Consider the following 72,089-nt stretch of genomic DNA (forward strand, 5'->3'; position numbering starts at 1 on the left):
CTGTCTGCCTGCTTGTTTTTCTCTGTCGGCCTGTCTGTCTCTCCGTGTCTGTCTCTGTCTTCCTGCCTGCCTGCCTATCTATCTGTCTGTTTCTATCTCTCTATCTCTGTTTGCTCCTCTCTCTGTGTGTCTCTCACCCTCTCTGTATTGTCTGTCTACCTCTATGTGTGTCTGTCTCTGTGTCTCTTTCTGTCTCTGTCTCTCTCTCTCTCACACACACACACATACACACATACACACACATAAACCCCAAAAGAACAAGGAAGTCTTATCAACAGTCCTGATTATCCAATACTGGGCCAGCCAAGGTAACTGACCCATTAATGATGGATTGACTTTTCATAATAATGAAAGCTTTAGATTGTTTTAATGAGAAAATAGATAACTTACTATTTACATTCTTATTAGTCATCCATTTTTCATCTTGATGATATTTTACTATGTAAACAAAGAAAATTGTATTTGGCTCTGTATTTGGATAACATGATAAAGATGTTTATATCTTCCAAAGGTTAATGCTAAGATTAATACTTTTAAGACCAACCAGATTCCAAATATATCGGGAGAGTACATGATTAAAACTTTATGCTTCTCCTAAGAATGTTGAAGCACTTAGCCTTTTTGGCTGGATTCACCAATTGTAAGTCTTACAAACTCCTCTTGCAGGGGACAAACATAGAATCATTAAAAAAAAAAGCAGTCTTACTCAGAGCCATAAAGTCATAATCAAAATTAGAATTTAGGGCTGGAGAGACTAGGGCTCAGTGAGTAAAGTGCTTGTCAAGCAAGCAGAAGGACTGCAGTTCAACTCCCTAGAGCCCTTGTGAAGGCAAATATAGTAGCAGGTGTCTATGATGCCAGCGCTCCTATAGCAAGATGAGAGGCAGACACAGGAGAGTATACATATAACTATTCCACTTATTTAGGGGGAGGGGACAAGCATACCATGGCAAGCCTATGGTGGTTTGAGGCCGTCTAAGAGGTTGACTTAGGGTTTCTATTGCTGTGATGAAACACCATGGCCATAAAGCAAGTTGGGAAGGAAAGGGCATACTTTGCTTACACTTCGGCATTGCTGTTCATCACTGAAGGAAGTCAGGACAGGAAGTCAAAAAGGGCAGGATCTTGGAGGCAGGAGCTCACACAGAGGCCATGGTGGGGAGCTGCTTACTGACTTGCTTCCCACGGCTTGCTCAGTCTGCTTTTTTAGAGAACCCAGGACCAGCAGTCCAGGGATGGCACCACCCACCATGGGCTGGGCCCTCCCCCGTTGATTACTAGTTGAGAAAATGCCTTACAGCTGGATCTCATGGAGGCATTTCCTCAACTGAGGCTTGTTCCTCTCTGGTGACTCTTGCTTGTGTCAAGTTGACATACCAAACCAGCCAGCCCAGAGGATCTCTTCTTCCATCATGTGTGTATTAGGGATAGAACTCGGGTTGTCAAGCTTGGCGGCAAAGGCCTTTACCCACTGAACCATCTTGCCAATCCATAAATATATTTGTTTTATTTTTCTAGGAGGGAAAAGGAAGCCAACCATATGTGGTGTTGAGAAGGAGGACACAGACCAATAAGGGAGGAAGGGGCTACAGGCCAGAGAGCCAGAAACAGGTAGGCAGTGCCCAGCCATCCTACCTAACCTCTACCACATCCCACCCACCCCCCTACCAGTAGAATTTACAGGTAGATGGTAAGATTAAGCCAATGGATTCAGGAACTCGGGAGACTGGTGGTGTTCCATAAGGAACTATGGTCAAGACTCTATGTCTCACCTCTGAACAACTCAGAATGCAACAATGTATCTGTCTCACCTCTGAATAACTCAGAATGCAACAATGTATCTATGTCTCACCTCTGAACAACTCAGAATGCAACAATGTATCTGTCTTACCTCTGAACAACTCAGAATGCAACAATGTATCTATGGCTCATCTCTGAACAGCTCAGAACGTAACAATGTATCTGTCTCACCTCTGAACAACTCAGAATGCAACAATGTATCTATGTCTCACCTCTGAACAACTCAGAATGTAACAATGTATCTATGTCTCACCTCTGAACAACTCAGAACGTAACAATGTGTCTACTTCTTACCTCTGGACAACTCACGAAGTGACAATCTGTCCCAGTCACAAAGGCTCTACCTGCTCAGGACATCTTGGGACTTAATCAATCCCAGCCAGGCTGGGGTCTCCTTGATCCGCCACTGTCCCTGTCTATGGGACCTTCAGCTGAAACTCCAGAGTGTGACCAAGGAAGACTCTCCAGCCTTTTCTAAAGCTCTAAGACCAGATGGGCAGGGTTGACCCCACCGGAAGTGAAGAGACAGCACAGCAAAGGACCTCAGAAGCTTCTGAAGCTCCGAATGGAGTCGGGGACTGGCCAAGATCTTAAAATACTCAAGACACCCGAAGCCTTAGACTCCCATCCCTTTCCCTCTGAGAGTCTCACGGGGGTCTCTTAAAGAGCTGCAGCCAGCCTGCTGAGATCCAGCTCTCTGCTCCACCCCCACCCCTGGAGGCTGAGGCTCAGTGGCTCCTGTCTCCAGTCAGCTCCACAGCCTTACTCATGAACGAACTTAAGTATCCTCCCTACCACTCTTCCCCTCCCGCCAGGCTTAACTATTGAACAATTCTCTGCCGGCTTTTCTGTTCTTCACTCAGATGGCACTGAGAATATAGCTTCAGATGCCTTTCAGGTCAGCCTTACTCCGGCACTCTCAAAGCTATGCTTGTTCTTTGCTAACTGCATTGTGGCAAATGAAAGCTCTTCCCAGTAGCCTGGCAGAGCTGGGGCAGACAGCCAGAGAGAGACGCTTCAAACGTGACTCTCCAGATGATAAAACCAGGATTTTGAGTCATGGCTGCCACAGCTCAGGTACCTCACACTTCCCGAATTCCTGTCCCCAATTTACAGTTTAGTGCTTTCCTAATGGGCCGCGTCCATTCATAAAGCCTTTCTGTCCAAACCACAGCATAAACACCGCACGTTCCATCTTCGAATGTTGCAGGGATGCTGGCCTGCAACACAGATCTTTTCAGGAAATTTAAATAACCATTGGGTATTTGAATATTGAAAGCTTGCTTTTAGAATAAAGGATTTTGAAACCTCAGGTAAGATCATGCCCTACATAGACAGGACATAGGCATGCTTATTGTATTTTAATAGTGAAATTACAGAATTTCTTATACTGTAATACCATAAGAATTTTATTCACCTTATTTTGCAAATTAAATAGTAATATATGCATTACATCCAGCTTTTCCTATTCTCTGAAGCCATTTCAATTTTACCTTTTGTGTTTTTTCTTCCAGATTTCCACTTAAATTAGACCTTATCCTCAGTAGACATGTCCACTGTCCGTGTTTCCTTTCACTACTCTCTAGGAGCCCCTTTGACAGGTCAGGTGATTGCTGCTGACATAATCAGGGGCATGGTAAGATGAGAAGGGATGTGGCCATGGGATTTAGCTGGAGGTAGATGAAAATGGAAGTGGTGGCCCGGGTGATGGTGGTGCATGCCCCTAACCCCAGAATGTGGAAGGCAGAGGAGGCAAATCTCTGTTGAATTCAAAGGAGCCTGGTCTACAGAGTGAGTTCCACAACAGCCAGGGGTACACAGCAAAACCCTGTCTCAAAAAAAACAAAATGAAACAAACAAGCAAAAAAGAAAGGAAGTAAGAAGGGAAGAAGGGGGGACAAGGAGGGAACAAGAGAAGGAAAAGGGAAGGAAAGAATGAACAAGAAAATAAAAGTGAAGGGACTAGCAGCCATGAGCACGGAGTTCCAAGCACTATGCCCTAAACGCGAAGGGACACGGCCACTCACGCATGTACAGTCCTTCCACGAAGAGCCTTGCTATGTGGCAGATTATCAGTTACTTGCACAGGGGAAAATGACAAATTTGCCACATCATACTTATTGTGGGCATGCTTAGGGACCATCCAGAGGAATATGGGGGGGGGCAGTAAGCAGACTTTGGTAAAGACTGGCCACTAGAAGAATAAGTGAATTACATGCATTGGAGACAGCTGAAGGAGTGGGAGACCCGTTTCTATTTGCTTTCAAGTGGTTTTAATTTGTGCAGTCCCACCTGGGGCCGCTCACCGCCGACAGCTGGGACTGCTATTTTCATGTTGCAACTCAGCTGCTCCTATGGCAGTCTTGATGCAACGTTTCAGGCACGTGGAGAAGCATGACTCACGACACTCTCCAAAGACGAAACCGCTCCCACAGTCTGTTCAATTAGCGCTCAGCTTCCAGATCTACTGAGGCTCCAGACCCAGATGCACAATTCAGACTGCTCGCAATCTGAGAAGCAGGGAATTTCAGCAAGACACTTGGGAAAAAGTACAGTTCAGGAGCGGGATGCAGGGGGCAGGGTGGACAAAGACAGGAGATCTAAAATCTAACTGCCAAGCGTCCCTTCATCTACAAGGGCCTATTGATTGGCTAGCCCCAACCCTCCCGCCAATAAGCACAGACTAAAATGTTTGCAGCTTCGGGTTTTCTCTAAGGCTGGAATTTCCTCCAGGAGAGGAGGGAATTTGAGGTATAAAAACCACTTTCAAGATGCAGTTGCTAGGAGTGATCCTGGGAGTGGAAGACGGCAAGCTCATCAATCCGCTCGCTCGTACTATTTAAGCACATACCAACCAGACAGACTTTTGCGCTAAATAATTGTGGCTTTATTTCTCTTTCACAAAATACAAAGGTTTGCACCACATTATAGTAGTGTTTTAACACGAGAAAATCCCAAGGTGTTCGCTGGGAGAGGGGAGGGGTCTACCATGTTGACTGGTGTCGTTCGGAATAGTAAAGGAAACTGTCGTGAGGACGGATGCCGACCAGGTAGAACATGCAGGTTATTGCTTAGAACTTGCATAAACTGTAAAGTGGCACACATACAAAGAATACAAACATTTCAAAATTTTAATGAAAGTTCTGAAAAGATACTTTCTATCCCTTCAAACAAAGCACAACCAGAATCAAAGAACGCCAACTGTATTTCACTTACTGATGTGTCTTAGTAATACTGATTTATAAATTAACTTGGTCTTATGTTTTATAAATAAAACTCTTCAATCTTATGGAAATAAGTTATTAAGCATATTTGGAGAGGCTTCCAAAACGTTATGACAAGATTATATATTATAGTATCGGAGAAAAATTGTACATGTCGCTATAGTTAATGCAGGCACCCCAGTGGCCTTTGCAAATAAGATCTATGTTGAAATGTTATTACAAATTCAGTAATTGAAAATTTTCATAACTTATCCTACTTTTAGGAATATCATCTACACAAAAATTCCTTAAGTAAAAAGCAGACAATCCTAGAGAAACCAATCAAACAGGAAACAAAAATACAGAACATGCCTTATTTACAGCTATGTCTCAGCTATGTCTTTAGGTTCAGTTAGCCAAAAGAGCAAATGATTGTAACACACATTAATTACAGAATTACATAAAAATGCAAAGAGAAAAATTTGAGATGGTGTCCAGCCAGAGGTATAGAGCTAAGACATATGAGATTTAGAAATCATTTTCATTGCGCTCGGTCTTGTGTGTAGCGTCTGACACCAAGGCTGCTGTGCAAAGTGGGTAAATGTAAACGTTTCCAACGCACACAGTTCATTTCGCGAAGCTGCCCACTACGACAGAAGACACACCAAGTACGACATGGACTTGAGTCCCTGGGGTTGAACTCCAAGACACACTAACTCAGCAGCTGGTAGTTTGCTTTTAAGTAAACAGGACCACAGAAGTCTTTTCTATTGAAGAGCAAGACTAAAACAATTTGCCACAAGCCAGACCCTGCCCTCATCAAAACAGTTCCATTTTACACCCTCAATACTGCCATGGAGTCTATAAAGAACATTTAATAGGTCATTAACACGCCTACTAAATCCCCAGCTGAAACGCTTTATAAAACTCTATTGCTAAACCAGTTTAAGAGAGAGCTTACAGATGTTTCCTAGCAAAACCATAATTACCTTTGTTCTATGTTGTAAACAAGTATTATTACATGCTTACTGGCTTCCTGCAGCCTATTAATAAATTGTGGTTTGTCAGATCTTTATTTAAACGTCCTACAATGCTTGTTTTCGTGAGAGAACCTATTTGTAAACTTTGAAACTTGCCACGGAGATTGAGAAGCACATAGATGACCGGGCATGTCTCAGAAGTTGACATAGAGAGGTCCCAGCACATGGAGGGGGGATAATAAAGTCTGTGGGGCACTAGAGAGGAGATGGTCAACCAGGTGAGCCTGGACAGAAAACTCTCAGTAGAGGAAGGAAATACCGTCTTTGAGAGGAAGAGCAGTCTCGCTGTCTCCTCCCACACCAGGTCCTACAGGCTTCCCTCATTTCTGCATACATTGAGGGGTTTTTTTGTTTTTGGTTTTTTTTTTTTTTTTTTTTTTTTGGCTTTTGCATCATGGCTGGCTTTCAGTGGCTTTAGTGTCGGTGAGCTGTAGTTAAGGCCAGGAGGTGTGTGTGTGCGCATTCGGGAAGATTCTCACCGGTGTGGTGGCTCACACCTGCTGGAAAGCACGGTGCCATTTTTTTCTGACAAAAGTAAAATGTTTGCTTTTGAGGAAATCTCAAACGCAAAAATGCATAAGCTTCTATGAATCATTACTGATGCCCATAACTATGTGGGCTTTTTAGCTGCCCAAGCCACTGAAGTACTTAAAGTCAGGCAATGCAAACAAACCAATCCTTGAGATTGCCTATTTACATACTTGCAGCAATGCAGGAACAAACTCATCCAGGTATGTTAATAGAGGCTTGTGGGACATGTAGATTTTTCTTAAAACTGAAAGGAAAGAAACACACATTTTGATGGTACTTTTCCCTGTGCCTCCATGAAAAATGACATTTCCAGATGCCAAAGAAATGTCACCAGCAGTCAGCGAATCCTCAAGAAGAACTCGTCTCCAAATGCCCAAGGTCTCAAGAGGAAGCAATTAAAAAAATCTGACACTTGAACAAAAGCGGAGTTAAACAAATTATTAAAATTACTGAGAGAACTTCATTCAAAATACCTATAGACTAAGTAATTTCCAACCAGATCCCCTATGGACCCAGTTTATCCATAATACAGCAAACCGGCTCCCAGAGATGGTAACGGTCTACCATTATTCCTCCTGATTCCTAACTGGCCCATGAGATAACAAAAAAGCAGTTAAAATTTAAAAAGTCAACCTACCACAGAGTAATTTGAGTTAATTTCCTTGCATGCATACGTAACTCATTTTTAATTTTAAGTAAATGCAAACAGTCCTCTAAGTGATTTTAGACACAAGAGTGCAAATTCTATAAACCCAAGCTTAAAAATTTTAGTCTCTCACACAAAATATTGAATGCAGGATCCACGATCTTGCATGCTATTTTTGCTTTTTTTTTAAGTTTCATGAGAACTTTTTATTTTCTAGAGTACTACACATTCAGATTGTCACTAATCTTTTCTAGAAAAATAGAATTGCTTAAAAATGTATACCAATTTGCTTTTATTTTCTATAAAGATTTTTTTAAGAGTTGTTAAATATCAGAATGCCTAATGGACTTGTTTAAATCAATCCACGTAGCCAAAATACTTAATATCTAAAATATCTAGCAAAAATTTGTCATTCAATAAATGAAAATTTCATTGTTTTAGTAAATATTATGTTATATCTTTATTTGGATTTTCGGTTGATAAATATAACCACAGCAAAAATACAGCCCCATCCGGAGGCTGGCTTGCATTGTAGTGGCAGTTCACGGGGCATTCCCATTGCACTGATTCCCCAAGAGAACGTGGAGAACTGACTTCTGGGTGCTGCAGCTAGTAAGGGCTGCTGACAAAGGGAATGGCAAACCTTAGTTTAACATTTGATATCCCGAATATACTTATTTGATGACTGGCTACATCAATCAATTAAAAGTAACAGCAATGACCTTTTAAGCAGGAAACAGTTATTGCTTACATGGAGATTCTTAACTGTATGCTGTCATTGTTTTGATGGTGAGTTTGAAATCTGTGTTCAGAACTGCAGCAATATTCAAAGTGTCAAAAAAAAACACTTTTTGGTGAATTTATAAAACAGTTTTATAATATAAATGTCTTCTTTCCTTTAAAAAAAAATAGCCCACTTTTCTTGTAAGAGCCGAGAACAATGTAAAATCATTTGCGTTCCTATACCTTCATCCTTTAGACAACCAATACTCTTGAGTGCCTCTGATGTAGAATAAACAAGCCGTTACCAATGAAACATTAGCTGCTTTACAGAAGTCCTATCTGTTACATTACTTTATCTTTCAAAAGTAAACGGAGCTGATTTTAACATTTGATTGGCTGAATTTTTAATTCCCATCTTTAAACATACTAGACCTTGCCAGACTCTCTCTGTACCAGACAATCAGATGAAACTGCATTACAGTAACCATCCTGACTACATTACACCACTCTCCTTTCACCATCATAAGATGAATAACGAAACATTCCCCTTCAATCTGAGACTCTAGATGGATTAGATGTTTTGGTTTAGGTTCAGTTAAATTCAAGTATTCACCACTAATTGAATTATGTCTCTTTTTTTTTCTTAAGAACAATCATTAAAGTCAAGTACTTCAGAAAAAAATAAATAAAGGCAATAATAGCTAAATATATAATTCTCTATTTGGATTGCAAGAACCAAAGTGAAAGTAAACACATACACACACTTTCTTCACATAGAATGACAGTTTTGATCATCAGAATACTTGGGTTAAATCACCTTCTTCCTTCCTGCTCAAGAAAAATGCAAAGCAAAGATGGACTAAGCAAGCCTGAGAAAGTCTACGGATAAACCCAAACACTGACCTGTCTGTGGTGCCGTCAGTCTAACCAATCAACACAAGGCCCATTTCTGGGGTATGACAAATGCATTCTGGGAAAGATTGGTATTCTGGCATCAGGCTTTAAACTCAGGGAAGATTTTGCAAGAAGAGTATCTTTTTTTTTTTTTTTTTCATGGAAAAAGTACAAGGAAACAGAGGGAAGGCAGTAGTACAGAAGCCATGTTCCCAGCATGCACTTTTAGAAGACATTCGTCCCCAAGGTCCACACAATGGGTCTTAAGCCTTGCCTGACATACAGTTTTTAAAACTGTTTGATGAAACACTAAAGACATAAAGCAGCATCTGAAATCTTAAAATGCAGGGAGTATGTTCAAACATGATATTGTCAAAGAGTGAAATACTCCTTCATAATAGATGACCACATACCCAAATGAAACTGTGTCAATTCTGATGGCCTGGAAAAGGACATGTTAGCAACTTAGAAATCAGACCCTCCGCAGGCATTGGCATTAGAAAAGAACACAGCACAACAAACCGAGCCGCTTACGGACTTAAAAGCAGTTCTCGCTCCTTCAGTGAAGCGGGGCACCCCCACAGTCATTTCTCTGCAGAGAATGATGCCCATGCACACTGCGAGTTCAGAAAAGGCGCTCCACTCCACTTACAACTTCTACTGAAACCTGTCGATGTCTAGCCATGCTTAAAAGGCAGAAGGAAAGAAGATAACTTGGGAGTGAAAACTAAATTTTATTTTCCTTTTCTAAAGATGAAAGAGAGAGAAGAAGACACGGAAACCCTGAATAACAAACAGTCATAAGGAACAGAGCAGCAGAGGAGCATGCCGAGAACTCATCTATCAGTAGACGTGACGCGGGGAGGAATGAAGATGGCTTTGGAAACACCGGTGTTTGATGAAGCACGCCTTTAATCAAGTTTTCCGTTCTGAAGGCTACTCTTGGCTTCCTCTTGTCTGATGAGAGAGATGACCTTGATGCATCCTTTTGTAATTTTGATCATCCACATGACATTCATCACATCCAAAATAAGACAGGTAGTGATCCAGGTACACTGGATCACAAATCCGAGCCTCACGTAGGCTTCTGTTCCGTACACAGAGTATATGAAGAAATACAAAGGAGGTATCGCGAGGATCCGCACTACGAAAAAGACCACTGTCATGAGAACTCCATTGATGACGTTGACTTTGGAAAACTTGGGGTACTTTAGGGTTTCAAAGAACCACCTGGAAAGAAAAAAAAAAGAGTGAAAGAAACATCACACTCAGTCTGTGGCTTGGGAAATCTACCACCTCACTCTCACGTTTCTGGCTATAAAAGAATTCACGGAGCATCTAACAGCTTCAGAGAGGGGCTGGGGAGATGGCTCTGTGGATAAAGCGTTTTTGGTGCAATAGTGGGGACTTGAGTTCTGTATCTTGGAAAAAAGGTTCCCACAGATTAAAATGAAACCACACAGCCTCAAAGTGATAATTTGTAACCTACCTCTGGTTCACAAAGGGGCTGGAAAGCTCGGCAAGCAAGCGGAAGTTGGCAATGTACGCTAGCATTCCATCTTTCTGGATAAGAGACAGAAACAGTGTCAGGGACTCATCAAAAAATACAAATATTCTAGAAAGAGCTAGTCACTCTGGTGTACAATCCATCGCTACAAAAACAGACAAGGTGTCCACCTTTTATCATTAAATTAATTTTCTTCTTTTTTAAAAAACTAGTTTATATGTTTTTAGGTGTGTGAATGTGGGCACCACATGCATGCCTGGGAGTCTGGGAGACCAGAAGAAGGTCCCCTAGATCACAGTAACAGTTGTGAGCCATCGTATGGGTGCTGGGAACCAAACCCAGGTCCTCTGGAAGTGCAGCAAGTGCTCTTAACCATCTCTCCAGCCTCCTGATTTTCTTCTTCAGACTTTAGAAACATGCTTGGAACTCTACAGGTGATAAAAGATGGTCCATCACACACTTAAGCCCACTCAGCACTTTCTGTTCACCCAGGAAAGCAGAAATCAAGCAATGACTCACAGTGAACTGCCGCTCTCTACCACCCACCGCGACAGCATCCTCAGACCACTTCAGGAAAATGATCACATGGAAGGGGGAATTTTGAAAGTTAAAGAGTTTTATAGTCAACACTATGGGCATTCCTTTAATATCCATTGTGAAGTAGAAGTGCTTAAACATCTCAAAAGTGTAATTATCCCATACTGTGATAGTTCATCTGTAAGCAAGTATATGTTTGGTAAACACAACAACGCTAGATCTAGAAATATATACCTGTCAACTAGAAGATCCTATAGCTAAAACACACACACACACACACACACACAAGCCTGGGATCTTTCAAAATTGAAACAATACTTAGCACATTCTGCCAATGTAATAAAATGAAAAATATATCAGAATACAACAAACATTAGAAATAAAATTCTTGGAATTGTATTTAATGTACACTTTTAATACTGCTATGAGGTGAACTGGTGAGATGGCTCAGTTTGATGATTAGATCACACATGGAAGGAAAATTGTCCTGTGACTTCCATGCATGAGTCCCCCCCCCCCCCACACACACACAGATTTTACAACTGCCACAAGGCAGATGGGGTCACTCCAGCATGTCTAATCCTATCAGAGCTGTGATAAATTGGAGAAATGTCTGCCCATTCCCAACCCTCAGATGCACACAAAACTTGGTAAACTACTTTCTGATCAGGTATTCCATGATCAATTAAAATAACACGAAACATTATTTTGGGGGTTTGGCCATAGAATTAGCTTTCCTGGATCTATTTTCAGGTTCATTGTCTTTCGTGACACTGGAGTAATAAGGGAGGAGGGATGCCTAATGATCAAACCAGTGACCCACTGCCACCTAAACAGAGTGTGTCAGATGTCAGGACGTGTGTGAGTTCACCAATTTCACACAGACATGGTGACGTTAACAGTGCCCATTAGTACTAACAACACTAACTCAACAAAGATTTTTAATGACAGTACTTCTACAACCATTCTTACTGTCCCTTTACCTCTGCTGAACAGTTAAACGGGCTATATAGTATGTTTCTAGAATACATAACAAATTTTAATGATACAAACAAAATAAAACGAATTAGAACCAGAATGAGTTTAAAAATAACATTTTTTCCCTGTCTATGAACAGGATATTTCTTTTCTGTTTCCCTTTTCAGTAACATTTCTTCCTTTCCAGTGACTACCTGCAGCCCGAGGGGAAGGAAGTTTTTTAATGCACTGTGTAAAACTACTACAATGGGGGCTGGAGAGATGGCTCAGTGGTTAAGAGCACTGTCTGCTCTTCCAGAGGTCCTGAGGTCAATTCCCAGCAACCACATGGTGGCTCACAACCATCTGTAATGAGATCTGGCGCCCTCCTCTGGAGTGTGGGCATACATAAAGGCAGAATGTTGTATACATAATAAGTAAATAAATCTTAAAAAAAAAAACTACAATGAAGCATGAGGTTCGCTTTGACTTGCATTTCAGCTCCTCAGCCAACCATGTGTCTGTTTTCTATCGTCAATCCATTCTGATAATAAGCCCAAGTTACATGATCTCCCAACAAAGATGCTAGGATCTAGAATGCGTGTTGGTGGTATTTATTTATTTATTTTGGTTTTTTGGGGGTCAGGGTGTCTCTGTGTAACAGCCCTAGCTGTCCTGGAACTAGCTAGCTCTGTAGACCAGGCTGGCCTAGAACTCACTGGGATCCGCCTGCTTCTGCATCCTAAGTGCTAGGATTAAAGGTATATGCCACCTCCGCCTGGCTTAGAATGTGTTTTTATTGCAATGGCAGGCTTTTAGAACTATAAAAATTAAGTTTCCTGTTCCCCAGGAACATCTAGTCACTCTGTTTCCAGTAAGTCCAGTTCCTTTATAGGTAGGAGGTCATCATCTACGCTCCATATCTCTGAATAGCCATGTGTTTTCATACTTAAAGTACCCTGGACTCCCTGATAAGCTATGACAGATTCCTGCTTGTTATGGCAGCACTATTTGGTAAATTTTGTTGCTGTTTCAGAACAGTACCATGTACGGCTCATGCTGACTTTGAACTCACTAGGGAACCAAAGAGGACTCTGCACTCCTAATCCTCCTGCCTCCACCATGCCTGACAGAAAGTGCTGCTGTGGGCAAAACCCCAGAGCTCTCTGCACGTCAGGTGAGCACTTAACTTCTGAGCTACAAGTCCATTCCCTAACTTATATTTAAGTTTTGATTACCTTGCCTCCAAAAGCTGAGTGACCGTATGATTCTTTTTTCCCCAACCAACATTCAAACAACTCAAATGAAGATGGTTTCCTCCTGTGACTTCCTCAACAATCAAAGCGCTCTGAGACTGCCCATAAACATTTGCTTTACTGTTCTTATTTTTCTACATTTTCATCCTTATTTAAAAATCAAAGCAAGCCTTTTTTTTTTTTTGGTCCCAGCTCAGAAACTATGAGTTTGTAGCAGCTGGCTTTTCAGCATCTTTGTGGCCAGCAAAATCATGGCTGCCTTGTAAGCATGCGTTCTCTTCAGAGGTTGGTTACAAGTTGTTATGGATGACAGTCAGGAAAAAAACTAAACAAAGGAGATTAGATTCATAGTTCTTATTTTGTAAAGATAAAAAGGGGAAGTGCTGTGTACCCAGTAAAGATTCGTCACTTGTATTGGCTTAATAAAACACTGATTGGCCAGTATCCAAGCAGGAAGTATAGATAGGGCAACCAGACTAGGAGAATTATTGTAAAAGGCTCAGTCTGCAGTTACCAGCCAGATACAGAGGAAGCAAGATGTCTCACTGATAAAAAGGTACCAAGCCATGTGGTTAACATAGACAAGAATTATGGGTTAATTTAAGTTTGTAAGAGTTAGTCAAAAATAAGACTGAGCTAATAGGCCAACCAGTTTATAATTAATATATATAAGCTTCTGTCTGTTTTGTTGGGGCTGAATAGCTGTGGGGCCAGGCAGGACAGAAACTTCTGTTTATAGACAAACACAAGCTGAGCAACACTGTTAACAATGTACCACAAACTCTTATTTAGTTTTCCAGGTCTAACTCTGTTCTTCAAAAAGTACCCAAAAGCAGGGGTTGGAGGTTGGGCATGTTTTGTTGCCTTGACTCAATTCATCATGGGACTATTGAAGAGCCTGAAGACTGTTCCCATCTGACAGAATCAGCTCTACGTTGCAAAAGGTCAAAACATCTTTTCAGCTCCACAATCCTCCTCTCTGCACCCATTTTGTCAAGAGGAAATCTGAGTTACAGTCTTGGAATTAGGAAATGCAAGTTTACTCAATCTCATGTAGCAATCAAGAGGAAAATCCAATGTGTGTGTTCATATGGTATTGTGCAAGCTAACTCAAAGCCTGTCACTTTCAACTGAGCATCAACACCTTCCTGGAAGATGAAGAAGGCCTTTATATCTCTTCAACTGAAAGTGTATTAATTTGGGAGGGTTGCAACAAAGAAACAGGTGGTAGGTGGAGGGTACAGTGTTTCAGCAAGAGACTGTGTCACAATTTTAGAAGCCAGAAGTCTGAGGTGAAGGTGCCAACAGGTGCATGCCTCTGAAGGTCAAGGGAGTTCTCTGTTCCATCCTTGCTGACAGCTTTTGACGGTCCCTCAAGTTTGGTGGCCTAACTCCTGTCTTCACACAGAATTCCTGGGCCCAAACCGCCCTTCTAATATGGACATCAATAACTGTTTATTAAAGGTCCACCCTACAGCAATAGGAACTCCTCTTAACATATGCAAATGGACCTATTTTCAAAGACACAATAAGAGGTACTGGAAGCTAGAGACTCAACATAGAAAGCTTAGAGTGAACTTAATTCAATTCATACCAATGTGGAATCCCCAATTATTTTCTGCATATTACACAGTCTATTTTGTTTTGACTATATTTCTCTTTAATTCAGTATTATGGGACTTTTCATCTGACTATTAATAGTATATATATTTCCATATACAAGAATGATGACCTTCTCCTATCAGTGATGTCTGGGCATTCTGGTAGTATCACAAGTCATCTCATTTCCATTACATAAACTCTTATAAAAATACTCGCTTTAGAAAATTCAACCTCAGAGATTAAACCATGCAAATCACAGCTGTCAACCCAACACCCAAAGTCTGAGGGACTATGGCTGCTCACAATTACAATGTACTTCAGTCACATCAGAATGTCCCATTCTCAGAAACTGTACATCAGAGTTGCCACGGATAGTCTTCCATCATGGGAAGGGTTTCCTGGGGTGGAGGATTTTAGGTGTGTCTTCCTTGGGTAGTTCACACTCATTTTTGTTTTATTACACAAATTCATTTTAATACATAATAGAAGTCACATTTGAGGACAGGAAACAAAGGGATGAAAAGCAGGACAGCCCGATCTCTCTAATTTGCACAGTGTGAAGAAGCACTTTAAAAATAACAGGAAGCAAATTGCTGCTCACATTGCAAGTTCATGCATACTTTATGTGCATTCTTAATAAAAAAATTGTGGTGGCTTCTTTTTTTTTTAAATTTATTTATTACGTATATAGTGTTCTGGGCACCAGATCTCATTATAGATGGCTATGAGCCATCATGTGGTTGCTGGGAATTGAACTCAGGACCTCTGGAACAGCAGTCAGTTCTCCTAACCTCTGAGCCATCTCTCCAGCCCTGTGGTGGCTTCTTAAAGCACAGCTGAATTTGTCCAGGAGAATTGCCGAGGGGTTGGAAAGATGACTCGGCAGTTAAGAGCACTCGCTACTCCTGCAGATGAGGCTTTGCCTCCCAGCACCCACATGGCAGCTCATAACCACCTGCAACACTAGTTCCGGGAACCTGGCATCCTCTCTGGTCTCTGCAAGCACTAAGCACTTACAAGATGCGCCATGCATATACTAAGGCATACATACACATACATATAAAATGATAAATATTTTTTAAAAAAATGAATAGCTGGAGTATTTGACTTAAATTTCAGCATGCTGGCATACAACTCTTATCCCAGCATTAAGGAAGATCCTACGTTCTAGCCAACCTCATCTCAAAAGAAAACAGTATGTTTTTAAAGGAAAAAAAAAAAAAGATTATGCCGGGCGGTGGTGGCGCACGCCTTTAATCCCAGCACTCAGGAGGCAGAGGCAGGCAGATCTCTGGGAGTTCGAGGCCAGCCTGGTCTACAAGAGCTAGTTCCGGGACGGACACCAAAGCTACAGAGAAACCCTGTCTCGAAAAACCAAAAAAAAAAAAAAAAAAAAGATTAGAAGAACATTTAAGTGTATATCATCCAAATAAAATATGAAACTGGATTTCTCTAAGTCCTGTGCTGAATTAAAGCAAGAGAGATGAACTATGAAAATATATCCATAAGTGTTGGGGAAAATTATGCAAAGGAGAAAGTTGTTTTTAGTGGGATTCTTACTTGAAGCAGGTACAAAAGTGTTAAAAATATTTGTTACAATAATCCCTCTATTTTGGTTTTTTTCCCTGTCTCTCCTCACCCCACTTCTTGTTTTGTTTTGAGATGAGAGTCTCACTACATACCTGAGGCTAGCCTTCACCACGTGATCCTCGTGGTTCCCCCTGCAAGTGCTGGGACTGCGGGTGTGGCCGCCATGTCTGACTGAGTCGCTCCTCACTACCATGGATTCACGTGTGCAATAAGCGTGAGTGCTTGGTTTTTTAAAGTCAGTGTTCTCACTCCCGGGCTAAAGAAGGCCTTCTTCCAGTCTACGTTCACTAAAATGTTTCTTTTTCCTTGGGTCAGGTATTTTAAGGCTGTGGCGTGTGTCATAATGTAGCCCAATGTTTACAGAACGTGACTAACCAGATAGCTACAAAATAATATGAGTTAATATGTTCCTAAAGTATACCGACTTCCTTGACAAATGACTAAACTTGGCTAAAGTTCCACTGCCAAAATTTGTGGGTTTTTAAAAGTTTGTATTTATTGACTGGTTTACGTATTTTATGTACATGAATGTTTTGCCTACACGCATGTGTGTGCTTCACATGTGTGCCTGCTGCCAACTGGGGAAGAAGAGGGCGTCAGATCTCTTGGGACTGGAATTAGAGTTATGAGCTGCCATGGGGGTGCTTGGAACTGAAGCAGGTCCTAGATCAGCCGGTGCTCTTAACTACTGAGCCATTTCTCCAGCTGCCCCCAAATCTTTTTTCTTAATAATGAAACTTAATTATTCTTGATTTTAAATTTTTAATTTTAATTTACTGGCTAATGAAAACACACTGCATTGAAAGCAGTTGCTGATCACTTCTCCCAACTCCCTTCACGGCGCCATACGATAAAGTGTAGCCGCTAACCAAGGCATCAAATTAGTGCCAGAGGCAATATAACTTTATGATAGCCTTTACAATCAAGTTACTGGTAAAAATAGTACCTTGGAAAAGGCCTTTCTCTAACCATAATCTCCCAAAGTGCAAATTCTCTAAAAAAAAAAAAAAAAAAAAAAAAAAAAAAAAAAGCTGAGGCCTTCTAAACCCTGTCTTCCCAAGGAAATCTTCACTCTTATTTGGAGCCCAGCATTTCCTAAGTATGGTGCCTAGAACAAGGCCTGGGAACTTGTTAGGTAAGCACAGGGTTTTTAAAAATGGTTTATTTTTTTATTTTTATTTTTTTCCTTTTGGGTTTGTTTTGTTGGCTTTTAGAGACAGGGTTTCTCTGTGTAACAACCCTAGCTGTCCTTGAATTAGCTCTGTAGACCAGATTGGCCTCAAACTCAGAGATCCACCTGCCTCTGCCTCCCAAGTACTGGGATTAAAAGCTTACACCACCATCTCTTACGCTACTATCTCTTACACCACTGGCATTTTGTCTGCATTTACGTCTGTCTGAGGAGCCATCTCTTACTTTCTTCCGTGTGTGTGTGTGTGTGTGTGTGTGTGTGTTCTATGCATGTGTCTCAAGCGTGTGAGGATGCACTCACTCACCTTTGCATGTATGCGTGGAGGTCAGAGGGCTATCACCTGTCTTCCATTGTCGCTTTCCACCTTATTTTTTTGAGACAGGTTCTCTCACTGAACCTAGAATTTCCCTTCTCGGATCTGATTATCTCCCTCCCTCCAACACTGGCCTATAACAGATTCACATCACCAATTAGGCTTTTCCATGGGCGCTAGGGATCCAAACTCGGGTCCTCATGCTAGCGCAGCACATGCTTTGCCCGCTGAGCCATCGCCCCAGGCCTAGAGAACAAGGGATCAGACATCTCTCTTCACAGTCTCACAGGTGATTCCAGCACAGAGTAAGCTGAGTGGTACCTTGGGAACTAGCTCCCTTTGCTGTGGTTAAGCATGGTTTACACACACCTCCACCATACCATACAGGGTTTTCCAGAAGAATCTGCTCCGTTTCCTCTAGAAAACTTTCCCCTGGCCCCTCAGCTCCCAGTTAGGTCGATTTCTTCACAGGTCTCTCGGCTTGTCTATCACAGTGCCCAGTGCCTGCCAAGCACCTATAATCCTGTGCCTTGTTGTCCACAATGCCTGGCACCGCAAGCAGTTGGTAGTTTTTTCCTGAGCTGAATCTTGCTACACAGGAGTGTCACCTGAGGCCAAGAGCTCACTCCTCTCTGAAGAAAGGCCAATTAGAAACAAAGTTAAAAGCTTTCCCTTGCACTTTATCTAACGCTGGCAAACCAAGACAGAGCAGTCTCTGAAAATGGACATCAACATTCCCTCTCTCCGCTTTCTGCGGACGTGCAGGCTCCTCCCAGCAGGGGCTGAAAGGCTGCTTCCTTCTCTTTGAACTGGGACGCCATTGGCCACTCACTTGATTGACGGGTGTGCTCCCTAGCTGGGTCAGGAGAAGCCCTGCTTCCTCCCCAGGTCTCCTGAGAATGCCCCTTTTAGAAAATACCTACCATGTGCAGGAAGCCAGAACCTCTCAGAGGAACCAGCCACACGCTGATGCTCTGTTTACGGTTCTCACTCTGGTCCCATCAGAGAGCCTACAGCACCTGCCAGCTGCGTGAAACTTATCAATATCCACCTCCCCCACCCCTTTTCTCTCAAGTTCTCTGACTACAGATCCTAGTCTACAACCATTTCATGAACTGTAAAAACACAAGGCATGTTAGTTAGAATTTCCACTCTATGCCTCAGGTAGCCACATCTTACCCAAATGTTCACCCCCGACTATGCCCCACAAACCCCATTTCCTGCCAACCAACTCCTGCCTATCTCTCAGGAAGAGAGGATATCTTCTCAACTCTGGGTCCTTCATTCATCTGCCAATGAAGTGGGCACCTAATCTTGCCTCTACAGTCAACTGGCTGCTCTCCTGACTATTTCTCCCATGAACAGATGTAAGATCAGGGGCTCCAGATAGGGGTCCACTGGGTGTGGCAAATTAGAACATTTTCTAACTAGAAACTGCCTTTCCTGGTGATGCCTAAATTTGAAAACTGCTTTCATTGTCAGCGGTGGTACATGCTATTGAAAGGGCATTTCTCATTTTTCTCGAGTTATTAAATCGAAATGCAAATGTAAGCTCTATTTCTTTACGCTTCTTGTTTTAGTGTGTAGCTTTATCTAAAAACTACAATACATTATCCAACACAATAATCTTTCACCCTAACTTTTCATAAATAAGCTTCTTTTCTTAACTTGTTGTGATAAAATATGCACGACATGATGGCTTTAGAAGTGTGGAGTCAGTGACAATAAGGACATTCATACTGTCACCACCACTCCCAGAACTTTTTCAAATTCTCCAGCTAAGACTCTGGTCCCATGAAACAATAAGCCCCCATTATCCCTTCTGCCCAGTTCTTGGCAACTTGGAATCTATTTCCTCTCTAGGGACTTAGTTATTCTAAGCATCCCGTATAAGTAGAATCATATGATAAGCTTGCTTTTAGAAAGATCTACTTAACAATTAAATACTAACCAGGATAGGCATTTTTATCTTCTTGGTTAGCAGCTTTTTTTTTTTTTTAATAAAAATCATCATATACACCAAGCTCTGAGACATCTCAGAAGGCCCTGGGTAAGGTTATGTAGTGGCTAAAAGTTAACCTTTTTTTTTCTTTTCTTTTGGTTTTTGAGACAGGGTTTCCCTGTAGCTTTGGAGCCTGTCCTGGAACTAGCTCTTGTAGACCAGGCTGGCCTCAGAACTCACAGAGATCCGCCTGCCTCTGCCTCCCAAGTGCCAGGATTAAAGGCATGCGCCACCACCGCCCAACTACACTTTTTTTAAGTTTGCTGATGTGCACAATCTTTCCTTTGAAATAAGTGGGGCTATCGTGGTAGGGAGTTCAGCAGCTTGACGGACAGCTGTCAGGTCCATCCCTCATGTCCAGTCACAGCAACAACAGCCTAGAGTGGAAACTCAACTTCTTCATCAGGACGGGAAGAGGGGAAGCCTGGATTGGTTCAGTTCCAGAGTTAGTCAAGACTGTGAAGGACACGGCTGAAGAGTATGAGAAGGTGACAGGGAAAACTTTCACCTGCCATTTCTGAAGAGTCAATGGGAGCTGCCAATCAAGTGAGCACCTTTTCAGGACAATCAATGGTTCAACAGCTCTCACAGATGCCTGCAGGAGACTCGCACCCAGCCACTAACGCCTTCATGAGACTCCAGACTAGTAGAAACTGGAGCTAGGCAGTCACCTGACCTGCCCTGTCTTTCTTTGCCAAAGTCAGCTTGAGATGATCCTTAAATGATCATGCCTGCAGCATGTGAGATGATCTTAAGCACAGATAGTCTAGTCTTACTGGATCCAATGTCAACCTGGTAGGGAGGGGTTCCTCCCATACCCATGGAACGAACCTACAGTACATCTACCCCGGCTACCCAGGTAGCATTCTCATCATTGGATGGCAGGCCAGTTCTTCCCCTTGTTCACAGCCCTATGAAGAAGCAACAGAGAGGCCCACGAGACATCATCCAAACGGTATAATTGTCTACTTGTGTGAGGTAGGGTAGGCTAAGCTGGTTGCAGAGAGAGTGGGTGACTGCCAGGGCTGACAGCTCTAGGCACAGCAAGCAGCTTCTATAGGACAGAAAAGTTTAAGAACAGCTTGAGACAGATCTAAGTGTAAGACCAGCCTTGTATACATAGTGAGGTCTAGGAAAACCAGCCAGGGATACATAGAGAACCAGACTTTTTTTTTTTTTTTAAAGGAAGAGCAGGAAGGCAACAGGCAAGCAGGCAGACAGGTGGGTCCGAGAGCAGAGATTGTGGAGATGTGACATCATCAAGAACCGTGGAACTGCTGAGAGCTGAGAGATGGGAGAGGGGAGAACATGGAGGGTGGGCAGAGGAAGACACTGCAGGTAGGGGCTGCTGGGAGAGCTACCATCTCCAGGTGCTGAGGAGAGGGCCAGAGCTGAACGCTAAGTGCTGGGGTCTTGGCACCTGAAGCACCACACTGCAGCAGTAGGTATCAGGTAACGGACACCTGGCTGTAACAGTAAGAGCTACACGGGTTCAAAACCCAAAGCTTGGCACTCCAGAAACAAAGGGAACGAGCCTTTATCTAGTTACAGTTTCCACATGAACTGGTATGTGACCGTGTGGCAGCACCACCCAGCAGCGGTTCTCTCTCCTTATTTATTTCTGCATTGACAGGAAAATGGATTTAAAAAGCCTAGCAGACATAAAGATATAAGGTGAAAGATTTGCTGAGACTATTTCCACTATACATTTGTGTAAACCATGCCTTGCTCTCAGAGGACTGTGAAACAGTAGGAAAGGCCCTGCATCCCTTGTCCTTTGCTTATTTATCCCTGTGCTTCAGAGTCCAGAACCAATGCTAAAACGGGGGAAATGCCAAGTAGAAACTCAGCTATGCCTGCAAGTTATGAGAACACTCACATCAAACAATCAAACATTCTATGCCAAACAGTAAATGCTGAAACAAAGTCCTAAAATTGGCAAAGGTAGATATCATGGAAGTTGCCTAAACTTTTTCTTTTCTTGCCATTTTCATGTGTGTGTGTCGTATGAGAGTATGCATGTGTGCAGGAACACGGCACAGATGGGATTGTGGGAAATCATCCACCATGGCTCTTCTGTCACCATTGTACTGAGAAACCCCTGCTGCTGGTATATCTAGTTTTTCTCTGGAGACCCCCTGTCTTACCCTAAAGCTGGAATTACCAGGAGGGCTGCTGTATGCCCCATGAGGGTTCTAGAGAACCAAACCCAGTCCTCCACTCACAAAGCAAGTTACTTAACCACTCAGCCATCTCTTCAGTCCCTAAATTTTTTTAATGGGAAACAATGGGGGAGGGGATACAGTATGTGTATGTGTTGAATATTGTTAAGAACACTATTAAAATATTTTTAACTGGGTGTGGTGGCGCACGCCTTTAATCCCAGCACTTAGGAGGCAGAGGCAGGCGGATCTCTGTGAGACCAGCCTGGTCTACACAGCACATTTCCAGGACAGTCAAGGTTACACAGTGAAACCCTGTCTCCAAATGTTTTAAAATAAACATTTTGCTTCCTAACTCCATTAGCCATAAAAGACTAGCGAGCGGTATTTATTTCATGGTTCTGCTATGGAGATGTTTATGGTGTGTATATGCTTGCATGTCCATGCATGTGTATGAGCAGGTGTCCATGTCCATGCATGCAGAAGCTAGGGTCCACATCTTGCCATTTAAAACTATTTTCACTAGAAGATATATTTAAAACCTGAAGGAAACCTGCTTCTACTCCTACGTTTTGATTTAGTTCCAGTAAGACCATTTAAGAAAAAAAGATCTTTAGACAGCTGCAGACATGTCAAGTCAAATTGTTTCTAAATAAAGATTCTTACAAATAATAAGGATTTTTTGACATTTTACTCCAGAAAAATAATTATTGTTTTGCTAGCCTTCTTAGAAGGTTGCAAAATGGGCTGCAAGTTTACTGCATGAGGGCGAACACTTTCATATATATTTAAAGGAGTATAAGATTATTAATAGCAGACGCTTAGAAACTGCTTTTTCTAAAAAGCACTGACTCCTCCCTCAGGCCCACGAGATAATGAAAGACACAACGGAGACCTGGCACCTCTGCCTTTGCTTTTCATCTGTCTCCTCGGGCATTTCACAAAGCATCAGGATCCCAAAGAAACCTACATCTCTCCATCTAAGTCTAAGTCAGACCCCCACCCACCCACCAAGGGCAGGTGTCATGGTGGTGAGACCATCCTGAGCAGGAGAAATCATCTTCAAAGAACCAGATTAGTCCCCTCAGCAGTGAGGGTGATAGCGCCTCAGTGAACCGTGAGGGCTATTTGTACACTGTGAAGATGTATTGCTATGGCTGGTGTAATGAAAAGCTGAATGGCCAATAGCTAGGCAGGAAGTATAGGCAGGACTTCCAGGGAAGGGAAAAGGAGATTAATTCAGGCATATGGGGGACACCACGGAGATGCGAGATGTCGAACATACAGAATAAAACACACGGGGAAGTCACATGGTAAAATGTAGATTAATAAAAGCAGATTAATTTAAGTTATAAGAGCTAGTGAAACAAGCCTAAGCTAAGGCTAAGCTTTCAGAATTGATAAGTCTCTCATTGTTTGTGAGCTGGAGGCCCAAAGAAAAATCCAACTGCAGGACCAGCCTGTAAGACCCGATCTTAAACAGTGATCTAAAGGGCCATACCTTGGCCAGGACTGTCTAGCCATACCCACTGTCCTGCGCTGTCTTCCTTTATTAAAAACTGACGCTTGTGTCAGCAGTTTGAAGATGAACTCGGGGCATCCATTCCTCTCTGGACTGATGGCATCTCCTTTCTGTTTTCCACCATCACTGATCTTCTACCCTGGAGTTATTAGATGACCTGATGGGGCTGTGGGAGCCGATATTCCTGCCCTAAAACTCTGGTTGCAGATTGTTCAATAACAGGGTCTTTAATCCAAGTTTGGGAAAGCAGAGGCAGGCAGATCTCTTAGAGTTCAAGACCAACCTATACTACATAGCAAGGTCCAGGGCGGCCAGGACATAGAGATGCCAAAAACTCAAAATAGAGAAACAAACAAAACAAAAAAAATCAAAACAAAATCTTTTCATTTCTTTTTCTCTTATTTTGCTTTGCTATGAACAGACCCACTTTAGATATATTCATTTCATATTAATCAACATAACAAAGGAAGATATTAAAACGAGATTGCAATGGGCCTTACTTATCAACTCGCTAAATAAGACAACCATTCATTTCTCCTTTAAAACAACAGCATGAAGTTGATTTTTTAAAAGCAGGCATTGAAGTCCAAAGGGAAACTAGTGTTCATCTCATGTAATTAAGCATTCAACTTGCCAATCTGTGCACAGCAGTGATTTACCAAGCTGATGATCAAGCAGAGGTCAAGGCAGAGCAGCAATTCATAAGATCTATGCTTACGGATGCATGTAAGGGACCTGAGCTTCATCAGTTTATATTCTTCCCACAGCGCACAGAAATCTATCCATACCCAAGGCTGTTAAACCGTAAATGTACCTAGAAAGGCAAGGAGCTCCATCTGCAAGGTCCTAAGGAAACTCAAGTAAGTAGTGTTGTTTGCCTGACTTGGTTTAGAACCGCAAACAGACACTAAGTCAGGAGCGGTGGCCCATCTTGTCATGCCTCCGGTTCAAAGGTGAAGGCAGGAAGGTTGAGGGGGCACGGGAGGCATCGTGGCACACACCTTTAACCCCTGCATTCAGGCTAATCTCTGAGTCTAAGATCTGCCTGGTCTACATAGAGAGTTCCAGGACACCCAGAGTTACACAGAGAGAACCTGTCTCAAAAACAAATGAACAGAAAGACTTAGAGGCTTAGCGTTCAGCCTGAAAGTCTCTCTCCATCCAGCCTTGCCTACTGGCTAGGCTATGGAGAATGCTGGTACTCACCAGTACAAAGTAGTATGCAGCCAGCGCTGTACAATGGTGAATTACAAAAAACTTGTCGCCGATCACTTTCCAATTCAAAAGGATAATCAATAAATCTGCATGAGAGAAAAATGAGATTTCACATTAGACAAAAGCTGCTTGGTTTTATGAGCGTATTAACCTCATTGTCTGGTAACTCTTAGCTGCCCATTCTGACAATACTAATATTTGTTTTTGTTTGTTTGTTCATTTGAGAGAGTTCATGTAGCTTAACTAGCTTCTAATTTGTTATGTAGCTGAGCTTCACCTGGAACTCCTGATCCTCCTGTTTCAGCGCTGGGATTGTGAACATACACTGCCTTACCATGCCCGTAGCAGAAAAAGAAAAAAAACCTAGTAAAACCACTAAGAACTGTTCAAAAAGCCTACAAATAAAAAGAAGGCACCACTTTCTCATTAAGAGACTCGGTCAACATATTCTGAAACTCAGTTCAGTTTAACAAAATAGAAACTGCTCAGAATATTAACACAATTATTTTCTTTAGCAAATGGTTGAACATCGAATGTAGCCTGGGAAACTGGCAGTCACCATGGGTTCACACTTGTGGCATTAGAGCTTCTGGAACGTAGAGATTTCATTTTCAAAAACAAAAGTTACTAGGAGGGCTCAAGCTACGGATTTTAAAGAGAAACTAAATTCTATAACTAAGAAAAATAATAAGAATAATAGTAATTATTTCTTTCAATATATCCATCTTCCCTGTATGTTTTGGCTGCTTGGTCACAAGCTATGATAATTTTGTAGCATATTCTGTAGAGACTGAGATGGCCTTACTTTGTGTGCTCAATGTTTTACAGATTGTTATCTTACTTAGGAGAGTCTTAATAATAATTTTATTCTGTACACGATCCAGAGCTGCTGAGGCGGTATCTCAGTACAGCGCCTGCCTGGCATGCATAAAGCCGGCAGGCCTGGTCCCCAGCACCACAGGAGCTGCACGGTGGTGCCAGTGGTGCCTGTTTGTAATACCGACAATTTTAAGTTGAGGAATCTAAAGTCAAGGTTACCCTTGGCTACATAGCAAGTTGGAGGCCAGCCTGGGCTACAGGGGACCCTATTTCAAAAATGAAAACAAGCTAACACAAAAAAGATTGTCTGAGAGTTACTATTCTGTAATGACAGCATCATTGACCCAGGATGTAACACACTATGAATTGTGTGATCGTGTCAAAGACATTTTCTGTCAAAGGAGAAAATCTTTTCTCAATTTGTTGACAAGTTCCTTTTTTAAATTCAATTACCAAATAATCCAACAGTCTATCATTACTCTAAAACTTACCTTTCCTCTTAAAGAGTTACTTATTTCAATATATTTTGTTACAATTCACATCTTCATGGCAAACAAATTTTCTATGAAATTCATCCCTTGTCTTTATCATTGTTGCATCATGTTCTATTTTGACTTTTATTTTCTTTCAGTTATTTACTAAGTTGTAGAATGATAAAATAGGGTTCTTATATAAATGTCCACATCGTGGCTGATATCTTTGTTTGATTGCCCACAAGACAACCAAAATGTTTGTAACTGCAGCTAAGATGGCATATCCTCTACTTCCCTTGTCCTCGCTGTAGAAAAGGCCAACCCAAACCCCACCCATCGTGAGAAAAAAAATGGAGAATAGGAGACATAGGAGAATGTGGAGTCAGAATCCACACCTTAACTGATCATGTCTAGACAGCTTACATGTGCAAACAAAAAATCATGTCTACTGGAACATTCTTCAAGAGCCCTGGCACAGGCATCACTAACTTTATAGTAATTATACTAATAGCTCTTCAGGAAAGAGAAAGGCCACTGTTTTGCTTCTGCTTTTTTAAGTGTGAAGACCTCTGTAACTCAGTCCTTTCTTGATCTAGAAAGCCAGAGGGTAAGTTTCAGGCCTGCTACCATTGAAGGGTTTATTTTTTTCCCTGTACAGATCCTCAAAGCTAATTTTCAAATAAGCCAAAAGCATAAACAATAGATTTTTGCATCACTCCATGAGTAGTTTAAAAAGTAATGAGCAATGAAAAAATGCTATCACATACCAGAAATGAGGTAGCCTGAAGCAGTTGCAATATTCAATTTCACAAGCATTGGATCACCCCTATACATATTCAAAACAAAACAAAAACCCACATTATCTTCTTAAACATATGAACTGATTCATATGAACATATTATCTGATTTATCGAGACAAGGCTTCACAAGGTCCAGGCTGGCCTTGAACTTGCTAGAGCCAGCCTTGAACTAGAATTCCTGTTTCCACTTCCCCTGCTAGGTTCACAGGACACAGCAGCACATCCAACACAGTAACAACTGTTTTAATCAGAAGACCTGTTGTCCATACTTCCCATAGAGTTTACTCGAAGGTTAAACTGCCTCTAGAATCTTCCTGATGACCAATCATTGATTCTCGGCATTTAAATTGGGCTGAAATCTTTAAGAAACCATCTAACATCAATCCACACTGAGGTTTGCAGTGCCTAAAACACATCCTAAGGATGGCCAAGGGCAGCCTATGTATTTTCTAGAGTGCTCAGAACTATTCCAGGAGCTCCAAATTCCAGGGCATAACAGTGTGTTTGTGCTTTAAAGGCAGAGGCAGCACCCAGTTTCACTGCACTTCTGGAGGAAGCCTGAGGGCCCACTGGCCTATGGGGAGTGGGTCGCTAACAATTCTGGACTCTGTTCTAAACCTATCTACAGTCTTAGAAATGCGTCTTCATATGACTTGTTCACATATGGACTGAAATTGAATTTTAGATGCCGATTTTTAAAAATCCCTTACTTAGAATCAGTGACTCAAATAAACAAAGAAGTCATCTATCCCACCTTTGATTTTTGAGGCAATACGGTCCTATCAATATTACTCTACTGAGGATGGAACAGATTTGCCTATTACCTGATAATATTGTCAGAACAGGACAATTTGACCATGGTATTGTGACCAGGTTCACCGATGCATATCAATATAATGAATTCATTTAAAATTGTTCTATTGAGTTTATAATTAGTAATATATGTGAGTATGATGTCTATGTGAGTATAGGTGTGCACGCTAGTGTGTGTGTGTGTGTGTGTGTGTGTGTGTGTGTGTATAGAGGACAACTTTCAGGAGTCTGCTCTTTCAGCCCACCATTCATGTGGGTTCCAGGGGTTAACCTCAGGTCACCAGGCTTGGGCAGGCAGGGTGTAACCTGCTGAGCACCCCACTAGCCTAGGATGGGCGCATATTTACTCCACTCCATCTTTCATGTGATTTGTAGTATGTGCTACTTTAAAATTAACACAAAACAAAACTGGTAATAGCTGAACTAAAATGGAAATGCAGAAAAGTCACATTTTCATCATACACTGTGACCTGTAAATAAATGCAATCCAAGAAAACTAGACCTGGAATAAAGCATAGACCCAAAGGGGGAAAAAAAAAAAAAACAGCAAAATTTATGTTAGGTTAAAGTTTACCAAGGCAAAACCTGACCAAGAAGCCACATCTATTTATTTTTTTATACAATGTACTTCTCAAAGGACTTGTTCTGTTTACAATCATGTGAGAAAAATAAATATGGGCGAATTAAAGGTACAGTTTATGTAGATTGAGAATAAAAAATCTGGTCAAGGTATGAAATATGCTAAATTGAGTTATTTTGGGAAAAACATCTTCCTAATGGAAATGAAAATGAATCAACTGGTATAATTTTAAAGGGATAATTTTACACTTATGGCAGGGGGTTGTATCACAGCGGTGGTCCAAACACCTGGTTAAATTGTCCTGTATCCACAGAACACAGTCACCTCCCATCAGAACATCCCACACACCTACTCCCTTACATTAAGCTGACCTAACCCTTCCTAAGTAGCTCCAGCAGTGTGCAAAACTTGCGCAATTGCAACCATACTTAATGTGTCCAGAAGAGCTGCCTTCATGTTTACCTTTGATTATGACATATGCGAGATCCATCACATTAATAAGTGCTTCCTGTGAGATTTTAATCCCTCTCACATGGCCACCTCCAAGTCTCATTTCAGTTCTTTGGCGGCTAACAATGGGCCTCACACAAGTTTAATGGCAAACCTTTAGTGGCCACTCCAGCTGACTGTCCTAGCTCAAAGATGACGCTGTTTTTCTCACGACAGTGTTTGGAATAATGTGGTTTTGCTCAACTCATCATATTCTCTTTGTTTTAGGTAACAATTGCAATATGAAAGCAAAGTGGTCCTCTTTGTGTTCACATCTAAAATCATTTTAATATAACTAGCTGAAGTAGGACTGACTATAAGCACTTTAATAAGGCAGACATCAAAAATAATTGATATGTTTTTAAGTAATGCAAATGAGGCCTCTATTAATAATTCATAGCAAAGCATAAGTCAAAATGAATAACAACTGGGAAAGAAACAGCTTACCAGAGTGGATCAGCGATAGTAGGCTCATCAAAGAAGAAGAGGTATAAGCCAAAAATCCCAACCAGCAAAGAGTGGCATGTAGATACTACCCTGAAATGAAACAAGGCACACACACAAAGCTCTCAGATTCCTTGCAGCAAATGACTTGTTCCTCTAAGACATTTTTCATCCTGAAAAAATGCACACCTCGGAGCATTAAAGCTAAATACGAAAGAGTGCAATCAACGGAGGAGAGTATATCTGAGGATGGCTAAACACTGTCATTTAAAGGCGACAGGGGCAGTGCTCAGCAGCAAAGCCCTTGCCTACCATGTATAAACCTCTATCATTAATCATTAATAATTAAGGGCCGGGGTGGTGACACACGCCTTTAATCCCAGCATTCAGAAGGCAGACGCAGATGGATCTCTGTGAGTTTGAGACCAGCCTGGTCTACGTTATCTATAACAGCCAGATTTTTATGGTAGGACCGTGTCTCAAGAAACATAATGGTAATAACATGATTGATAATGATGTAGTCCTTTAGAAATCATAGGGCCACAGCTTTATTTTCAAATGAACAGGTTCTACAATCCCGAGTGAATCGTTTCTCTGTGTTAAGCTTCTGAAGTGGAAACATGCTTGATGAGTCTTGCCTAAACTGGCACAGCTGACAAGGTCACAACCCTGTGCCCTCCACGTTCTACCCACAGCAGTTGAGCTGCAGGAGAGAGCGCTCGCTTCGCCACCACCCTGCACGCGAACACTGCTTCTAAGCCACCACACAGAAGGTGGTTTCTTACTGCTATTCAAAATCCTGTGAGAGGGAAGAATAACCTCTCCTGAACTCCTGCAGAGGGATTAGTGACCACGTGTCAAAAATGTTTCCTTCTCAGCTCCCTCCCAAGATGGTTCAGCAGGTAAAAAGCACCTGCTTGCTGACTCTGAGTCCTGGAGAACCTGAACTCAGTCCCCATGGCCCACATAGTAGAGGGATGGACTCTCCTGACGTCCACACATATGCAATGACGTCTGTGCCCACAAACATACCAAGATACAGAATGCATAAAAACTTTTAGGTTTCCTTTTGTAAAATAAAATCTAAGTTTTAAATTTTGTTTCTTACAGGCAGGCTTCAAGTGTTAGTCTTCATGAAGTGTTAAATGGCAGGCGAAGTATGGTTAAGTTCTCAGAGGACAGAAATGACATTTAGTCAAAAGTTCTCACTATGCCGAACAGACATGCAGAAGCAGACACTAGGAACGACCTGTCAGTCTGGATCAGAACCTTCATTTACACAGCTGAGTGCTGTGATGGCATTGGGAGTAGAGGCAGGAAAATCAGGAGGCTATCCTGGGCTACACAGTGAGCTGCAGGCCAGCCTGGGATACGTAAGACTCTATCTCAGAAAAGCAAAGTAACAAAAACCACCCCAAAAGTCTATACTTGCAGAAGCTGCTGTTGGTAAACACTTGAGATTTTTATCTTTTTAAGACCATGGTCCTGGAAAAGCAAAAATGTAGATCCTCTAGTAGCTAAAAAGAAATGCCAAAGGGAAAGATTTCAAAGAAGAGTTGCCTGCTGTTTGGAGCATATGTCAAGGCTGGAGGCTGAGTTTTAAGGCATAAATATGTATTTCAAAACCAGCCCAGCTTTCCTTTGTACTCTTTATCCCTAAGTTCCAAGTATACAAGCTGAAGCAGGAAGCAGGAAAGAGAGAGACGAGAAAAATGCTATTCGAACAGCTAAATGAATCTCATGAAGCCAGATTCCTTCCTCGAAGCAGAACTTGGTTTCACGTGTTATAATTTCCTGCACCACAGAAGAGTGATGATACTGAATAACGCAAAATAGTTTCCAATTTTATTTTCATCTCTGCTTCCATCTCTTGGTACCCGCCCTATTCTTTGGCTTGATTCAGAAGCTTCCACATATTCTAACCACATTGAAAGGGAAACAAAATTTACCCAGAAAATCTGTTTCTCCCACTCATCTTTCCCACCAGTTTTTCAATCTACAAATGTTAGAAAAGTTTCTTTGTTTGTTTTTAATAACTATATATAGGCTGAAGGGATGGCTGCTCTCCCAGAGCATGGGAGTTTGATTCCCAGCACCCACATGGGGGCTCACAACCATCCAGTCCCAGGGGATCCAACACCCTTCTAACCTTCACGGGCACCCACGGTGCAGACATAGATGCAAGCAAAACACCCATACTGTATAAAATAATACAAGTTTTTAGAAAGAATAAATCTAGAAGGATCTAAATCATAATTAGAAATTCATGATAAGATATAGACTATACACTCTGCCCTCTGGTCTGTAGAATTCAATCACGCTGCAGGTGGCTAACTCGCACAGGCTAATATTCACAATCCCAGAAATGTTTTCTTTTGTTACCACCACAAAAGGATACATGTTTGTTGTGAATTTTTCAGAGAGGGGTGCAAAACCTGTTGGAGTCTACTAAATTTTCCCATACATAGAAAGTAGAGAAAAAAAAAACATCCCTAGCATTTTTTGTTTATGTGTATGGATGTTTTGCTTGCATGCATGCCTAGTGCCGGTGAGGGCCAGAAGAAGGTATCAGATCCTGTGGAGCTAGAGTGACAGAAGGTTGTGAACTGTGGTGTGGGTGCCAGGACCTGAACCCAGGTCCTCTGGAAGAGCAGCCAGTGCTCTTAACCGCTGAGCCACCCCTAGTCCCACCATCTTCTGATGTAAGAATTCTTAAACTCTTCTTGTGTGGGATCTTGACTTTCCTTCTGCTCCTAAGATCCACCAAAAAGGACTTTATTATTATTTCATAAAACTATTTTTAAGTCAATTAATCATATTTTCAGGGTCTTACCTTGAGTTCCATTCGATCTTCTTGTCGATGCTAAGACTATTATAACCTGTAGAAACTTTGGCTGAAAACCAGTAACTTACAAAATGGAAAAGAACCTGGAAGAGGAGGAAGCTGCCACAAAGCGTGCCGATGACCACTTTGGTGTTGGCATCCATAGCTCTTCAACCTGCTGAGAGAAAGGACAGCTCTGAGTTGTTACTGCACAATAAGCCTGTAATAGTTTTTTTTTAAAACTTTAACAAGTATACATTTATTTTAGTATTAATAGAAATATAAGAATATAAGAAAATTTCAATCTAAGGAAAACAAACAAGAAGTTGTGAACCTCCAGTTTCTTCGCATTTACTATGTGTCAAGTGTCATACATTTGTTATTTAAGACAAAAAAAATTTTTTTTTGAGACAGGGGTTCTCTGTGTAGCCCTGGCTGTCTTACAGATCAGGCTGGCCTCAAACTCACAGACATCCACCTGCCTCTGACTCCCCAGTGCTGAGATTAAAGATGTGTGCTTCCATGCCTGGCACAAAAATACTTTAAGTACCTGAAAGGTACCCTATACCTTAAAGGTCTCCATAGCATTTAAAAAAAAAAAAATCTAAACATCTTAACATCACAATTCAAACTTATCTAATCTTAGGAGTTTAACATTAGGAGAAAAATTTAATTACTACAATTGAAATTATTCTTTCAATGACATTGTTTTAATTTTATTCAGACAAATAGACTGATTTCTCTTTGACTCAATTTTCTCATCTAAAAACTAGGAGTTGATAGGGTATTTTGCCAAGACATATTTAAGTCCCAAATCACAGAACATTGCCCAAAAGTAACAAACAAATAATAAATTACAAAGTTAAAAACTGATTGCATTATGAGACACAATATTGAAGACAAAATTAAAATATTACGAAGAAATAAATAATTAAAAAGAGCCATAAAGACGGAGAGATGGTTCAGCAGTGATGAGCCCTCACTAGTATTGCAGAGGATCTGGGTTTAACTCTCAGCAACCCCCTTTGGTGTCTTCAAGTATCTCCAATTTCAGGTCCACAGTGTATGATGCCCTCTTTTGGCCTCCACAGGTACTGCACTACCATGCATAAAAACACATGATATGCACAATTAAAAACAAGATTTTTAATTTTTTTTTTTTGTTTTTTAGTTTTTCAAGACAGGGTTTCTCTGTAGTATTGAACCATCCTAGAACTAGCTCTTGTAGACCAGGCTGGCCTTGAACCCACAGAGATCCACCTGCCTCTGCCCCCAGAGTGCTGGGATTAAAGGTGTGCGCTACCACTGCTCAGCTAAAAATCAAATAAATAAAGGAAAAAACAAAACAAAATCACATCACTGTGAATATTAAGTCATTGGTAATATTAACACGTTTCCTTAGACCAAAAAGCTTCCATGTTTTTTTTTAAATTTCATTAACAAAAACTGTTTTGTTTGACTTTTTTTTTTTAAAAAAAAAAAAAGGAGCTTTGGGTTGTATGGACAGTTAGTGAAAAGAATAGCAATGTGCATACACACACACTTCATGTATGTTTTCTGTGCTGCTGGGCTCAACTTTTATTTTTGGCCCCTAAAAAAAATAAAAAAAAAAAAAAAAGTCTTAAGGCCAGGTATAGTGGCACTGGTCTTCAATTCCAGCATTCAGGAGGCAGAAGCAGGTGGATATCAATGAGTCCCAGGTCATCCTGGTCCATACAGTAAGCTTCAGGACAGCCAGGAACATATAACCATGTATATTCCCGAGACCCTGTCCTGGCTGGGGCGGGGGTCTATCTTAGGAACATCCAGGCCAAAAAAGTGCTAGGGTTTGTGTGAATATCCGCAGCAGAGCGTTTCTGTCTTTGATGGGGCTGGTCCTCAGAGGAGAGGAAAATGAATCAATATATATTTTCAAGCTCCTAATTTGAAGAAATAAAGACACTTACTAAAGCCAATTCACCAGAGAAAGACCAAGTCATTGCCTGAGCTAGCAACAGCCCCGCTTCATCCACTGCCAAGCAGGACATCATCATTTGAATCGGTCTCCCATGGGGCTCCTTCTGACAGAATTCATATGTCTGGAATGAATTACGGCCCCCACCCTCTGTCACTGCCTCTCTCTATGGGTATATGCTTGGTAAAATTATTGACATTGCCATTCTTCTCTGTAAGACTCCATTAACTTTATTGCTCATTTGCTTTTTATCTCTCTTTTATTTCAATGTGTGCTTGACATTAAAAAAAATTAGTTTGCGGCCTTTTAGCTTAGGCTTACTATTAACCAAAAATACATAAAAGTAAACTTTGTACATCAACTGAATGTGTTATCACTTGATTATGTGGGACATAAGGAAAAGCGCTTTCGAAAGGTAAAGCAAACACAGCGCGGGCAGCCAGGTGGATGGCTAATTACAGAGAATGGGATCAATGAGCAGAAGGTACTGAGAGAGTCTAAGCCGGCGGCTCTCAGCTTCGGGTCAGGGACTGCACAGCAGAGATCCTGTATATCCGATGTTTACATTACAATTCACAACAGCAGAAAATCACAGTTAGGAAGCAGCAACAGAATAATTTTATGGTTGGGGTCACCACAACATGAGGGACTGTATTAAAGGGTCGCAGCATTACGGAGGTTGAGGACCACTGCCCTCAGCTCAGCTGTGAGGGTGGTTTGCCTGAAGGCTTGGGCTGCTGGCCCTGGAGCATGGGCTGCCGGCAGACTTTTGTTAAAATACAATGTATACACGAGCACTTCTTAAATGTTTACTAATAGGTATCATAAAACTTAGCATACATTACCAGGTCTGTGAACTGTTCCTTAACTGATACACTAAATAAAACACTTCAACAATTCACTATTAAGAAATGCAGTATGGGGCCAGGCATGGCAATGTACGCCCTTACTCCCAGTAGTCAGGCCTCTAATCTCAGCACGAGGGAGGCAGGGATTGGGACATTTCTGTGAGTTCAAGGCCAGCTTGGTCTATATAAAAGGACCCCAGCTCAAAAGAAAAAAGGAAGAAAGAGAAAAAATGCAATATGGGCTCAAAGGTGACTCAGGGTAAAGGTACTTGCACCAAACCTGACAACCAAACTCCAACCCTGGGATCCACAGGGTGTAAGGAGAGAACCGATTCCCAAATTGTCCTCTGACCTCTACATGCATACTTTGATGCACACGTGTGTGCAAGCACGCACACACAAAAAATAAATATAATCTTTAAAAATACACTATTTCCCCCAAGCCTTAGATTTTGTGCATCATTTGTTAGATATTTGGATATATGTGGGTGAATATGTTATATATTTTTAAAAGGCTTACTATGTTATGTGTATTAGTGTTTTGCCTGCATGTATGCACACCCAATGCATGCCTGGTGCCTGCAGAGGCCAGAAGAAGGCAGTGGATCTCCTGGAACTGGAGCTATGGATGGTTGTGAGTTGTCATGTGGGTGCTGAGATTAGAACCCAGGTTCTCTCCAAGGATAGCAAGCGTTTTTAGCTAATGAGTTATCTCTCCAACCCCCAGTGGTTTATATTTTCAACAGACTTGTTTTCTGTTTCCTTGGGTTAGACGATGAGAAGATTTCATTGCCAAAAAAAGTTTCATTTGTAACTAAACAAAGAACACCATATATTCAAGCTGTGACTTCTATTAAAGGCTCAGCAAACAGAAGCTAATTAAATTGTTCTACTCTTGGCTCTGCTTCTTAATAAGCAGCTGCTTGCTTAATCAGTCATGCCAAACCGAGGACTCACCTAGAGATGATTACAAGTGCCCCGTCCCCCCAAGAAAACTAAGGCCTCTTGGTAGAAGCAATTGCACCTGTTTGTTCACTTTGGGTGCCTGAATCAGACAGCAGAAAGGCAAAAACAGAGAAAATGATTCCTAATATCAGCCTTGATAAAGGCCCTTCGAGGGCTTGGCGATGGCTAAGCACAGGCAAGCACAGGCAGCACAGACCGCAGAAGCATCAAGCCTCATTCACGCTCCTCTACATGTGGCCCGCAGCTGGTAGGAAGCTGGGAAGCCGGCCTAGTGGGAGCCGGCCTAGAAAAGGCAACTGAAAACAGATAGAAGAAATGAATGAGATTGTTAAGAAATGAATTCTACCATATAATTAGCTGTCTGCATTCACAGGAATTGTGGACGCTAAAGAAACTTCCACCATCTTGCTGAGTATGACGATGCTTGCTGGTCCTCTGCCCGCAAGACAGCCAACTTTCAGGAGTTGTGTCTTAGATCAGAGCAAGCCTAGACCTCTCCCCCACTATGAAAGCCCTCCTCCCTCCTCCTGCAGGACACTCCCTCTGAATTTGGGAGGCAAGGCCCAAGAAACAGCAGAAAGAGCCGGTTGGGGCTTCACTTCAGAACCAACAATGCCTCCTACACTTGTCACTTGTAGGCTACATACCAGGCGCGCTGTTGGGGTTCAAAATGCTAAATGGGAGAGGTTTGTGTGCCAGCAGGGAGGCAAGGATATCTATTAAAAATCCCAGAGTTCAAGGAGCTATGGGATGCTCCTTGCTCACTAGGCATTAATACCTAGCAGAGATAGTGCATAGTGAAAAGATAGCCAATAGAATTTAAAGACTTGAACAAAAGAGAGGCTAGTAAAGAAAGATGATGTTCTCTGTGTATCCGTGTGCGGGCAGGTAGGTGTGCAGAGGCCAGGAGACAACTTTTCGGTGTCATTCATCAGGACCATCTTCCCTAGTTGTGTTTGTTTTTTGAGACATGCTCTCTCATTGGCCTAAGTAATCTACCCTAGCTAGCCAGTGAGCTTCAGGGGTCTGCCTGTCTCTTGACTACCAGAACCGACTTTTTTTTTTTTTCCTCTTTAATCATGGGTTCTGAGAAACAAACTTAGGTCCTCATGTTTGCCTGGTAAGCAATTTACCAGGCAAGAGCCATCCTCCCGGCCCAATACTTCCTCTTTTATTGAGATACCAACTGGATGCTTAGCGGCAGAAGCTCCAGCTCTCCTTTCCCTCAGTTCATCATCCCCTTGTAAGTGCAGGGACTTCTGAGGGATGACGTCTGAACCACCAATGCTGTTCCCAGCAGGGATGCTCACAGGAAGCAATGCCATGACGTTCAGTGGTAAACACCCTTAAAGGGGCATGGGATAGGGCTGTGTGTCTTTAAGAGCAACAGGGCAGAAGGAAGCAGAGAACAATGTCTCACTCATGCTTAGCATTCCTTTTCCATCCCTAGCTAGCTCCCTTCCCTGGGATACAGATACAGATGCCAGTAAATCTCCAGCTGTGCCTGTCTCCTAACAGATGTATTTCTTCCCATTTCACAAGAAAATGAAGGCTACCCAGCACGGACTCTCTTAACTTGACACTGTTCACTGCCTCCTTTTACCCTGGACCGCCTCTCTGCACACTGGAGAGTCTGCCTGGTTAGGAATTCCTCACTCCCAACGCAGCTCTCCTTCCGTGCAGCTCCAGTACTCCCCACTGCACGGGGGGGGGGGGGGGGGGGGGGGGGGCTCCATATGGGATCACACAGGTCCCATGCCCCTATCTGGCCCAAGATGAACTAAGCCTAAAGCAGCCCTTCTCCGCGGCTACACAGCTCAGTGAACAGCACCATCACACACCCCACTCCCCATCTCCCAACCTCCATCAGCTCAGCCACCCCTGATGCCTGCCGGTGTCACTCCCACAAGTGGCAAAATGGCCAATTCTAAGGGACTGGAGGTTAACAATGAAGGGCAACTTGATTCCAGAAGGTTCCAAACCCTTCTCAGGATGGATTTATGGCTAACTTGAAAACAATGCGACTGGCTAGCAAAACTTGGAGCTGCACGTTCATCTAAGAACAGAAGCGGACTTGAGAGCCAGCTCCTACTAGTGTGGAAGGCGTTCACGCCACGTCAGTAAGTACATTTTGGCAAACAACTATCTGCTAATGACTTAATCTACATGAAACACGCAGCCGTGAACACGGTGTATAGACACTGGGTCATACAAAGAACTGGGTTTCTCTCCTAGCTGACATGATTGACTCCCAGTCACAAGGGGAAAATGCGGTAAGGTACACTTCAGAAACCGGAATGGAGAAAGAGTGAGAGAGCGCCTTAGTATTGCAAGTGGCACAAGTCAGTGTGAGACATAATAAATAAATCATGCACAAGGAAACAAACCTCAGACATAATGGGGCCAGGAAAGATACACCTTTCCGTCAAAGTATGTGCAGCCTTTTACTCAGAATAAATCACGTAGTAAAGAACTATCACAGTTGTATAAATAAAATAGTGGTCTTTAGAAATATACCACACTGTCAAGAGTTAACGGGCTTTGGAAGGAGATTTCTCAAACAGGACTTGAGAAGAACTGGGAGTGTAGCTCAGATGGTTAGAGGCCTTGCCTAGCATGATAAAACCATGCTTTCTAAACCCATCACCAATTAAACCAGGCATGGTGGCTGATACATGCCTGTTATCCTGACACATTTGTTAGTAGCTGTGTAACCTTGATCAGCTACTGAATTTGTCTTAACTGAATCTCAGTTTCCTCATCTCATGCTGGGCATAACAGCAAACCTTACATGGCTCTCGTGGGAGAATTATGCTCCTCAGGGGGCTAAGAGCAATGGGTCCCACTCCGTAGCTCCTGTTCCCACCACTGTCCATCAGTCTATGGAAAAGGAAATCCAAGGACTGGCGTCACTCCAGCCAAGAGAGATTAATACCTCTGCCAACCACACCTGGCCCTGAACTCAGCCCTGCTTTTATCACTAGAAATGCCAGTGGTACCCACTGCAAACTGTCTTCACCATGCTCCCACAACTCCTTCCAGCCACCAGACCCAGCCCGTCCACTGGGTTCCCTGGAACTGCTGCTCCACAGAATCCAGCACCACATCCTTGGTGTCTCTTCCAAGTCCCTGAGGACATCCTCTTTCTTCTCCTACAGCGCTTAGTGTAGTCTGCCCTCACACTTTACTCTGAGACGTGGTCCAGGAACCTCCTTTGCTCACCCTCTCTCCTTCAAGCCCATTCCCCATCCCCAACCCTCTAAAACACCAACATTCCTTTTGGTTTTACCAGTGAATCATGCCACCCACTCGCTTCTCATTTGTACCTTCTTCTCACCTCCTAAATACTTCCTGCTACTGGCCACTTGAGTAACTTCCTGTCCATCTAGATGGCCCGGCACCTTTGACCACTCAACCATGCACAGACTTCAGACTTCACCATCCTTTACCAACATCATGTGCCTCCTAAATTGTGCTAAAGTATCTTCTTTGCTCACCTCAGCTTCCTTTCCTTCAGCATTGTTCTAAATTACACTTCCACATCCTCGATGTCTCACCTTTCCTTTACCCCGACAGCCTTCTTACCTTTATTAACTTGTCTTTAATCAGCTGTGGGCGTGTCCAAACCTTTGACATTCTGACACATTATGATGTTGTCATCTACAAAGTTCATAACTGAGAACCACATAACTGAGTTACAAACAAAAAAAATCACCACACACACACACACACACACACACACACACAAAACACCTCTACCTCTGTGATTTAAAATAAGCTTCTGATTTTCTAGTGGCTGTACACTGGACAATGGACACACTTAGGAGCCCATCATTTCAGTAATAACCTTATTAATACCCTCCGACTCTCTTCTGTTGTCAGTAGCTGGCAAAGTCTAAACTCTGGATACGCCCAGTTATCAACTCAGCAATGAGTCCTGAATGCCAGCACTGTTGAAGGCCACTGTGGTACCCCGCAGTCTCGGGGCGTCTGAACACTTGATCCCCAGCTGGTGGCTCTGTTAGTGAGGTTTAGGAGGTGTGGCCTTGCTGGAGGAAGAGTGTCACTAGAGTTCTGCAGTTCTCTCTCTGCTTCATGCTTGTGGTTCAAATGTGAGCTCTGGTACCTGCTCCGGCTGCCATGCCCAATGCCTGCTGCCCTTATGCCCCCATCATAGTGGACTGTACCCCTCCAGAACAATGAGCTGAAATAAACTCTTCTCTACTGTAGTAAAGTTTATTACTGCCTTAGTCATGGTGTTTTATCACTGCAGAGAAAGGCGATTAATACAGCAACCATACCAGAAGGGACAGAAACCGGAGAGCATGAAATGATCCAAGGCCCAAACAGTTCCCTTCACTGCCCTGCACACGAACACGCTGCCTTGGCCTACTAATCTCACGTTTCACAGTGAAATTTCCAAGCCTCTAACTATCCACTCCCCTTACAGCAGATAACTCCAGCCTCCTACAGAAAAATAAAAAACAGAATCCAAGCTACGGAAATCTTCAGTATCCTGTTGCCAACGGTACAGAACACTTGGGTCAGCTGCCCTGCCTGCCTGAAGCCACCTTTTTGAGTACTTTGGAGCCACCCCTTCAGGCCTCCTTGGGAGCCCTCTGATCCCGGCTATCCTTTACTTCCCTCCCCCTCAACTGGCTATCTTAGCTTTTCTTTTTTTATTATATTCTAATTAATTCATTTTGTGTAGACATATGTAAGTATATGTAGGCACACACATGCCACACGTGAGTAGAGGTCAGAGGTCAGAGGACACCTTGCAGAGAAATCACTTCCCTCCTTCTCCCCTGCAGGTCCTCAGGCTTGGCAGCAGGCACCTTCATCAGCCTATAGGGGTCAGGTTGGCCCCTATATTAGCTTTTTCAAATGTTCCGATCTCCAGTAAAAACAAATACCAACAGATCCAATGCCTCTTCCTGATTCTGTGAATTCATATTGTCACCTTGACAGGATCTAGAATCACCTTGGAGATAAACCTCTAAGCACATCTGAGGAAATTTGTAGACAGGGTTAATAAAGGTGGGAAGAGCCACCTTAAATGTGGGAAGAACCACCTTCAATGTGGACTATGCCACTTACTGAATAAAAAGGAGAAAGTGAGCTGAGCACTGGCTTCTCTTGGCAAATTAGCTTGGATTTGCCCCAGGAGGAGCCTTCAAAGGGTGCAGCTCTTGCCCTCGGGGTGCCTTTTCTAGGGTGTCTCTTTAATCAGGCCGATCTAACACATAATCTTTGCTTGCCTGCAACCTTAAATCCCCTCCTCCCCGTGCCACAGGGCACATCTTCCCTTTCTCTGGCTTCCTGACTAGGGCTGCAAGGCAAACAGGTTCTTCACACTTCTGCCACCATGCCTTTCCCATCGGGATGACTACAGGCCTGAACAAACTCTATTCCCCTAAGCTGCTTGAGCCTGGTATTTACACAGCAGTGAGACGTAACCAGTACAACTGCCTTTTCTCAGCTTTCTCTCCTGCTCCACGTCCCCGCTTGCATTCTCTTGCTCGACCCACCCCTTTACAAAGTTCTAGAAAGGCTTCCGTTCGTGTGCCACCATTTCCCACCTCACTTTCAACCCTCCCTCACATCCTCATCCCGTCCTCATCACTGACACTAGCCACTGCTGGTGGCCAACATGGACTCCCTAAATTGACCGCCCTCTGATTTGCCCCGCTAGGTGATTCCTGAGGTACATGGAGAGCTGACTGCTTCTCGTCCTTACTGCACAGGGTCTTGAAGCCATCTCAAACCAGCTCAAAGAGTCACCTCAGTGTCCACTGCTTCCAGCATCTTCCACTCTGCTAGCAAACCCCATCTACCATGAAGGCCTATAGGTTTTACTCCTTAAATAGCTTTCAAAAAGATCTATTTTTTCCTCTAGCTACCTCACCACTTTTCTGGCACGCGTCCACCCTGCTCTCATGACTATGAAGGGCTGGAGGGCTCAGGGGAATCTCTTGTGAGAGCATCTCCAATTATAGCCCCTCTAAGCCTATCATCAAAACCCTTATTTCCCAGTGCTCTCCAAGGAAAGCTCTGCCTTCCCCAGGCTCATCAGGCACTCACCAGCACTTGCAGCTTTTCCAGCCAGATGACCTTGTTGCTGTTATTAAAAGTGCAGGGTTCCCTTCCTCCCTCCAGGCCTTTGCACACCCTATTCCCCAACTCCCAACTCTGCTCCCATACTCCCAGTTTAACTCTGTGGCTCATCAGCAAACAGGACCACCCTCACTTCCCCGTGGAAGGCTTCTCTGAATTTTACCCACAGTCCTGTATAGCTGCAACTCTAACAAATGTGTGTACCATAAGGCTGCAAGGCTAGCCATGCTTCCTCACTACATCTAACATAAGGGAGGCCAGGAGCAGATGGCATGCGCTCAATGTCTGTTAATAATGTTCACAGACATTCATACTCGTCTTGATCCTCTCATTGTTTAACATATTTTTATGTAGTCTTTGAGAATTTCATGCTCACATACATATTTCTCTCATATTCACCGTCTCCCTGCCTCCATCCATTCCTAGATCTCCCCATATATGAGTGTGTGCAGCCTTCTCCCAACTTCATGCCCTTTTTTAAATAACCCACAGAGCTCAATTGAGCAGTCCACATCCTGATGAACCTACCAACGTCCTTCCAAAAACCACACACCCCTAAAGAACACTAACTCATCCCTCCCCAGCAGCCACCAACTGTCAACAGCTCTTCATTAAGGGTTGGGGGCTCATGAGCCCCTCTCGTTCATGCTGGAAGACATTCCCATTTTGATAAGTGACTTCTGTTCTGTGAGTACTTAATCAATTACCATCTATTTTTCTAAATTGGCAGCCCAGCTGGTACAGCGTAAACGTATGTTGACTTTGAAAAGATCTCACTTCTAAATGTGTCTAAAAGTAGAGTGCCAATAAAGATGAATTAATACTGCTATAATATTTTCTACCTTTAATTTCTTCCATCCAACATACGGTATGATTCAAAACTTTCACATATATATATACAACAATCTGCACTATGTTCCTAAAGTCTTATCAACTGTCTGACTAATATTGTAGAGTTATTTACCATTCTCAAGGGCCTAACATTGTAGGACTTAATCAACTGTAAGTCATTTGTAAATGAACAAGCAAATGAGCAAAGATGAGCTACTTACCCAGCCCAACAAACTAGAAACCTACTTAAAGCTGAGGAGTAGAGGTTCCTGGCTCATTGTAGGATCTGTGTAAATGCTGATAAAATGTCCATAATTGATGGGAGCATGAATTCTAGCTGTTCTTAATAAAACCCGGAGTCAGATATTAGGGGAAGAAAGCTGAAGGATCAGAGAAGCAGAGCAGCCACCAGGGAGACCTTTTACCTCTACCAATGCTCAGACTGAAGGGACGATTCTGTCTCAGACTGTCTTCTCAGACTGTGTCCTCAGACCCCATCTTCAGATTGCAGGGGCATCGTCAGTCGGCACTGAGCTCTGTCTCCTAACCACTTTATATTCCTCTCTCTGCCCAGCCACATCACTCCAGTCTCCACCTCCCTAGTGCTGAGATTAAAGGCGTGGGATCCCAAGTGCTGGGATCACCTTTGTGTGAGCTCTATTTCTTTTAGACAGATTCAACCTAGTGTAGCCCAGGGTGGCCTTGAACTAACAGAGACCCCTCTGCCAGCGTTTAGAGGACTAAAGGTGTGTGCCACCACTCCCTGGCTTCTAGTGGCTTAGTTCTGGGCTCTGACCTTCAAGCAAGCTTTATTCGTTAAAACACAAACAAAAACATCTCTCACAGGTTTTACAATGTCTGTGCAAAGAACAGCTGTACACCATACTTTACATGCCTGGAGAAACTGGCAAGCATTTGGGCAACTGCACACAAACATCTCAGCTAACTGTGGCTACAGGTTTTTTTTTTTAATTTTTATTGGGTATTTGGGATTGATTCTCATATATGCAGAACAACTGCTCTACCACTGAGCTACATCCCTAACAAGGACAGAGTCTCCCTAAATTCCTAAGTTGTTCTTGCTGGCTTTAAACTCACTCTATATATTCTGGCTTCAGTCTTTCAAGTAACTAGGATTACTGATGTAGGCCACCGGCCCTAGATTGTTATTATTTTATGTTTAATAGATGTTTTGACAGTAGTCTGTGCATCATGTGCATGCCTGGTGCCCCAGGGAATCAGAAGAGGATATCCAAGCCCTTGGAAGTAGAGTTGAGAAAAGTTGTGAGCTAACAATGAAGGTGCTAGGAATAGAGCAGCCAGTGCTCTTCACAGCTAAGGGGTTCCTCTTAACTTCCCGCTTTGTTATTTTTAAATTATGACCTGCTGGGCATATGAAAAAGTTAGGAGAATTACAAGTTCATCAAATGTCTCCTTTTCCTGTTCTGAGCATCAAGCTCATGAACCATCATCGAGGCTGTTAAGGTCTGCAGGGCATACCAACAGCAGGTAACCCATAAAGATCCTCTAATAGCCGTGTGTGTGTATTTCGTGGTGTGCAGGTGAGTTCGAAGGACAATCCTATAAACCACCTGCCTGTCAGGAACGAACGTGTTCTAAAGAGACCGGGACTTTCCTCTTTGGCTAATCAGACTGTGTGAGGAAAGAACCCAAGAAATTTAGTACTCTTTTCCCGCTGACAGGAAATGGAGGACCGCCTTGCGTCATTCAGGAGAGGAACCTGCCTCAAGGAGTCAAAATTTGTCAGATGACCCTTTGGGGAGACTCTGAGGAGACAATGGAGGGCAAGAGACCATGCCTTGGGAGACTGCTCCCAGTGCCCACCTCTTGCTGGTTAAGCCCCACCCTCCTGTCAGGAACTCCTGGAGATGGACTGGGGAGCTCACTGGATCTCTGTCCCTCTTCCCAATGTGGTCACACTGAAGAAATCTCCTCCTGCTTGCCACTATTAATTTGGCTCCTTTAATTGGCTTACTGGGATGGGTAGCCAAACCTAGAATGTTGGAGTATGGGCTGTGACCCCTAAGTCTGGTAACAATGTTCCAACCTTTCTGTCCCCAGCAGCATGTAAAAACAAACTTTAATTCTGCCAGCTACAAACCCTGGCGGCTGATACTTAACGTTTGTTTTGATGATAACAAAGCATAACATATCTCACATATATATGATGTCATATATGTATACACACTCATCATATACATGTATGATATATATTTGTACATTTCTAACCTGGCTTTTCTTTACCTCACAATTCTATGTAATAATTACAAGCACAGGAGGCCAGGACAGGAAGGAAGCAAATATATTCCCTAATTGAGGCTCTGCACGGATCACCCAGAGAGAGAAACAGCACAGCAGTGGTGGCCGCACCCTTGCACCGCAGGGCAAAGAACTCTGACAACTCCTATCTCTACTGAAAATCTCTTTAACCAAAGATTTCGCCTTATCTGACATATAATCTTGTCTCTCCGCTACAGTTTTTAAGGCCTCTAAGATCTTTCTTGCTCTCTGTTCAGTGCAGAGCTCCCCTGGCCACTGCTGTTCGTTCTTTTTCACTCTTTTGTGGGGAGAGACCTGCAGTGACTCTGCAGCTCAGGAGCGACCCGAGGCAAAGTCTGACTTCCCTGAAATCCTCCTGCCTCTGCTTCCCAAGTGCTAAGATTTCAGGGATGAGCCACGACACCCATCTTGAGGTCTTCCTTGCTGTAGTTTATTTCTGAAGGAAAGGGGTTTCTGATAAAGATTCTTCTCATGGAGCCCCTTAGTCCACGCCAAAGAGGCATGGCACAGCAAGTGTGGAATCCCCATCTCCTTAGTTTCTCCCTGAGAATCCCTGCGCCCTCTGACGAGGTTTCCTTTTCATTACAGGGTTATTAATTGGATTTTAACCACCTGTATTCATAGCTTCCTCAACTGCTTCAGTTTGGGGTATTGTGTTGTTGTAGATGGGGTGTTTGCTGTTTTGTTCTGTTTTGCTTTGCTTGTTTTCAGCACTCAGGACTGAACTAGAGCCTTCTTAGCATGCTAGGCCAGCACTGTCACTGAGCTCCGGGCTCTCTAAGTTGCCCAGATTGGCCTTGAACTTCCCATCCTCCTAGCCTTTCCATGATTCATGTTTTAGCTTTTATCTTAAAAATAAATGAAATCTAGTATAGTTCATGTATTGTACATCAACCTTTATCTTTTTCTTTCTTTATCTCACTCTCTCCCGCTTTTTAATCTTTGTGGTTGGCATTTATCCCCGGACTTTCATTTTTTTTTTTCCAACAACGCCTAATAAGCAATGAGGCTGCCGGAGGCCCCCACAGACAAATGTCAGGAGCCATTTCCCCACTAACAATCATTACAGGAACCATCACCCTGGGGAGTCTGCAGAAGGCCCCTCACCCAATTAGCAGCAATCTCTTAGAGGAACCCGCCTCACATTCCAGCTATCCAGGGAACCAGGTGTGGCCACTTGACTTCCTAGCCTACCTCCTGGCCTACGTGACCTGGAACACGCGGCAAGAATCCAGTTACCCTGCCCCCCATTCCTTACCATATATAAACTGTAACCCATCCCTAATAAACGGAGGCTTTGACAAAACTGCTTGGCCTCCTTCTTCTGTCTTAGCTCATTCCCTTCCAGGTAGCGCCCCTCCGAGACCCTGGAATTACTGATTGCGGGTGGGTTACTAACCCCTAGACTGAGTAGCCCACCCAACGCAATCCACAGACAAAGACCCTTTCCCCGTTCTCCTCCACCCCACTGCTTCCCACTCCCAACTGTCACTGAGCTCGACCTGCTCATAGGAAATCAGCTGAGTTTCTAGGGCCAACAGGCAGCATACATGTGATTTACGTGATAAATGTTGCCTCCTCTCATCTCACTCCACGTACAACTTTTTATAAAGAAGCTTTTGTTCTTTAAACTTCTGAGTTCCCGATTACAGGCACTGAATTTAGGAGAAACCAAAATGTCTGGAGCCAGGAGGCCACAGTAGTTGGGAAGTCGCACCACAAACTGCTGCAGTAGCTGGCGCAAATCAAAAGGATGGGTTTTTTGAAGCTGGTCCCATTTGAGAGTTTGTCATTAATAAAATTAACATTTCCAATTCCGTGCTAGACCCGAGTCTTAGGAGTCTGCACTGTCAGGGTCCTGACACTGAGGGACCGAGTGGCAGAGCGTCAACTGGAAGGCTCCTCATCTTTTTCTCCCCAGCTTCTGGTATGCTTATTTTCAATCAGTGCCCATCCCTTCCTGGAGAGAGATCCCAGCAGGAGCAGCTTGGCTTAGAACATCTTCTGGCACTCTGCCAACACTGTGAAATCAAGGGAAGACTGGACAACGCACACTACACACACACACACACACACACACACCCCCGCAACAGTTCTATTTTTAAGCTGGAGTGGGGGGTGCAGAACTGGGACACCTGCCAGACTTCCCGGGAAGTCAGGTTCTTCTCACCTCCAAATCAACAGTCCACTGGCCACAGGGAAATCCTTGGCTTGCAGGGGTGGCTGAGGCAAGACTCAGCTTCCTACCTTCCGCTTTCTTTTTCCCTTCTGTCCCCGCAGGAAAGTATTCAGTGCGGTCAGAGAAGCTGAAGAGCCACTCAATGGACTGAGAAGACTTATTGCATTTAGCTGGAGAAGTAGAATCAAATCCCAGCCCCAGTTCTTCCTTTAAACGCGTGTATCACATTCTATTGTGTGCACAGGGTTGTGTGTGTTTTCAGGGATGTCAATCCCAGTTCTCATTAGTGACTTTGGTTAAAAGCAAGGTAGCCAGGCCAGGCATGGTGGTGCACACCTTTAATCCCAGGTGGATCTCTGTGAGTTCCAGGACAGTCAGAACTACCTATTAGAGAAACCCTGTCTCTAAAAGGAAGAAGGCATCCTCTTCAGCTACAAATTCTACACAACAGGCATAAGAATGCCTACACTGTAGGCGATTGTATAGTTTAAGCGCGGTAATGCCTTAACTGTACCTATTAGAGTACACAATACAGACAGCTATGTGTGGTAAACCATTTAATGGCTATCCATCACTTTGTAACGTGACACCACCACTCTCAACCAAAGACAGAGCCTGCCTCTCCCTTCACCCACGGGGGCTGCAGCAGAAGGGAGAACGCGGTGGTCAGAGAGCAGAAGCAGCTCTCACAGCAACCATCTGCCCTGTGTGCGCAGACTGTTGTGCTGGCCATGAGGCCCTGAGGAGGAAACTGAGGCTGACAATTGCAGTTGGCAGCCAACCCTTAAAACTAATGACTAACCACAGGAGCAGGCCTTCTGGAATCTTCCAGCCTCGTGACCCTGAAATTAATGCACACACTTCCTGAGTCTGTACCCCGCAGAGGAACTGCCTAGCCACCCCCACCCCCATTTCTCAAGAAATAAGAAAACATTGTTTTAAGATTCTCAAGCAAGAATGGTGATCCCAGTGTGGTGGCAGATGCCAGTAAACCAAGGGAGATTGGAAGGTGGAGGCAGGAGGGTCAGGAATGCAAGGTCATCCTTGTCCACAACAGTCCAAGGCCAACAAGTGGCTATCAGAGAGCCTCTTTCAAAACAAAATAAAATAGAACTTGGCTGAGCACAGTATCACGCGTCTTTAATCCCAGCATGCAGAGGCCAGCCTGGTCTACACAATTGTTCCAGGCCAATCAAGGACACAGAGCGAGACCTCGTCTTAAAAAAAAACAAAATATATACAACAGTGCTTTATGCTAGAAATCCTTTCCTTAGCAAATGTCACACCTACTTCTCTGGCAGACCCAAATCATTCATTCCGTATCTAAATCCTTCAGTACCCAAGTCCTTCTTTTTCTCCTTGGCCTAAAAGCCCTGAAACTTGTCTACCAGACACCCGATCTGAATTTGATAGCTTAGATAAGGAGACTTCTCAGCAAAGAAAACAATAGCAAAAAGAGACATCCCGTAGAATGGAAGAACATCTCTGCTAGCTATATTCTAACAGGGGATTCAATAAAATATATAAAGAACTCAAAAAAAAAAAAATCAAACACCAAGAAATCTAATCTATAAATGTGCGAGTGAATAGGACAATTCTCAAAGAAGTACAGACGGCCAGTAAATACACAGGAGACTTAGGAGACAGCGGCGGTTGGTCACCAAGGAAATGCAAATCAAAACTCTCTGGAGAGTACCTGCTCAGCCCAGTCATTAAGCTATCAAGTAAACAAACACCAAAGGGTAGTGAGGGTAGGGGTGACGTGGGAGTAAGGAACTCACTGCTGGGGGCGGGGTGTCAATCAGCAAGGACACTAAAAGAATCAAAATAGAACTACCACCTGATCCAGCCACAGCACTCCTGGGGACACGCCCTAAGGAAATCAGCGGGCTGGAGAGATAACCTGCCTGTCCGGGTGACTGCAGCAGCAGTCACAACAGCCCGCACGGAATCAACTGAGGTGGTGTCCATTAAAGGCACATGAAGAACGGAAGGCAGTGTTCTAGGAAGCCACAAAAAGAACAAAACTTCCATTTGCAGGAAATGGGTGGGGCTACAAACCCACCTTGGGCGCTTTCTCTCCGGTGTGGAATCTAGTTTGCTTTTGTTTGTTTGTTTTGTTTTAATGTATGTGACGTGACATTACAGGGGAGGGGGAAGACTACTTGGGAGGAAAAGAAGTCATTTCGAGAGAGGGAAACAAAAGAGGAGGGTAAGTGGGGAGAGTGACAAATATTACAAATATTATATATTTTATCGAGTACGGAATCTACAATTTATAAACATATAAATAAATGGTGACCCCATTTTAATTAGCATGCCGCACCGTGGGCTTCGTTTCGACACCTCCATATAGGCATACATGGGACTTGGCTCACATTCACCTCCCTGTATCTATATACTCTTTTCCTCTGCTCCATCCCCCTGGGTCCTAGAAACAGGACCATCTGAGAAAAAATAAAATTCCTAAAACATGAAACAAGACAGCCAAGGATCGGATCATACCCATCTTAGGTAGCCTTTCATTCTGCTACCTAAGGGCCCCTTAACACTGCCCAACGTCCTGAGCACAGATTTTTCTCATCTCTTCCTCTGAGACTGCCTTCACCCAATACCAGCTCTAGCTGCACTATTAGCCAACAAAGTTGGTATTTACCAACCTGATTCAGCCTCCAGTGTGGAACCAGACCGGTCGTCAAGCGAAGTGACGTGGTTTTAGTTCTTGTTTTGTTCTTTCCTGCTGAGAACTGGCTGTCCTGAAACTCAGTACGTAGACAAGGCTGATCTTGAATTTATAGAGACGTGGTTTTGTTTGTTTGTTTGTTTTTGTTTAACTACAAATCTCACGTTTGAATTCCTGAAACACAGGGAATCAAGCAAAAGGAAGTTAGCAGTGGCCCACAGCTGCCACTGCCATGTGAAGGACTGTCCCAAAAGCTTCGCTGAATGATGCAGGCCTGTAATTCCAGCTACCTGAGAGGCTGAAGAGGAGGCCCACAGATGGGCACTGCCTGGGCTACAGAGATCTGTGCTAGGAAGCTGTTACTGAGACCAGTATTTGGTGGCTGCAGTTCCAGAAGCTCAGACCCCCCTCCCTTCTGAAGAGTCACTTCCCCAGCTTTATGAGCTAGGGTCAGACTAATACATTCAAATCACACAGCTGTACAGCCTTGTGAAGAAACTGTCCAGGAAGACTATCACGTTGCTGTTTATTTTGGTCATGTGTTCCTTTAGGTCCTGTTAAAGCTATTTCTGGGTTAAGCCCAAGACCTTACACCTCACCCTACTGACCTTTTACGGAGCGCCCTGGCTAGCACCGAAAAACTTGATCTGAAATGGCCTCAGAAAGCCAAGCCACACGGTTTTACTGTGTGAAGCACAAACGGTTGGTTTGAACAGAGCCCCTGCAGGTGTGGTGGTGTTGCCTTGATTAAAAACTCGGAAGAAAAATGCATCTTGTGTAGGTACAGGGGGAGGCGGTTATCACATATGTGTGAACGTGTGTACGGAAGCCAGGAGTCCACATCCATATCAGAGTCTTCCTAAACCACTCCCCACCTTGTTTTCAAAGACAGCACTGCCCAAACTCGAGCTCAGTGATTAGCTAGACTAGCCGGCCTCAGAACCAAGAACAGACAGAGTTCTCTGGTCTCCCTGCCCAGTATCCTGAACTGAGTTACAGATCAATTCTCTTTGGCTACTAAAGTATTATAAACCAGAGCTTGCAGCAAGAAGAGAAGAGGACTTCAAAGAATACAAGGGGGCCTTCCTCACACTTCAGCGCTTTTATGTTTTGTTTTCCCCCTAAATTCAATTTATGTTGCTATAGTATGTGTGTGTGTGTGTGTACATGTGCTTGTATGTATGTGTGTGTGTGTGTGTGTGTGTGTGTGTGTGTATTCAAGTTGTCCTAAGTCCCTTCTCCTTCCAGTTCCAACGCTGTGACTGAACCTAGGGCTCAGGCGTATGCTAGGGAAGCTTAGACTGCTGAGCTACATCCCTGTGTGCTTATCAGTCAATCTATTTATTTACGACAGGGTCTCACATAGCACACACCTAACAAGAATCTGCCACAAATGGTTGGGAAAACAGGGGCTATTGTAGGCCATAGAGGCCATGATCAAGCCCTCCAAATCCACAGTGTCTCAGGGTTTGTTTCTAAGATGTGAATCTAGGAGTTGCCTTTGCTTCAGGGATCAGCCTTCCTACCTGGCCTCCCAGCCCAACCTTTATCTTGCCCTACAGCACTTCATTTTTCTACAAAACACGGAAGAAATCTTTCTGGTAACACACGGGCTTTCAAGAACATGAAGAGTAAACCTGGAGATTCAGCTCAGCTGGTAAAGGGCTTGCTGTGCAGTCCTGAGGACCAGAGTGAGTTAGGATCTCCAGCCTCCCACTGTGTGGTGGCTCCCACCTGCAGAGACAGGAGGATCCAGGGACTTTCTGGCCAGCTAGTCTGGCCAACACTGAGCTCCAATTTTTTAGGGTAATGTTGTCTTTAAAACCAAGGTGGAAAGAGCAGGGGGGCGGGGGCACATGATTAAAGGCCATATCTTTAATCACAGTCTGCAGAGGTAAGGTGGATCTCTAAGAATTTGAGGCTATCCTGATCTGCATAGTGAGTTTCAGGACAGCCAGGGCTACAGAGTTTATTATACAAATAAACAAGGTAGAGAGTAACTGGGAAAGACATGAATGTGGAATCCTGGCTCACACACACACACACACACACACCTACACATACATACACAACAAATAAAAAAAAGACAAAGGATATTGCTTACTCTGAGCAAAGCTGTAATTTTGTTTTGTTTTGTTTTGTTTTTCGAGACAGGGTTTCTCTGTGGTTTTGGAGCCTGTCCTGGAACTAGCTCTTGTAGACCAGGCTGGTCTCGAACTCACAGAGATCCGCCTGCCTCTGCCTCCCAAGTGCTGGGATTAAAGGCGTGCACCACCACTGCCCGGCCAAAGCTGTAATTTTTATGAGTCTTTTAAAAAGCATTAACAGGGGGCTGGAGAGATGACTACCAGTTAAGAGCACTGGCTGTTCTTCCAGAGGACCTGGGTTCAATTCCCAGCACCCATATGGTAGCTCACAACTGTAACTCCAGTTCTAGAGGATCTGGTACCCTCACACCAATGCGCGTGTGCCACCACCTCCCAAAGAAAATTTTTAGAAAACATTAACAGATTACAAAATTTGATTAAATTCATGGGTCCCGATATTTTTACATGTCTTAGAACAAGCATGTTAATCAAGCAAGACTAGTTTTAAAAACTGTGTCCCTAAAATGCAACACTGTCTAGGGGGCTTTTAGATTTCATTTAAAAAATTAAAAATTTGCCGAGCAGTGGTGGCGCACGCCTTTAATCCCAGCACTCGGGAGACAGAGGCAGGCGGATCTCTGGGAGTTCGAGGCCAGCCTGGTCTACAAGAGCTAGTTCCAGGACAGGCACCAAAGCTACAGAGAAACCCTGTCTCGAAAAAAAAAAATTGAAAATTCATCAATTAAAATTCCTTTTTGCTGCCATTCCAATAAGTAAACTGATACCAAGATGGAAGGCATTCTCAATACAGTCAAATGCGCTTTCCTTTTCTTTTCCTTTGTAGGGCTGGGGGCTACATGGAGAGGCTTACAGGGCTGTCTCCCCCTTCTGTGTTCCTTCCCAGCCCCCAAATACATCTCTCTATGGATTCAATGAAGAAAATGAAGTAAAATGAACTTGACCAAATAGTTTCTCCTTATCCCCCCCAAACTGAAAGTTAAATGAGAACCAAGATAAACACCTCATTAGCGTACAGTTGTTTCTAGAATACAGGATCCAAAATTGGGCTCACAAGAGTTGCTGGACAGATACCCAAAGCTGGGGGATGTGAGAGATAATAGTAGTGAAACCAGAATTGAAAGCCTTGAACAAATGCCAGGCAGATAAAAAAGGGTGAAGTCAAACACCTAAAAACATCACCTGCGGTAAGAAAGGCACATAAGGAATCCAGATGGTCCCAAAGGGAGATCCCCACTAGGTCGAAAGTCAATGACAAAAGCAAACGGTCACCAAGCAACAGGCTAGGGTGGATGCTGATGCCGGTGTACTTCGTTTCGGTAGGTTTTGTTTTACCACCTGGTAGAAGTGTTCAGGGGTTAGGTGTTGGGAGTCAGATGTTAACTGTTAGGAAAAGGGAAATCAAGAACCTGAAGAACAGTTTCAGCTCTTAGCCAACTCCAGGGCACACAGCAGAACTAGCTGCCTGACACTGGGTAGGGCAGAAACCTGAATTTGACCATGGATCATGAACTAGACCTCTGAGAAAGTCTTGGTCGCCTGGCTGGGTAATAAAAAAGAATGAAGAATGAGAATACTGTTCCAATTCTTGGTGAGGCCAGCAGCCAACTTCTCACTGAGTTCAGTGGGCAAGTGAGGCTTAGAAACAACACAACACACTCCCTGAGCTCTGCTCAGAACTCCCCAAAGCCACGAAGTAGGAGCCTCCTACTCATCCATCCCTCATCCAAGCCCCTGTGCTCCGCTAGGCAGTCCACAGAAGTGGGACCTGACCTAAATCCATCAGCTACTTGTTCTCGGCATTGGTTCCCCCACTTACCCTACAGAGAGAAAGCTACTGGCCCAGAGAAATCTGCTTTGAAATCCAAATGCAACTTCCTTTCCACACATCTTCCTCCTAGCCCTTCAAAAGCAATGGCTTGGCTTTGTGGTGAAAGGGAACAAGCAGAAAGTCCCTGTCTGCACCTGCCCATCCAGCTGCCTTTTTATCTATATGAGTCTCGTACCCCTCACAGACCGGATGAGTTCCCACACTCCCTTCTGTCCCCACTGACAGATCCAGACAGCTCCTCCAACATCTCCACCTCCAACCCCCCCCCCCCCCCCCCCCCCCCCCCCCCCCCCCCCCCCCCCCCCCCCCCCCGCTGACCCTCATTAAACCCGATTTTCCACTGTTTAAACAAATAGAGGACTGGAGGTGAGGGGTTCCCTGAAATGCAGACTAGAAACAGAATAAGACGAGAAACTTGTTTCAGATACTCATCTGCTTAGTCATGTTCTGGGTCTCAAAGTAAAACTGCACTTTCTGACGTCCTAGCCCCAAAAGTTTGGAACGTGGCTTCAAACAAGCCTGGGACATTGGTCCCATTGTTTAACAGCTTCTTTCTCCCACGTGACTCAAGCTCTGATCAGATGTGCAGCTATCTTCTCCCGGGACTATCTTCAAGAACACTAGCCTCACACACTGCTTTACAAACTCCTTATGTATCCATAGGATTCACCATCATTTCATCATTTATGCCCCGGCAAGGCTACAGCATGCATGGGCAGCCCGTTTACGGTGGTTCTTTAGTTGTTCCTATCCTGGGCAGTCCAAATGCCTGTGTTATTGTTTTACCCAAGATTCCAAGGTCCCACATCTTCCTTTACGCTGTCTATCCAGCGCTTTTTGGGCCTTGCTCTTTACCTTCTCCCGTGCACTCCTCCAAGCAGGGCTATCTTTGGGTATCTGCTGTCATTCATTCTCATAACATGACCCAAGTATCTCAAGCGCTGCTGCCGTATCCCGTGCACCTCTCCCTCAATACACCCGTGTTATCTGAACAAAGAATTCCCTTTCTATTTCTGCTTTATCCTAGCTTCTCCGGTCAGGGATCCGCTGGCTGCATGTCCAAGGCCTTCCAAGGAGCAGCAGGCCTCAGAGCAGCAGGGCTCCGTTTCTCCACCTTTCTTTCACCCTTTAAAGAGAAACACGGCCAAAGTACCCCCAGGCTTCCTTAAAAAAATCACCTAGCTTTCCTGACGTGATGTGTTCACACAAATAGTACCGTGGAGAGTGTCAGGTGAATATAGCTGTCCCCACCACCCAGTTCAAGTCTGTTTGCCATCCCAAGGACAAACACACGGTTACTCCGCCTCCACACTGCTCTCTCTTTCCCCTCACGGGGCAAGCGGAAGTAGGGATAGCACCAGGAAACTGCACTTGGTGGGACACCTTCCTTGCTTAAGGACGATGGCACAAGCTATCCAACTTAACTCTCCTGACTTTACCCTCCAGGTTTCCCGCCCTTGTACATATGCCCACTACTCTAATTAGGCCACTACTGTCCTCAAGAGAACGGCAGTTTTCCGTATCTCAGCGGAGAAGCCCAGGCTTCTTAACCTCCCACACCATACTAAAGCTCAAATGACTCTTTAGTCTGTGAGACAGAGAATATTAACTTGGAAGCAGGTGAAAGGAGATTTGAGGTCTGAAGAAGTGTTTATGAACTAAACTGTGTGGTGTCCTCTAATAAATGTCGGGCTTTGAGAAGCATGCAGACACGCCAGGTCTCTTTTGGAGCACCAAGGGAGGGGAGTGGACAGGTCTGATGGCTATAAAGCAGCAGCCCTTGATGGTGAGGGACAATAAATCCTCAAAGAATGACAGTGCAACCTCAAGCCTACTCCACTCCCTCTTCGCACCCCGGAGCCTCCCACGTCCCTTCAGAAATCCAGACTCTTTTGCCCCATTAGTTATATTAGTCCAGGAAGGTGGCCATCCCTGCCAACAGACTACTTCCTCCTACCCACTCCTTGGCAGGGAGTGCTCTTACCTAGCTGAGCACTCACTGGGACCTCTGAGAACTCAGGGCTCCCAGGGCCTCTGTTGGTAAGCCAGTGGAGATTTCAGAAGAAGACCCAGGACAGGGAAACTCTGGCTTCTTTACTCTGTGGGTCTAGTCAGAAAACCCATAGCAAAGGACCATCTTCTCTGGTGACCGATGGTTTCAACTCTCTGACAACCATCAGCCCTCGTCCCTTCCAAGTGATTTCAGGACTTTAGTGGTGAGACCCATAATTCTTTTCCCCAAGTGATGAAGGCTTTTACTTGGAAGGAACAGAAACACAAAGCTAATAATAATGACTAAGCAACTGGGTCAAAGGCATCCAGCCCAGACAGATAAAATGCAGGCAAGATGACACAGTAAAGAGGCAAACACTGGACAGAGGGATTCAGAAGAAGGATAAGAAGCTCCTTCAAAATAAATTCTCTGGGCATAGGAGAGGGGAAACTCGGGCAAGCTAGCCTTTCAAGTTTGGCATTGTAGGCATGCATTTCAAATTTAGTTTTATCCACACAATTTAAGGAGAATAAAAGAGAAAAGATCTTGAATCTGATAGATCACTTAAAATAGGGAAGTGGTACTCCTAAATTTATTGACTTAGGAGCTACTGACAAAGGTAAGGCAGTGCTCCATCCGGCACCACGTGTTCCTACAGAGGCATTTCACCTCAAAACACCCCCATCCAGGATCCTTTCTTTTTTCAACTTCTTGACCATGTAAAGGTTTTCCTAAATAAAATGACAGACTTGTGTCTACTTTACACATTGATTCCCACCATCCACCCAATTCGTCCACACTGCCTCCAAACTGATGCTTAAAAATTAATTTAAACATCAAAGATCACTTTTTAATATTTTGTAATTTTACATGCCCACTCCCATTGACTCGCAAATACAATTGAAAACAAACAAACAAAAATCCACAGGCCAGCAAGTGACCCTTAAGTGAACTTAAAGAACTCAAAACTACTTTCACACAGGCTTCCCTAACACCTTGGAAAGGTGGGAAAATAAATACTGGCATTAGACTTCATTTCCTAACAGGGTAAACGAAGGCACTTAGTTTAATCAACTTGCCAGGGGTTATATGGCTGGAAAGAGAAACCAATTCCCCCCCCCGCCCCCCCAGTAGACTTCAGCACTCAGGGTGGCTAAAAATGGGGACCCCCCCCTTAAGAGCTGCGGGGGTAAATAAAAGCTACGTGTTTTAGAAAGAGGCTGGGGAGAATGGGGGATGCCACTTGATGCGTCCGATTGTGAGCTGATCTCTTGCAAGAAAGCGTCCCCTGCAGGCCCAGAGGTTGCACCCACCCGTTTTGGGCTCAGACCCCTTAGGCGCCGCTAACCAAGTAGAAAAGCCAGGACCGGACCGAGCAGCCCGGCAGAGCCGAGTGGATCTCGGGGTGGCGCCGCGGGCCGGGGACACCATCTGCTCCAAGCCAAGCGGCGCGGGGCCGGTGACAGGAAGGATGCTGCGCCGCCGCACACCTGCCAAAGCCTCCCGCGCGCTCCCACCCGCCTCGGGCGCCCGAGCTCGGCCGCGCTAGGCCGGTGCGACGCGGCGCCGTGCCCGAAAGCAGCGCTGGGCGAGGCCGCCCTCCTCCCGGACCCCGTCCAAACGGCGTCACCTGTGCCGGGTCCCGGGATGAGTCGCGCGGGCGGCGGCTGCGCGGAGCCGGGAGAGGGCAGCCGGGTTTACAGGCGCCTGGTCATCCGGCCGGGCCGGAGGACTGCGCCGGCCGGAGCCACGCGCGAGATGCTCGCGGGAGCCGGGGACGCCTGGAGGAGCAGTCGCCGAGGCTCGCGCCGCCGCTGCCGCCGCGCCCGCCCGGACTGCGGGCTCGGGTTACCGCAGAGCGGCTCCTTAAAGGGGCCGCGGCCGCTCGGACTCGGCTGGCGCTCGCCTCGGCTCCGACCCCAGGCCAGAGTGGGCGGGGCCCGGAGGCCGCGCGTGGGGCCCACCTCCCCGCGCTGGAACTTAAATGCGCCGGGGGCTCGGAGCCGAGAGTTGCGGCGGTGGGGCTGCGATGGGATCCCGAGAGCTCACCCTCGGCCCGGGTGCTGTGAGTGTGCGGTTCGCGGGCTTTCCTAGCAAGTCACAGACCTCACAAGTGGGGAGAAGTATGTGAGTCCGCCCCCGCGGCGGTCAGCGCCCCGGCTCGCCACGTAACCAAAAACCTTTTCCAATGATGTATTCTGCTTTATATACCCAAATACTGGGCAAGTGATCGGCATGGTTTGCTTATCGGGAAGGGGATGAAAGGGCAATTGCTGATTTTTTTTTTTTTTTCTGCCACGTCTGACACGGCCAAAGTCGAGCCCCGCCCCGTTCTGGTTTGAGGCTGCAGGTGCGTGCCAAAGCGGGTAGGAGGCTTGTGTCTGCAAGAGGCGTGTTGTCTCTGAGCAGCCTCTTCCCAAACCCCTGGAGAACACCCTTGAAGGACCGCAAGCAGTCTAAAGAGTGTAGTGCCTGCCTAGCATGCCCAAGGCCCTGGATTTGATTTCCTTGTAACAAAAACGGATACAATAGCAATCCACTTACATCCGGGACCCCTCTGCAGTCAGGGTGTTTAAGTAAAACTGGACATTTTTATACAGGCTGAGTATCCCAAGTTGCCAAGTTCATAATCTGAGCTTTCTGACCTGCTGTATCAACCAGACAGAACTGCCTAGAAAAAAAAAAAACCACCGAAGTACATATAAGCTGCATAATTTGCAAAAAAAAAAAAGTCACAAGTCCAATTTTTTGGAAAGAAGTAAATTCTAAATAAATAGAATCATTTGGAAATTCCACCACTAATGACATAGGGCAGTTTGTGAGGAAGACCTACCAATAAAGCTTACGTATTTGACCTAATATGTACCCACACTGCGACAGAACATGCACAATACTATCACACCACATCTGTATTTAGATGCAACAGGAAAGTAATAGAACTGAAATCCTATTTATTACATCCTGGAATTTTTGTCGTGGGGCTGTTTACAGCTAATTGGCCTCACCAAAGCTCAATTTCTTCATCTATATAAATGGAACAGAAATTCAGTCATTTCTGAAAGCCCCCGGTCTTGGCAGAACCACAGAGGGAAACCTCTCTCTCTCTCTCTCCTCTCTTTCTCTCTCTCTCTCCTCTCTCTCTCTCTCTCTCTCTCTCTCTCTCTCTCTCTCTCTCTCTCTCTCTCTCGGCTACAGGGTCAGAAACGCAACCAGGAAAAGACCACGTAAGATAGTCGCCACGTTCTGCCCAAGGCTCTCAGAGCATTCCAGGGCAGCCGTGCTGTGCCCACACCTGTTTCGTCACAGATACTTCACAGCCTGCGTGGCCCTGGACTGTTTTGCTTTGCTCCATAGCTGCTTCGTGTGTTCCCGTAGCTGTATCATAACTCCGTGGGCTCATGATGGTCACAGGCAGCTATCTGTAGGGTCGGTCCAGATAGGACAAATTTCACAGTGCTATCTCAGGGCTCCGTCATCCACAGGCCCTCTCCTGGCTTATCATTGCCGGTTGTCAGTTGCTCTGTTCTGCCCTGATAAATGCACCATCATTACCTTTGACATCTGTAATTCTTTGACTCCGACAGTAATAACCACGCAAGCCAAGCAAACACACAGGAATACACTATACTTGTTGCCCTACTATTCCTTCATATTAGGCCTCTATAAATGCATCACCAAACTGCAAGAATGCATTGAGATTACACAGACTATATTACACAGACTCGGTGACTATATTAAGGACAAAGACAGATCTGAAAACAGTTCAGAAAATACTAGTTGGATCTCAAAGCTTATTTTTCTCCCTCTCCCCCCCTGAGACAAGAGTCTCAGGTAGCCCAGGCTAGCATCTAATTCATACAAGATCCACTGTAATACACTCCCAGCTTGAATGTTAAAACTTTTAAATTAATTTAAAAAACAGTGACTTTAGGAGAGAATATCAACTCTATATTTTCTGAAATTTTTATGCAATTTAACTTCTTTAAACAATTCATTTCCTTTAGTCTCCCTTAAATCCTAGTTACTCTTAATGAAACTTCAATGTTCTGTGTTTAACAAAGAGGACAAACATGGATCTACATAGGAAGGTGAAAAAGACAAGATCTTCTGAGTAAATTGGGAGCATGGGGGTCATGGGAGAGGGTAGAAGGTGGGAGGGGAGGAAAGTAGGGGAGCCGAGAAAAATATATAGCTCAATATAAACAATAAAAACATCTGTTTACTATGGGAAGTCCTTCTATATTTTTAATGTGTTGCCTCAAGGCTAAGTTGCACTTCTTATACTTTTTTTTTTTTTGGTTTTTTTCGAGTGCTGGGATTTCTTATACTTTTTGATCATAAAAATGGCTTAAGAGAGCCGGGCAGTGGTGGCACACGCCTTTAATCCCAGCACTTGGGAGGCAGAGGCAGGTGGATCTCTGTGAGTTCGAGACCAGCCTGGTCTAAAAGAGCTAGTTCCAGGACAGGCTCCAAAACCACAGAGAAACCCTGTCTTGAAAAACCAAAACAAAAAAAAAAATGGCTTAAGAGAAATAAAAGTATCATCTACTCTTAAAAAGAATACACACACACACACACACACACATATATATAAAATCCCTTAATTGATGTAAATTTCCCTGATGAATTAGTTTCCCAAAAAAATTCTTATACTTCTAAATAGAGCTGATTGTAAAATTGAGTCTGGAAATGACTGTTTTTAGAATAACAAGGTAGGTCAGGAAAAGCTATCTCAAATCTGCCTCAGTTCTCCTCTGACTGTGAGAGAGATGGANTGGCTTTATCATTTGGTTACTTGTGCTCTTGCTTGATCAGTTGTGTGGCTTTTACATGTAAATATTTTGCTGTTGCACACAAAGTTTTCTTCTGAGTTATTTCTTTAGCTTGCAGTCCCTGGATGAGAATCTTGAGTCAGGGTGTGAATGTACTACAGTTGTTGGTGTGTACACCAAATTCTCTCCAAGAGAGCTGTACCACTAGACTGCTGCTGTGCTGTTTATGGGGCGTCCGTACCATGTGTACCATGTCAGTTTTGTATTTCATGAGACTCTTTTCCGTTGTCAGTGTGTTGTTAGTATTCATATGACTATGTCAACATTACATTCAAGAATATTTCTGGGGCTGGAGAGATGGCTCAGCGGTTAAGAGCATTGCCTGCTCTTCCAAAGGTCCTGAGTTCAATTCCCAGCAACCACATGGTGACTCACAACCATCCGTAATGAGGTCTGGTGCCCTCTTCTGGCCTGCAGGCATACAAGCAAACAGAATACTGTATACTAAATAAATAAATAAATAAATAAATAAATAAATAAATAAATAAATACTTTTAAAAAAAGTACTTTCAACTGTGTTTTAAGAAGAAACTATTTGAAGATATTAAGAAAAGTTATCCCTATGGGGTGACATTCTGGATAACTTTTGGGTTCTTTTTGCTTACATTATATGTTTTTCTCCCTGGATACATGTGTATTGCTTTTGTTTACAGTTTAATTCTAATAAAATTAATATACATGAGTATATGAAAATCTTAAAGCTTCTTAAAGCTTCCAGTAAAAGCAATGGCTGCCCACTTCTCACCGATCTTCAGCCATTCTTCAAACCCTGCTGTGAGTTTCCTGTTTTCTAATACTATTCCCCTGCAGCTTCTTGATTTTCGGTTCTAGACATCATCAATTGACATCTCGTCACAGTATTTGAGGATCTAGCACCTTCCCACAAACACCATTGCCACCACATCCCCCCACACCTGCCCTGCCCTTGCTCCTAAATTAGCCTCATCACGATCGATAAACAGTAATTAAGGTTTACATAATCCTGACCTGGTGAAGGGAAGATATTGCCAAGTCAAGTAGCGTGCGTGTTAACACGTGTTCAATGTTCCCCCTCTGGAGCCAATAGCTGGCCTTGCTTTTTTTTTTTTTTTTTTTTTTTTTTTTTTTTTTTTTTTTTTTTTTTTTTTTTTTGCTTTGTAGAACGTGTATCTAACTTAAATGCTATCCTTATGTTTTAACATTTCCACCAAATACCCATTGGTAATGTCTTCCAACACCCAAATATGTCACTTTGACTCGACTCTCATTTTGCTGAGGCACTGACTCAGTGCTGTCTTCGAAGGGGTACTCAGGAAACAACACCGTCTTTTTCCTGTTCTCCCAGGGGTGTTGAAACAGCTGGTGCCTCCACAGTTCCTATGCCTCTTTGACTTTTTCTTCCTAGACTTTCTTTCCCATTATGCTTGAAAGTCTGAAACGTCCCAATCATGTATTTTATTTACAATGCGTCTTTTTCTCATTGATTACATCGAACACTAGGGGTTTCCATCTGACCTACAATTATTCATTTCCTTGAAGTTCTTGGTCGTAGTAGTGAATTCTGGGTAGTAGTTGTATGGTCTATTTTATTCCCTAAATGTATTGCTCTCTCATCTGATTCTGAATCCAGCACTCAAAAAGCTGGGTGTGCTGGCACACCTGCAACCTCGGGAGTGAAGGGAGGCAGGTGGATCCCAGAGGGCCCCTGGCCATCTATTTTAGCAAAATGGCAAGCTTCTGCTTCAGTAAGAGACCATGTCTCAAAAAAGTGAGGTAGAGAGCAGTAGAGGAAAGACACCCAGCTTGACCTGACTTCTGATTCCATTTGCATGTGCATAGGTGAGCACACCTACACACAGAGATAGCAAGCACATACACACACTCTCACACAGTGGTCTACTTGACCCACGTTCAGCACTTATGTCTCCATAAGCTCTTGCAGCAATCCCTGAGCCCTTGGACCTTTCCTATCAAAACATGGATGGCTCCTAGAAACCAAGACTATCTACACTTTCTTACTTTGATATTTACCTCACAATTTTGCAATTACCCTTTAACTCAGTTCATTTCCTCCTAATCCAGGCGATGACCTAACTCACTGCATCTTTCCTGTCTCCTCGTGCTCCCAAGATGTATCTGATATCAATGCCACCGTACAATAGCCATTAAGAACTCTGCTGAGCTTCAGGCCTACATTCCTAGTATGCTGCTGTGTTTTCCCAGATCCACCACAGTAAAATATAAAATGCATTGCCTCTCTTTTCCATATTCTTCATTCTTCCACCCACATGCTACTCAGGTCCAACGCTGGTTAACTTCCAGGACCAGGTGAGACAGGGGTGAATTCAGGGTGGCATGGTAGTACACCATACTATTCATTCTCTAGCTTTCTCTGCCTCTGGTCATCCAACTAACTCAGAAATTTCCACTGCTGGGGGTCCAGGGAGAGAGAGATAGCTGAGTGATTCATGGCACCTGCTGTCAAGCCTGACAACCTCAGTTCGATTCCTGGGACACACGTGGTAAAAGGAGAGAAATGAGTCCTGCAATTATCCTCTCACTAACGTGTGCTAGTCTCAAACTCAGTATATAGTTGAGGATGACCATCAAATTCTGATCTACTTGGCTCCACTACCGAGTGCTGGGATTACAGGCAGGTACAACTATACCTGGTTTATGCGGTGCTGGGGATTGAACTCAGGGCTGGCTTGCATGAAATGCCTCATTCTTGCTCAGACCTTCCTCAACACCATACCCTCCTATTCATCTCAGTTCTCAACTCAGCCTACCCAAATCCAACTACCAGTCACGCCAATAAACCTCTTGTCTCCATGGCTTCCTTTATGCTCTCTCCTTTAAAAAGGTCAGTAAGTTTACAAGTTGTTTTGCATGCACGCATTTTATTTTTAGGAGGAAACTACTATCAGAGAGATATTTTTCAAACAGTCTGTGACAAAATAGCTAGAATCTTATGAAAACTGGCCTCTGAGACAATGCCAGTTTTTACATTTCTTACTAGCAAGCAGCGTGACTTTGAGTATGCTAGGTTGACATCAGTGACTTTATCTGAAAAAATAGTGATAATAGCTTGAATAATCATTAAACTAGATTCCATGAGGTGGAGACCTAACTTGAGTTTACTGTGAGTGGAATCATTGAACACCAATATTTTCGGAAAGGAAGCCGGGTCTGGTAGCGCAGCCTCCCACCTGCTGGGGAGACTAAAACACATGAATCACAAGGTCCAGGCTGTGCTACAGAATGAGTTCAAGAGCACCCGGGCCACATTTGGAGATCCACTCTGAAAATAAAAAGCGAGTTTGGGATGTAGCCCAGCTAGAGGGCATTTGCCCAGCGTGTGTGAGGTCTTAGGTTCAAGTTCATTACCGTGAAAGAGAAAGTGTAAAAGCAAGCTGTATTCAGTAAATATTGCCAAATCAAAGTAATACTACTGGGTTTGCGATCACTCAGTGTAAGTCCTGTGAGACCCATTGTTTTGTCTGTTCATTAGTTACGATTGGCAGCCAGCCAATCAGCCAACATGTTTTAAATACCAATTTATACTAGGTTGGGCTAGTTGAGCAATAGTGCCTGCACTCACAGAGTTCCAGGTTAGCAGAGGAGACGAGAACTTAGACAAAATGGCCAACATGGATAAAAAGGCCAGAATGTTTACGGAAAAAGAGCTCGGAGAGATGGCTCAGTGGTTACAAGGCTTGCTGAGCAAGCATAAGGACTTGAGTTTGGATCCCCAGCACCCGTGGAACTGCAAAGATGGGCGTGGCAGACAGCTCTGAAGGCCGAGAGAAGGGATTCCCAGAGCAAGCTGGCTAGTTAGAACTAATCTTATCAACATACCGAGTGTAATTCCTAAGTTTGCCTCAACGAATAAGGTGTACAATGACTGAGGAGCACTCCGGACACCAACTTCAGGATGACAAACCCATGTCCACAAGTAACCTACCACACACATGAAAAAAAAATAAGGAAAAAAAATCACAAAAGAGTTTATGTTGAACCTAGGAGAACAGTGTGCTCAAAATTATGATACTATAATAATGCATGTGACTCTTATCTAATCGCATAGGAACTGAATAGTGACTGTTTATCCTGAGTACCTATAATGAATCAGGCAACACTAAAACTTCATAGTACCCTATTTTATAAATAAAAAGGTTTTAAAAAAATCATATGACTTACAGGAACCAAGCGTTTCCAGAGACTAAGCGGTGGGTGGGAAAGGCGCTGGTCTTCCTGTGTAACCTTTTCTAGGAAACAGATAGCCAGTTCCAATAGGAGAGACTGGTTGGAACTTGGAATTTTAGCCCAAAGTCCAGGCCAATGTGAAGGAAGGAGTCTCCAGAAAGAGAAGGAACATGTAAATCCAAAGAAGCAGGGAGGGAGCTGGAATGTACCCCAAGAACCCCAAGAACCAGAAATATATAATATACACTTACAGAAACAGCAGCAGAAACTGAAGCCACTAAAGCCATGAAAGATTATGAAAAATAAATTATGCCACACTAAATTATGTAGACTCTGCTCGGGAGATGAGGAGACGGGCGGAGGATTTCAAGCAGCAGAATGAGGAGATCAAAGACTGAGAAAAAGGAGGCAATGCAACCTGCTATGAGGCAGAGCTTGCGTGACTGAGACGAAGACTGTCAGTCAGACCCATTGACGTGGTCAGGACATTAGGAAAGAGAACGCTTTGGGCTAAAGTCTCCTTATCAGCATGTGACTACAATGTTCAGATCTGTGATAGGGACTGAAGAATTTAGGTCAGCATCTGTGTTGTATTTTAGATCTAGTAGGCACTCAAAAAACAATGGAAGTTATACTAACCTGTTATTGCTATTACTGCTGTGCTGTAAATATATTGAAACCCAACTTTGGTCTTCTTGAAGGAAGGACATATTCAATAGACTTACTGGTGTTGTTTTACTGAGGCTGTTTAAAAAGTAAAAAATAAAATAAAAGGGGCTCTTTGATTTGTTCATACATTGTAGACAAATCTGTATCAAACAACAGAGTTTCAGGACTACAAAGTAGGTCTCAGCAATGTCATGATGGTTAGGGTTCCGTTTACCAAATACATCTATCCTATCCTATGTCTCACACTGTATTAAAGGCATGAACCACCATGCTTGGCCTCTCGTTTACTAAGTTGGACACCTAAGACCTAAAATACAATACAAATTAATGTGCACAGTTGCCAATAAAACTTTATTTACAATAACAGGTGGCAAGCCTTCTGACCTGCCCTCTGTTCCTCATATTGTAGTCAGGGAAAGCTATTTCTAAATGTCACTCCTCTGTTTAAATACTAAATGACTTCCCATTAATGCCCTCAGGATAAAGGTCAAATTTCTTAGCTGGATTAACAAATTACCTCCATTAGCCTCCTTTCTAACCACTCCCGTGTTCTAACTCATTTTTCATCAATATCTATCTACTTTAAAACCCAACAGTTCTGAGTTTTCTCTTCCTTCTACACAACTGTAAACAATGCTTTGGGAGCCTCCGATTCTGTGCTCAGCAGCCACACTCCCCACGGCTTGCCCTCAGTCCCCAGCTCAGTGGATGCTGCTCACCTATGTTACAGGTCCCACGTTACACATGGCTTCTCCCAGGAAGCCTTCAGTGACTGCCCTCAAGCTCTCAACGTGCTGAGGTTGCTGATTCATGGGATGAATCTCCTATTAATCAGAATCTCTGGGAGACGACTGTGAACTCCCAAGCACTCAGAAAACAACCGGTGAACACAGAGGTGTGTGTGTGTTTGTTTAACGAAAGAGTAAGGAAGAAAGAGAACAGTGTGCCGAAGGTGAAGGTAGAAGGGGTTCCCTAAGTGGTAGACAACAAACTCGGATTGCTAGGTCTTTCTTTTGAAGTCGCTGGTGGAGCAGGTTCTGCTTGCTGTCATGGTTCCCACAGAGGCTTAGGAAGCATACATCCCAGGGTTTCCCAACACTGAGACCAATACAAAGCAAATTTGGTCATTTCTCTCTGAGTGACCTTGGCTTGCATTGCTAACCAGCACTCACATTTCATTATCGTGTGGTAGGCACATTCTGTGCTCCAAGGCTTCCTTTAGTCTTCCTTCAACCCTCCCACCAGCCAGCGCTACAGAAACTCTCTTTGTTACTCACCCTTTGCACTGGCAAAGCTAAAGTAGGAAGAAGCAACACGCAGAGGAACAGAGCAAGTGGTGGAGGTGTGACGTGAAGGAAGAGAAGCCTGACCGTCCCCAGGGCTCACTGCTACCACTCAGCTCTTTGCAGGAAGCAGGACCACGTCCATTTCCACCTCTCTGGGTATAGGTCTTCTATGCGGCTGCTGCAAGTCTCATCCTGGATTTTATGGACAATGCGGTTGCATCCAGCCTAGTGATCACATTTGTTCCACAAAGCATTGGCTAAGTACTGTTCAGGTGTCAAAACAGGCAAGTTTCACAGACCTACATTTACAAAAAAAAAAAAAAAAAAGGTTATCTCTGCTTTGCAGATGAGGAAATGCAGGCACAAAGAGACAAAGAGGCACAGGGATATTCTCCGATGGTGCCCACCTGGAATTGCAGCACTCAAGAAGCTGAGGCAGGAGGATCACAAGTTCGAGGCCTATATATCAACGCCCTATCTCAGAATCAAAGAAAAAACTCATTTAAATGTGACCCAGTCCATACACATAGGTACAAAGAATACAGGTGACTGGGAAAAGCAGCCCACAGTCGTCCTCAGAGGGGTGGAAGTGTGTTGAAGCTGAACAACTCAGGCTTCAAGAATCCTTGATAGGAGATAAGGGAATACAGACTTATTGCTGCCAAATAAACTATCATAAACATAGTGAGTTCAACATCCATTTATCAGCTAGCAATTCCGTGAGTCAGTATTGGCCTGGACTTGGAGATTTCTCCTGGTTTCATATGGACTTAACTCTGTATTGAAAGCGGGGAGCTCACTGGGGACTTGACGATCCAAGATGGTCTTTCGGGTGATTGGAACCAGTTCACATTGATGCTCGGAGCCCTTCTCTGGAGAGTCAACGCTTGCTTTGATTTTTCTTAATAGATTTGGAACAAAGAATCCACTCTGAACTGGGCAACTTACGCTGCCAGCTCATCTGGTCGCTGCTGCTGGTGTCGGCTGGGCGTCTTTCTCCATGGCCCCTCTCATCCTAGAAAGACTCACCCAGGTTTCTTTCCATGATGACAGGGGAAGGAGAGCGACGTCTCTGAAGGCCTAGCCCAGAATTTCCAGATTATTTTTGCTGCATTGCCCAGCCTCCTGGCAACTTAGATGCAAGGAGGCAGAAACGTGAATTCCACTTTTTGATAGGAAGAAAAACCAGATGAACAACAATGTCCCAAGCAAAGTCTGTTTCTCTGGCCTTCTTCATTTGTAAATAAAGGTAAATTACTAACCCTCTAAAACTGTCCGCTGCCCTTTTCCCAGGAAGAGAATATTTAAAGTGTCATGTTTCTTTTGGAGGAGTGGTTGCCTGAGACTTTGGGGCCCCCAGAGATCACACTCCCACCCAACCACCACAGCGGCACAGTGGAGAATCAAAAGGATCCACACAGAGTGTGGAAATCAACAAAGACTAGGCCAGAAATACCTTAATGCCAGGTATAAGGAAAAGCCCTACCCAAGTAGGGATGGTTAACAAGTGGGTGAGTTTGAATAGAGGGAACGCTACGGTCAGCAACAGTCAATCTTATCAAGGGCAGGCTGGCTCACCTGACTCGTGGCTACCTGCTATCCAAAATTCCTAACAGAGGACACATTGACTCTAATTCTGAAACTTCATGCAACTTTTTTTCTCAAAGGGCAAAGAAAGGTTGGAAAGCCAGGTAAGGATGATGGGTGGCTCTGGGGAGAGTGGGGGAGGGGAGGCATAATCAAAACACCGTGTGTGAAATTCTCAAAGAACGATAAAAAGGGTTAAGGTGGGGCTTTTTGTTTCCTTGGATTCCTTTTGTTTTTACTTTTGGTGTTTTGTTTTTGTTTTTATTTTGTTTTGTTTCTGTTTTTGTTGCAAAGAAAGCAGGATCTCTTTTTCTTCTATGAAAAGCCCCAAAGGTCTTTTTAAAGAGGGAGAAAAGCTCTCCTCCAGCAGAGCAAAAATGCCCAAAGAAAAGAAGGTCAAGGGAAGGAAGTGGCCCTGGCCCTCAGCGTCATGGAGAAGCGGGAAGCCAAAAGGTAGCGAGTCCTCTCTGAGGAAGGGACTAAGAACTTCTGCATTGGACAGAACATCCAGCTCAAAAGAGACCTCACTTGCTCTATCAGATGGCCCGCTACTCAGGCTGCATCACAAAGAGCCATCCTCTATAAGTACCTCAAAGTACCTCCTGCCATTAATCACCCAGGCCCTGGACCCGCAATCAGCTACCCAGCTCTTTAAACTTGCCCATGAGGACAGGCCGGAGACAAAGCAGAAGAAGCAGAGACGGCTGGCAACAGGGACATCCCAGCCAAGAGACCACCTGCCCTTCGAGCAGGACAGTCACCACCTTGGTGAAGACCAAGAAGGTGCACCTGTTGGTGCTTGCCTAGGACATAGACCCCACTGAGCAGTTGATCTTCCTGCTTGTTCTGTGTCTCAAGATGGCAGTACTCCATTGCATCATTAAGAGGAAGGCCAGGCTGGGGTGGCTCGTGCATAAGAAGACAAGCATCACTGCGGCCTTCACACAGGTTAACTCAGAAGACAAAGGTTCTCTGGCTAAGTGGATGGAAGCTCTCTGGACCAGTAACAATGACAGATACCAGGAGATCTGCTGCCACTTGGGGGGGGGGGGTGGCAATGTCCTGAGTCCTAAATCTGTGGCTCAAATTGCAAAAAGCAGGAATAAAGCAGAGGCCAAAGAACATACTTCTGAACTGGGTTAAGTGTCCACTGTTAAGTTTTCTGTTCATAAAGATAAATAAAAAATTACCCTTAGAAAAGGAAAATATTTTTTTAAACCAGAAAAGTATATTTTGTAGAGAAATAAGTAGATTTTGGTTTTACAGAGAGCAAATGCTTCTTATTGCAATGTCTACCTCTGTTACAGGTAGAGCAGGACTGAGCCACCATTTGGAGATTGGTCTTTTAACCTTATTCATAGGGGTTGACTGAATGCTCTCTCAGTCTGAGTGATGACGTCTGAAGCAGGATGATATGAAATGTGTAAAAGATGAAACCTTTGGTGGAAAATGGCTGTAGAAAAAAAGATGAGTTCCCCACACTGAAAAGTTTAGAAAGAAGAAATAAAAGCCTGGAGAGAAAGCTTACGGGGAAGGACAGGGGATGCCTGTGAGCCCTTCATCTGGAAGGTTTTTCTCTTGAGTGGAGTTATTAGCTCCTTTACAAAGAACCCTGAGGGCTGGGGAGGAAGGGGTGCCTGCCTATACTCTCCTTCCTTATGAGGTTGAGGCAGAAGGATGGTGATGTCACCAGACTGGGACACACAGTGAGACACTGTATCAATCAATCAACCAGTCCCTGGAGAACTGAATGACTCCATCTGATACACAACTCTGTGCTCAGCTTCCATCCCATGACATAGGCTGACTGCATAAAAGTAGACTTGGGAGTAGAAAAACACTCTATCCCAGGGAGAAACGCCGTGGGTAAAGACTGCGGTGCCATTTTTAAGTGGTTAGGCTGGTGGAGGTTACAGAAGTCAATGAGCCAGGCTGACTAAGGGAGGGCATTATTGATTTTTGTCTTTATTTTTTAATGAGAGAGATTTGAGAGTGTTCTACTGGCTAAGAGTAAGAACACAGTTGACAGTCACTGGGTCAAGATGAGGGAGAGGAAGAGAGGACCGCATTGGTGGAGGAAAGAGAATGGCGTCTTCCAAGCTTTTAGTTAAAATACAGGGTCCATTAGCAGACAGGCGCCAGATATTACAAACTGTTAAACTGCTTTCTGAGGCTCATTTCTCTCAGGTTCAACTTTCTCGAGGTAAACACAGACAGTAAAGAGTCCACCTGAGTCCTGGGGTAGAGGAAGAGACAATCTTCATGGCAGGAAAATGTGAAGTCATCTAAGTTTTATATATTTTTATATGTTAGTAAAGCCCGTTTTTATTAAAAATGAGAAGGGATTCAAGATGAACAGAGCACCTGATGTTGATAAATGGTGAACAGCATATTCAATATGTCATGGTTACACTAAGAATAACTCTAGAGGGTAAGGGGCTGAAAAGTCAAAGACTGGAGTTCAGATCCCAGCACCCACATGTTACATGTCCCACACGTCTGCAACCCCAGTAAGAGGCAGAGGCAGAGCAGCCCCACAGGGACTTGTTCGCTCTCAGCCTGGCCGAAAACTGTGAGCTCCAGGTTCAGGAATAAGGCTAAGCAAGATGAAGAGGGTGTCCAGCACCTTCTTCCAGCCTGCACATATGTGCACACACATGTGCACACCACACACACACACACAATTAAAAAGTAATAAGACCCATTTAGTCATGTTGTTCAGCACATGCATTGATTACTTATACAAAACTTCCAAGAGAAAATAACACTGACCTTTAAACAGCACCTCTGAAAATTCTGGTTTTCTGATCCCTTTTGCTTTTCTGTATTAAGTACTGTATTAGTCAGGATTCTCTAGAGTCGCAGAACCTATGGAATGAATCTCTCTCTCTCTCTCTCTCTCTCTCTCTCTCTCTCTCTCTGTGTGTGTGTATACTAGATGGATAGATAGATGAGAGAAAGAGATAGATAGATAGATAGATAGATAGATAGATAGATAGATAGATAGATAGATGACAGCCTGCTGCCCAGCTAATCCATCAGTTAGCCCAAGAATCTGGTAGATGCTCAGTCCCACAAGGCTAAGAATAGAAAGCCTAAGAACCCAGTAGTCGCTCAGCCCATGAGACTGGATGTCTCAGCTGGTCTTCTATGTATCCTGGAATCCCGAGAAGTAGGTTCCAATGCCAGTGAAGGAAGGGATGTGCTAGCTAGGTGAGGGCAAGCAGGCAAAGATGGAAGCTCCCTTCTTCTATGTCCTTCTATAGATTTCCAGCAGAAGGTATGGCCCAGATTAAAGATCTGTCTTCCTGAATCAAGATTTGGATTAAAGGCATATATCGTCCCACCTCAAGATTCAAGTCAAAAGTATGTGTCTTCCTACCTCAAAGGTCTGGACCAGAGGTGGATTCGCCCACCTGAAACCAAACAAAAATAATCTCTCCCAGGTGTGCCCTCCATTTCTGGATTGTAGCTCATTCCAGACATAGTCAAATGGACCCCTAAGAAGGACCATCACAAGTACCTTCCCCAGCTCTCAGTATACTCTGAAGTCGCTAGATTGACACAACACAAACACAGGAAATCAAGGTCCCACCTGTATTCATTATCATGGTAAAGTCTCCATTTCCTCACTTAGAAAATGGAGTAACGATATGGCTCACATTTATTAGATGGTGGCAGGAGATCATTGAGGTGCCATGTGGATTGCATACACGCAAATTTAACAGGAAGTTTACTGTGCTTTTTCTTTGTATTAAAGTTAAGGGCTAATAATTAGTCAAATAGGA

The 72,089-nt window shown here is 43.8% G+C and overlaps 1 protein-coding gene across 7 annotated transcripts; it reads right to left on the minus strand.

Annotated features, from left to right (window-relative positions):
• Positions 1-4,664: 4,664 nt before the first annotated feature.
• On the minus strand, positions 4,665-57,987 carry Tlcd4 (TLC domain containing 4). Of its 7 annotated transcripts, none has more exons than XM_050144611.1 (8): positions 57,849-57,939; positions 49,791-49,987; positions 31,944-32,112; positions 29,114-29,203; positions 26,752-26,810; positions 24,684-24,778; positions 10,327-10,400; positions 4,665-10,067 (listed from the first exon to the last, which is right to left on the minus strand). In XM_050144611.1, the coding sequence occupies exons 3-8, from the start codon at positions 32,096-32,098 to the stop codon at positions 9,749-9,751; spliced, it is 792 nt and encodes a 263-aa protein (XP_050000568.1). In that variant the 5' UTR covers positions 32,099-32,112; positions 49,791-49,987; positions 57,849-57,939; the 3' UTR covers positions 4,665-9,748. The 7 variants fall into 7 exon arrangements, with proteins under 7 accessions (XP_050000568.1, XP_050000517.1, XP_050000427.1 ...); XM_050144560.1 differs by lacking the exon at positions 57,849-57,939 and adding an exon at positions 57,373-57,628 and having other exon boundaries at positions 31,944-32,109; XM_050144470.1 differs by lacking the exon at positions 57,849-57,939 and adding an exon at positions 57,373-57,628.
• Positions 57,988-72,089: the final 14,102 nt, after the last annotated feature.

The sequence above is a fragment of the Alexandromys fortis genome, unplaced genomic scaffold, assembly GCF_014885135.2.
Source record: "Alexandromys fortis isolate MF-2015 unplaced genomic scaffold, M_Fortis_MF-2015_v1.1 scaffold_19, whole genome shotgun sequence".
Classification (NCBI taxonomy): domain Eukaryota; kingdom Metazoa; phylum Chordata; class Mammalia; order Rodentia; family Cricetidae; genus Alexandromys; species Alexandromys fortis.

Coding starts and splice junctions, on each gene's coding strand:
- Tlcd4 (XM_050144688.1), bottom strand. CDS start 32,098: ATGGATGCCAACACCAAAGTGGTCATCGGCACGCTTTGTGGCAGCTTC. Junction 29,204..31,943: donor AAGATCGAATGGAACTCAAG/GTAAGACCCTGA, acceptor GTTTCATTTCAG/GGTAGTATCTACATGCCACT. Junction 24,779..26,751: donor TTCAGGCTACCTCATTTCTG/GTATGTGATAGC, acceptor TCTCTCATGCAG/ATTTATTGATTATCCTTTTG.